Source organism: Pinus tabuliformis, chromosome 6 (genome assembly GCF_031772625.1).
Source record: "Pinus tabuliformis cultivar Carrire ecotype Pingquan chromosome 6, CPIR1, whole genome shotgun sequence".
In the NCBI taxonomy this organism is placed as follows: Eukaryota; Viridiplantae; Streptophyta; class Pinopsida; order Pinales; family Pinaceae; genus Pinus; species Pinus tabuliformis.
Window position 1 is genome coordinate 1,705,170,763 of NC_142292.1, and position 72,089 is coordinate 1,705,242,851.

The 72,089-nt window shown below is 36.3% G+C and overlaps 1 pseudogene; it reads right to left on the reverse strand.

Moving 5' to 3' along the window:
- Positions 1–4,633: 4,633 nt before the first annotated feature.
- Positions 4,634–27,650, reverse strand: LOC149265553 (putative pre-mRNA-splicing factor ATP-dependent RNA helicase DEAH5 pseudogene; annotated as a pseudogene).
- Positions 27,651–72,089: the final 44,439 nt, after the last annotated feature.

The following is a 72,089-nucleotide window of genomic DNA, read 5'->3' on the forward strand; positions in this document are numbered from 1 at the left end:
GGCCTCTTTTTTGGCCTCTTAAGGAAATATGGAACATTACAGCATGCAAAGTATGACATATTTGGCATGTAAAAATGTCGATCAAGAAAGATGAATACCTGTTGCAACAGGAGGCTAACATTATGTACTTGCAACAAATGTTCAAAAGATAAGGTTAGGGAAGAGGAGTATGCTAGACCAGAAAGAGAAAAAAACCCACAAACCAGGAAAAATGAACCTACCAAGAACCACCATATCAACAATAATACATTTTCAAATTTGTATTTTCAGAAGCAATGATCCATACCTTATGAAAGTATCCATTCATTTCATGGAGCATATAGAGTTTTTTCATATTCTCCAATATCAAAAGAAGTGAGCTATGTTGAAGCTAACTAAGGAACTAGGCTAGTGGAAGGCCTATGTGAGATAAATGGGGAGTCCATCCCTGTACTACGCTTATAACCAGGATTTTAAAAATGGAGTGCAACCATAACCATGACACATAGTGCAACATGCAAATCAGAAATTTATGCATTGGCATCTTCAGCATTATTTCCTACCTATATCTTAGTAGAGAGAGGTAATACAGTGTACAATGGTTGTAATGATAAATCTAGGTATTTAATCCCCATGATTTACATTTAGGAATAATCACCTTCCATCCTATCAATTAGACCTAGAAACTAACTGTATGTAGGTGTTTCCCCAATTGTTGGGTCTTGACCAGATATTTCTTCTCTAGTGTCTATGAAAGAATATATGCCCATGAACATCCCTGCATGTAGTTGGAGGCTGGAGTTGGGAACAAGGCCAACAATCCTTCTCTCTCATTTTCTGGTGAGTTTTCTTGCAAGTTTAATTGCGTGGTGGGTAGACATTGGGTGAATCCTGTGAAAAATTCTAGGGAAATAGAATATAGTGGAATCATGATGGCCAACTATCACGATAAACAAAGTTTCTGCATGCTCAATGAATTTAAGCATGGTACAATGTGGACTAAGAATAATAAAAAGGACTTCGTTGAAGCCCAATGTGGTGTTCTAAATTGGACAATGCACTAGATTTGCTAGAAAGATGAGTTCACTAACTATCTTAAGAAAGAAAATAATGCCAAGATAACTATGCGATCCACTGTACAAAGCACATTACATCACATGGAACTAATTTTAAAAATAATCTCCCTCTAGCAAGTTATTAAAAGAAATATTGTTCATCTTGGTCTGCCCATGGAAGCCTCCTCTCCTCCCTTTCTAGGGTACACTACCTCTAATGAGGACCCAATCCTTAACAATCATTCTATGGCCTCAAAGAGAGATGAGATTCAACTATTCTACACTTCATATTGTATGAGGTTCCACATTGTGATTGTCATCACAATAATGGAGTTTACAAGTGGTACCCTTGGATATTTTTGAATGGATTGGGGGTACACACTCTTTCTTTCCTTGCAGATGCTACTTCTTGGTTTCATTGGTGTTTTTCTTTGGAGAGGACTCACTCTTATTTGGTGGATGGTTATGGTTGATGGTATTTTCATGGATGTGGACGTTATTTTCATGCCTTAAAATACAAAGATATCTTATAAACAAGAAAATGAATCCTATGTGGGCATAGACTAAAGTAATTTTCATTCTAGGAAAATATTAGCAGGAATACAGACTTCAGAATAGCCTACCTAAAAAAACTACTAACATAGGCAAAATGGTTAGTCAAATATTGACTGGCGTTCCTATCTCTTATGGTTCTTGTTGGCTATAAATCTGTAGTTCTATCCTGCAAAGTGCAAATAACTTTCCCCAAAAATTTAACTTAAAAAGTGTAATAGTTTTACTACGTTGGTAGTTTTATCATTATATCTATGTCAGCATGATTGAATCCAATATTTGTTCTAGGCGGACCATCTGTGACCAAGTTCACCCATAGAAGTTGTATAGGAATCAAGCCTTTAAGAATGCCTAATGCAGCAGTTATAAATATAGAAGCCTCCTCACCCACATTAGATGATATCATGTACTTGCAACAAATGTTCAAAAGTAAGAGTAGGGCAAGGGACTATGCTAGACTAGAAAGAGAAACAAAAACCCACAGGCCAAGAAAAATGAGACTACCAATAACTACCATATGAACAATAATTCATTTTCAAGTTTATCTCAAATTTGTATTTTCATAAGAAAATATCCATACCTTATGAAGCATCCATTCATTTCATGGAGCGTATAGAGTTTTTTCATATTCTCTAAGATCAAAAGAAGTGAGAAATGTTGAAGCTAACTAAAGATCTAGGCTAGTGGAAGGCATGTGTGAGATAAATGGGGAGTTCATCCTTGTACTACCCATATAACCACGATTTTATAAATGGAGTGCGACCATCACCATTACATATAGTGCAACATGCCAATCAGAAATTTATGCATTGGCATCTTCATCATTCTTTCCTCCCTATACCTTAGCACAGAGAGGTAATACACAGTACAATGGCGGTTGCAATAATAAATCTGGGAATTTAGTCCCCATGATTTTCATTTGGGAATAATCACCTTCCATCCTATCAATTGGACCTAGAAGCTAGTATGTAGGTGTTTCCCAAAATCTTGGCTCCTGACCTGATATTTTCTTCTCTATTGTCTATGAAAGAATCTATGTCCATGAACATCCTTGTATGTAGTTGGAGGTTGGAGCTGGGAAAAAGGCCAACAGTCCTACTCTCTCATTTTCTCATGAATTTTTTTGGTTTAATTGCATGGTGGGTAGATATTGGGTGAAGCCTGAGAAAGTTTATAGGGGAATAGAATATAATGGAATAATAATGACCAACTATCACCATATTCTAGGTTTTCGCATACTCAATGAATTTGAACATGGTACAATGTGGATTAAGAAGAATAAAAAGGACTTTGTTGAAGCCCAATGTGGTGTTTTAAACTAGAGAGTGTGTTAGAATTGCTAGAAAGATGAGTTCATTGACTAGCTTAAGAAAGAAAATAATGCCAAGATAACTATGTGATCCACTCTACAAAGCACATTCTACATCACTTGCAACTAATTTTAAAAATAAGCTCCCTCTAGCAACTTATTGAAAGAAATATTCTTCATATTGGCCTACCCATGGAAGTCTCCTCTCCTCCCTTTTTAGGGTACACTACCTCTAATGAGGACCCAATCCTTAACAATCATTCTATGGCCTCAAAGAGAGATGAGATTCAACTATTTTACACTCCATATTGTATGTCGAGGTTCCACATTGTGATTTTCATCAGATTGGTGAAGTTTACAACTAGTACCCTTGGAGCTTTTTGGATGGATTAGGGGTAGACATTTTTTCTTTGCTCGAAGATGCTACTTCTTGGTTGCATTGGTGTTTTCAATTGGAGAGGAATGAGTCTTATTTGGTGGATGGTTATGGTTGATCTTATTTTCATGGTTGTGTATGCTATTTTCATGCCTTAAAATACTAAAATATCTTATAAACTATAAAAAGAATCATATGTGGGCACAGACCAAAGTAATTTTCATTCTAGGAAAGTATTAGCAAGAACACAGACTTTCGAATAGCGTACCTAAAAGAACTACTAACCAAGGTAAAACAATTAGTTAGAGACTTACTAATGTTGTTATTTCTTGTGGTTCTTTCTGGCTATAAATTAGTAGTTATAATCAGCATTCCATGTAGTGGTCTTTTATATACCTGTTGACGTATTTTCCAAGAGAGTTAAATTGTTTTAGGAAGGGTGTACACTCATAGGGGGCTTAATACTCCCATTTTTTACCTCATCCAAAGATAGATGTAAATTTAATAGGGATCATGAAGGAGAAGTAAAATCACTTGCCTTCTTTAGATATATTTAAGGAATGATTGGGTAGCACCATTCTCAAGACTTTCCAGAGATATACAACCAGAGACATCAAGCCACAATATAGTGGGGATATATTCCATTGGGATAAAAAAAAAAAAAATTCCCATTCTATGCATAAGGTTGTTATTCTCATTGTTAGCTCCGACCTACTCCATAACTGTTTTCATGCCTTGATGGGTTGATTGTTAACGAGATCAAGTTTCAGACTTCTTCTCAGTAAGGAATACACTTACTTTTTCCCTTGGGGACTTTGAGCAGACGGTTCCAACAGAATGAGGCCTTTATGCCAATTCCTTGAGGATTGTGTCCTTGAAGCCTAGGGGATGACTTGTGTATTTTAATGATGAACAAGTATTTGTATACCTGTTTGGGGGCACATTTTGGTTTTTTATTTGGTGCCTAGTTAAAAAAAATATATATATATTTATTCGGTGATTCAATTTCATTTAATTATCTCGTATAGATTTATCAAAATGGAACCATCTATTAATCTTTGGAGACAAAAAATTTTGATACATGCACATAGCGAGGAATCTTTCTTGGGGGCTAAATTGAAGGTGTTTACAAAGAATGGAAACTTCAAGGAATATGTGGAGGTGGCCATCAAGGAAAATCTAGTGATAACTTGCATGGAAAGGAAAACCCAAAATGTCACGAAAATAAATATCTCAAAGCACAATTGAAGCTTGGCATAAGTGAGAAACTGAGATTTGTATGCAGGGCGGTACCCTTCAAGCATACCGTGGGAAGAAATCTTTGGATATTTTGCAAGAGTCGAAAGAAAAAAAACAAAAGGACTATATTAAAATTTCAACAGGCATTGAATAAAAAATAATTCCAAGAAGCTTGTAAACACACCTCTCCATAATTATTAGCAATTGCTTTCTCACATCTTGGGCTCTCCTTAAAGAGCAGGACTGCACAAAATTTTCAAAACGACAGGGAACTGAGAATTTTTTTTTCCTTCTAGGCCTCATACATGGCTAATAATCTTAAGTGGTTCCCTTCTGGTTGGAAAAAAAAATTCCCTTTTTTGGTCAGCCTGAGCTTGCTTCTCTTGAGGCCTGTAGAAATTTGTCTGTGCCTGAAGCATTTCTATTATGATCAAGATCTCATTGCTACAACAAAGATCAGCACTGGAAAGGAGCATCTTTGAAAAATGAGTTTCTAGTGGAAATTCATCCATTTTCCTCCCCAATTTGGTTAGAATACCATCCTCATCGAAAGCTCCTAAATTGTACAGTTGTTCCATTGCAGATATGAGTGCTTTAGGAGGAGGGGGATCCATAAAATCAAAGGAGAGGAGGTCATTGAGTCCCATGGCTTTCATGTTGAGTGTCGTGAGTCCAAGATTAATCCTCTATATTTCTGGCACAGTGGTGGGTATCATCTCATTGTGATATGAATTTTTTCTGTATAGACGATATCAATTACCAGGACTTGTACGACTAGCATGTATAGCATGTTGCTTATCCGATTCTTGAGAAATTGGTGTAATGACCAGTGAATCTAGACCAAGTTTTAGATTGTACACATTCCTCTTAGAAAATCCAAGATCAACAACTCAGTAGATTCCATCAATGGTCAAGGAAGCTTCTACAATATTGGTGGCCACAACCACTTTTCTTTTACTTGGAGGACCAGGCTAAAAAATTCTTAACTACATCTCACTAGGAAGAGCATTGTATACGAGAAAGATATTGATTGTAGGAAAATTCTTTCCATGTTCTTTCATTTTCTCATAAAGAATCTAATATGCAGTATCAATTTCCTCATGTCCCATTAAGAAAAGAAGAATATCACCTTTTGGTTCTATCAAGTGAATCTGCATGACCGTGATCAATGAAACATCCAAATAGTCACTCTCCGACTACTTGGTATACATTATCTCTATGAGATAATTCCACCTTAGGTTAGTGAATATATTTCAGTTGAAGAAATATCCTGAGAATTTCTCTGCATCTAGAGTGGCACAGGTGACAATTAATTGAAGATCAGGCCTAGGTCTAACCAAATCCTTCATGAGCCCAAACAACACATATGTGTGAATTTTCCTCAGGTGGGGCTCAACAAGCATGACTACCGAATACTGAGATAGTTATTAATCAACTAAGATCTATCTAAGAAGTATACTAGTGGTCATGTACTTAATCACAGTCTCTTGCCTAGTGTAATCCTTGAAATGAATGGCATACCCAACCTCCTCCCCTAAACGACATCCAAGTTCCTCTGCTACTCTTTTTGCTACAAACATAGCTTCCACTCTATGAGGTTGGGTAAAATCGATCTTACCTATAGTAGTGTAGCATGCCTCTACCAAATATTGGGTCACTTGAGTGGTCTTTCTGGAGCTAGTCTCTCCGATGACAACTAGAACTTGGTTTTCATTCACTGCCTAGATAAATTGCTTCTTCAACTTGTAGATGGGAAGGCTCTGCCTCTATTCCTAAATCAAGATACTTGACTGTTGTTTGAATGTTGGTTCTTTACCAAAAGCATCCTTCTTCCACTCAGGAATATCATAAGAAGAAAGCCCTGCCCCTCTCAACTCTTGTGCAAGATGCCTCTCACCTGTCTCTAACATTGGATCCTCCCACGGTTGATTCAAATCATTGGGAATGGAATCCAACATGGTCCTCTGCTACTATTCTTGAAGCTCGCATAGCTTATTCGCAAGCACTAACTTTTTCATCACTTCTCTCTATAGTGAACCATCAGGATTCTTCACAATATTCATAGGTGAAACAATGATCGAGTAATGAGTCTGCCCATACAGGAAAGTAGGCTCATCCTCATTCAACTCTATCTCGAGCTTCTCCTCAATAGTACTCTCATCTTGTTGAAGCATTCCATCACCATATTCATCATACATAGGATATTCCCTCACATCCAAGACCCCAGATGCAACCAGTTGCTTTGCTTCCTACTTCTCGGGAGAGCTCATTCTCTTCAGGGGCCTCCAGGAAGGCATGTTTTCCTCCTCATCTAAAATGGTGACACCTGAAAGTCTAGTCCTCTTTGTGGGGAGTTGGTTGGAACTGAGAGGATTGGCCCTCAGAGCATCATCATCGGTGCTTTTCTTCATTGGCAACAGGTCCTCACCAGTTTTATGATCAACATCCCTCAAGGAAAGGCTCATTTTATGTCTTGATATACAAATGACTTTGACCCAAACCTCTTGATCTCTCTTAATGGCTTCCTTTACACTAACCAACCTCCTGCTTGCAAACTATCAAATATGGACCAAACCATATTTCCCTCGAAAATCATTCAACGGAACAAAGCACCCTCTAGCCATTACCTTGGAAACCCTAACCTGATAAACCCCAAATAACTCGAGCTCCTTATTGTAGATGTTCTTCTCCTTATTTAAGTTTGGTCTAAAAAATGGCTAGCTTGAGAACTTTGGTAAGGGAACATTGTGAAGGAACTGATGTATCCCCATGTTGAAAAAAATAAGACTTTCACCATGTTGAAGAAGGCCCTCGACCTTAAAGTTGATAAAACTAGTCAAGAAGAAAGAATTTTTTGTCCTCCATTTGAAAGTGAAGAAGAAGTAATTGAAGAAAAAATTTCAAGTTCAATGGAAGGTCAAGAAGAAAGCATTTTTGGTCCTCCATTTGAGAGTGATAAAGAAACAATTGAAGAAAAATTTTCAAATCCAATGCAAGGTCAAATTTTGATTCTAGGCATAGAACTTGAAATATTATTAGGAAAGGTAGATGTTTCACAACCTATGTCCATGTCCAGCCCCAATAGAAGCCCTCTTTTGTTCGAGGAGTAGACTTGAGCTTCAGTTTTCATAAAGGAAAACTGAAATTTTGGTACAGATTTGAGAATTTATGATAACAATTTGTCGCATGATGGTTTTGGTACAAATTTGGGAATTTCTGATAAGAATTTGTCACATGATGATTTTGTCCCCTCTGAAAATAGATTTTTGTCTCGAAATTGTAACGAATGAAAGGTGAAACCTCCATGAGTAAACTTGAGCCTATTCAAGATGCATTATACATTAACACAACAAAAAATTCATCCCTAGTCATGGATATGAAAACAAACTGATTATTTCAATATTTTTAAGTGGGGGTAAAAGCTGATGCATGCCATAAGGTGGAAAAAAACTTTTTCTTATTGCACAAATTTTTCAAATCATGAAATCAACAATTTCCCACACATGAATTATCCTATGCCTTCTACTTTGATGATATGTTGGTCTTTTACACTGAGTGTGATAGTGAAAAAAACATTGATTTCATTATAGTCATGTTCAGTGTACCAGTGAAATATAGAGAAAAAACTTTGAGGTAGATATACATCTTGAGAACGAAATAGGTCTCTTTGAGGCAATCGATGAATATGTTGGCTTGGTGAATGAAGAATAGAATGGTGACAAATAAAACTTCTATTTGATGACATTTATTTATAAGGAACAAGAAAAATAATGCTTCCCTAATGGCATACATTTTTAGGACATGATCTACACTATGTGTCCCTACACTTGGTCCACATAAGAGAGAGAGGATGACCTCCTGAAAAAATGAGGGAATCTAGTGTGAAGGCCCTCGAGAAGATATTAACCAGGAAGATGGTGTCAAAATTAGATCTAGAAGGGCATATAAATAAAATGCAGATGGACCCACAAGCCAACCCAATGACCATACTCCTTCACTTGGTGACAATTGAATGAGATCTCAGGGATACAGAAGATGGACAAATCGATCATGTAACAACCCAATCAATAGGCATAGTGAAACAAAGGTCTCCTCTTATTTATCCAATGACACTTTCTAGCTTTCAAACATAAAAATGTGTGAAACTTGATGTTATCAGGGTTCAAAACTCTTGCGGTTATATGATTAAAAATATAAAGGGCATAAAAAATAGGGCACAGACACAGAATCAAACCCTGAGCATGGTATCACCCTTAGAAAATAGGTTTGATATTTGAAGCACTTGATAGACATGCTACTTTGAAGAGAACATTTTTACGATGAAGTACCATAAGGTGGCCATTGTCAAAACCCAAAACAGTATCTACCCAAGGCCACCCTGTTGTTGTTGTTTCCTGCCTGTTGGTGCAACAACTTGCTTGCCTCTTGTAGATAATCCCATGATTCTTAATAAGCTTAACAAATACCACTGCTTTCAGAATGCTCAGACTGACTCACAAATTGAAATTGCTACAAACCCTGAAAAAAATCATGGGGTTTTAGTCCAAAAGAGGAAAGATGAACTTAGAAGGAAGCATGGAAGTGTTGTTCAAATTCAAGTCTAAAGTTAAGATGGATATTTTGTACTTTCCATATGTCACAAAATCTCGCTACTTGGAAATATCACTCAAATTTAATGTGCTTGGAGGGATTATATTTTCCCTAATTTAATAATAATAGGATGCATTTATGTTGTCATTAAAATTAAAATGGTGTAAAAGAATTTTTATCTATTAACAATAGTCTTGGTGTAAAGTTTTATTTATTTATTTTGAAACATGTAATCTTACAATTTGATTTCCATTTTCAATTTAATTTTAATAAAAAATAAATCCCATGCAAATTGATTAATTTGTATTTTTTCAATAATGGGAAACCCTATTATAACTCAGTTTTCAAACTAGAAGTGAGGACATCCATCTCCAGCTTCTATCTACGAATGCATCCTAACTCACCACTATTATTCAAGGAAAACCACATCACCTGGAATGACCCGTTGGTGGTTTGTAAAGGGGCAGGCTTTCATGCTTACCAGATGCCTCTGTGTCTTCACCCATTAACATGTTTCCTTATGTTCAACAAAGATGAGCTCTTAGCCAAGAAGAAGTAGTTTTAGGGCATACTCCAGGCCTAATCAATTAATTTATATTTCAAAGAATATATTAAAATTAATAGTTGATTTTTTTTATTTATCAAATTCTATATTAATACGAGTTGTCTTTAGTGCAAGATTGGCTAGCCTTACATTGATGAAAACAACCCCTAATTCTCTTGCTATTTCCTTTTCAAGTAATGTTTTCCTAGTTCCAGAAGGGCCATACACCAAAACACCAGAGGACTGAGGAACTTGCACTACCCAAACAAATTAGGCCTCTGTAATGGAAGAATAACCAACTCATAAAGTTCCTATTTAACCTATTCTAACCCTCCAATTGAGTCAAAGGTTACATCAATATCATCTATATTTATAACATAACAAGCTATCACAACATGTAAGAGAAAGGAATCACAATCCAAAAAACACAGTGCACAATTAAAATGACTAACATAAATGACTAATTTGTATTATTGTAGTACTTTTTAAGTAGTCATATTTTTGTTCCTAAACTAAATTAGTCATTCACGTTAGTCATTTTTAGTTGCATTACTTATTATCTAGTTGTATATTTTAACCTGAGACTAAATTAGTCTTTTATTTTAGTTGTTTTTAGTTGGGTCACTTAAGATTGTTCATTTTTGGTAGTGTTTCACTTGGAAAAGTTGTGGTGACTAATGTTTTTAGTCACCTAGCCACTAATTTCAACATTTTCTACTAGTGTCAGAAAATTCTTGAATTAAATTTTATTTTGTTGACTACTCAAGGTTGTTTAAGGAACTCTGTCCCTAATGTAGCTTAACTAATCTCAATGACCTTATCGTCTTTAGGGCAAAGAGGCAAAAAATGATGCCTCTCATTTTTCTTCTCTGCTAAGTTTCTAATGAGTCAAAATTTTAAGTTGCAAAAATTCTTGTGAAGCATCCCCTATCATTTAGGTTTCATTTTGGTTGGTTTCACTACCTCTTTCTTCATTTTCATTGTCTACTAAAATATTTCCAGGTGTTTCAACAATTTCTTCACTTCCTAAGGGAATTTCTTTCTCACCCCTAGGGTTTCCTAAAAATCCATCCCAACTCTGTTGTATTTGATTCAAAATCCTCACAACTAGAAATTTAATGAGCTCATGATGGCTAACAACTAAAAATTGATCTTTAGACCTTAATCTACCAGAAGTTTCATGTAAACTTGAATGCATAAAATAAGGAAGGTTTGAGACTACTTTTGTCTTCAATATTCCATTAATTTAAGATGATGACCCTGCACTACATCATACATTTCATCACAAGTAATGTATCACTGAATAATGCATACTAACTATTTCCAAAGTTCTAGAAGTGAATTGGGGTTATACCCTTTCCATTTCTTGACTAGTTCTTCCCCTTGGTTTGAAAATAAAAGGGCCACATTTTGTAGCAATGTATGTACTCATACAATTTCTTCCCTTCTGACGGGAGGTATGTTATCTATGTTATTATTTCCTCATTTATCTTTATATGCACGTTATTTACCATTGTTACCCCTACATTCAAATTTTGCATGAATTTGAGTGAAGCTTCATTGTTGAATCCTGCAATCGTCTAAAATAATCCAGCCATCCTATTTGATTCAAAATACTACATGTTTCCTCCATGGCTTGCAATTGGGTTAGTTCACAGCATACTGAATGGCCTTGCATCATTAGTCATTCAACAAGGAACAGTTTGCAAATGGAAATGGTGGAGCTCATATGATAATATGGTAATAATACTACACAAAATATGGAAATTGAGTGAACATAACATGAAACAACGCCTTCTTTCCCCCTATAAAATTTGAGGGTCAACCGTGGTCATTGATTAATCTTGATGAATTGACAATATCTTTTCATAATTGGAGGATAAATCCATATTGATTCTGCACGGAAAATAGGCATCAAAAATGGTGGCAAAGGATGAGAAATGTCTATAACATGCAAAATAATAATTAGGTCGACCATCAATCATAAGGTGAAAAAAGGACAAAAATCATCACCATAGCCAAAATATAAATTTTGAAAGGAATAAAGTCATGGGAATATGTGTTTTGGAGAATTTGGTATCTACGGATAAATACTAATTCCCTAGATAAGTAACCATATCTAGAACAATAGTTTAAAGTGTTTTTGTCTTTTCCTATAAGTAATAGATAAGGTGAGAAGACAAGAAGACCTACTTGTAGTTCTGATTTCCTCGCATCTCCCTTGTATCGATCCTGTCGCTCCTTCCTATACTTAATAAGATTGAGAAGTACCTTTAAACACAATAGAAACAAAGAATAGATCAAATGAAAAGATCTATTGAATATAACTGAAAGGAATCAGATACAATTCACACATATAAGCACTAGAAAACAATACAAACATATGGGATAAAGGTTCAAACACTTTATTGGATAGAAGAAGGAATTACAACCATTGGTGTCTGATTCAAAGCCATTCCTCCAGCTTGGATCCCATCCACATGACATCAAAAACATGACAAACTTGTGGCATTACAATACTTGCTTCAAAGCCAAATCTCCTTACAATTCAACATAATCCAGCCCCTTGATCACTTAGATGTGTGGTCAATTTATAGGATGATGAAGGAGGTTTTTTCATAAATGGTGGCATTGAATGGCCTTCCATACTTAGAATTAGTTCCATGGAGGAAGGGATGAGAGGATAGGATGCATATTAACTCATTCCTCATCCATTTTCAAGCTCATAGTAGTTGATAAGTGAGGGAACCTTCTAGATGACTCCAAAAGATAAGAGTATTCCCCAAACCCTATCTGAATTTCACTCAATCTCGCCCAGCGAAGGTGAAAGGAAGCCTAAGTGCTCTACAAATCACCCTAGCATGGACTTAACTGCTCTGGGGGACACCCTTACATGGGCCTACCTGTACTGGTCCCTCTAGAGGTTATTTCTGGATGTCTTTATATCATGAAACTATCTCGAAGGGAGGCATTCAAAGGGGTGACTTGTTTAGGGTATGTAGCAACTAAAATTAGGGTTTGATGAGCCCTAAAACACTAATCTGGATGATGGGAGTGATGTGCCCAAATGGATCTGTAACAGTTGTCTCCTAAAACATGAAGTTGAAAAAATGCCAATGTCGAATGAAATTCTTTGCAATGTGATGAGGAGATATCGAAGTGGAAGGTGACCTACACCAATTACAATATATATATATATATATATATATATATATATATATATATATATATATATATATATATATATATATATATATATATATATATATATATATATATATATATATATATATATATATATATATGTATGTATGTATATATATATGTATATCATGTTTTTTGATTTTACATGAATTGCTGAGGGAAGGCATTCCCATGCTCAACTTATAAAATTTCATTACATGTACATAAATATTCGTCTACATATATGCCCCCATGATTGGAATGATTATCAATGTAAAGCCATTGTACATATGATTTAGTACTCCTGAAATCGCAGCTTGGATGGATGAAACTAGATTTGGGGTCTTCTATCTCATTCAGGTGTTCGCTCAAGTACGAGTCTAACCATGTGAGTATGTGATCTGAAGTCGAACATGGGAAGACACCATCTGATTACCAACCAATGATATAAGTTGTTAAAAGATGCAAGAGAAATCACTGATAATGATAATGATCCTCAAGGTACTGCAATACATTCTACATGGTGTGAATGGATGATTTGATGTCGAACACCATACAATGTCTTTCAGTCGAAAGCCATTGATGTCAACCTATCGCCGAAAGTGAGAAACCTGTCATTGATGCATGCAAGCCTCAAGGTATTGGAAGGGTGTTTCTAAGTCAACTTCTTGGATAATATGCCGATGTCGACAAGAAGTGATGCACTGCAGGAGGGCCTTGATGTATCCCACATCAATGACATGAAATGAGTGTAGTGATTTTTGAGATGGAATTTGACTGACAACACAAGGTTCAGGAATGGCGGTCATGAAAATGAAGGTTTATGGTATTGCAAGGGATGAATTTTGACTGAATGACTTCTCTTGAACATGTCAGCGACACTAAAAGTAATTGGTAGAATTGACCCAAAACAAAGTGATGGATGGTATGATAGACCAATGGTGTGATAACCATCAAGTTAATAACCCAACCCAGATAGTCACGGTGATGGAGTGAAACTGTCATGTTCAAGAGCGACCTACTACCATAAAGTGGTTTTTCCCTTTTTCCCATTTTCCCCAGTCATTGATCACCAATACCTCTTTATTTTTATCATGCTTGAGGAGGATAACATATGCTTGTTGTATAATTCCACCCTTCGAGTGAATCCATCATTATTTGATGTTTTAACGAGTCTAGCGAAGGGGAAATTTGGTCTTGTCTAGATGGACAAGTTTGTCACTATTTGATGTTTTAACAAGTTTAACAACAAAGATAACTTCATCCTTTTCATGTTTAGAGAGTTTGAAAGGGGACAAAAAGAAAACTCAACAAGTTCTTTTTCATAAATTAATCTCTCAAGCCCGAAAAAGTGTAAAATAATACAAGAGAGATATTGTTTCCAATCCATTAACAAGCTAGAAAGGACAAGCGCTTGACAATATTTTCATGTTTAGAGAGTCTGAAAAGATCTTAAAGAGGACTCCAAGGGGGTTCCTTTTTCATTTTTAATGGATTTTGAAAAAGAGATAAAAGTGTGCTCTATGGTCAAAGGTACAATTTACAATTGAGCATGTCAAATTCTGTAAGTCAGTTGCAAAACTTGCTCAAAACACCACTGAATGGATTAAAAAATAAATGTTTCATAGGAAAAAATAGGCAAATATTAATGTTTAGTCAATTAATGAACATGAAATAAACATAAAACAAGCTTTTACCATGAAATTTTTACCATTTGGCACTTACTATTCAGTTTTGTGCTCTGAACTAGTTTTTACCTCGAACTTCATCAGCTGATTGCGAGAGATTTTGTGGACCATTTCTCAAGCCGTCTGGACCAAGTAGGATCGAAACCTCTCTTCTTTCTTTTCAGGTCATTCTTTTGTCATTTCATGCCAGTTTTAGGGTATTTTGGGGCCCCTAGGGTTTCATTTATTCGCTCTGGGATCAGTGCAGGCTTTCACATTGAAAACTGCACTGAAGACCACCCAGATAGAAGGCCGCATGCTTTGCAGCGCATTGTCTCTATGCCTAGGCTGGACTGAGGAACACCCAACTAGAATGTTGCATGCTCTGCAGTGCACTATCTCTGTGCCTAGGCTGCGCTGGGCGAGTTTCCCAAGTTTGATTTAGTTGTTTGCTCCAAAATTTGTCCTATTTTTTGCATGGAAAGGATCATAACTAAGCTTATGATTGTGTTTCAAGAATTCATCGAATCAGAATTTTGATTACCTGGTGAGAAAGAGAGCATGAAGAAAAATACATAGTTCCCTAAACAATCTAGGTACAGTTGAGGCCCTTAAAAATTGTGGGTTACTCAAATACTTCAAGTTGTCCAGAATGAGGAAACAAATATAACTACTATAGTTCCTTGTTCATGCATGGGATCCGACAAATCAGAATTTTCACATTAGGGACAAGATAGTCCCTTTAATATTGATGATATTTACTTTCTTACCATACTATCAAGGTGAGATGCCCCCATCTCACTTTCTAGATTTTCCTGTGGAGGTGAATCAGTGAGAGATTATATTAGACAGTTTTGTCATCCAGGTACACAGCCTAGTAAGGATGAGAAAATAAACATCAGGGATGTAGGTGACTTTCCTTTGAGAATGATCCTCTTCACAATCGCAAAATTGGCTGGTAGTGTGACACTACATCTGGTGAACAGATCTTATATGCAGTATGCACTGGAGTGTCTAGAGCCAAAAGTTTTCAACTGGTGCGAGGTTGTGCCTTCTTCACTAAAAGAAAAAATGTGCAAGGTAAAAAGTGGTAATACGAATAATTTTTTCTATGGTTCGATCTTAATCGCTTTTACCTTAGAGAGAATCCCATTGATTCAACCATAGCATCTATCATTGGGTGTAGCTGGTCCTAGAGATCCACATATGCAGAGGTGGGTCGAATTGATGGCTTGACATGCGGGTCAGTCAACAATTATTTTTTCCACTGCATTCTTTAGCTGGCTCAAGCGACAACATCTTGTCATTGAGGAGAATCCATACTCATGGATGGATTTCTAGGGAGATCCAAATTTGATTCTACCAGTTGGAGCACAATTGGGTGCTATGGGTAAATTGTTTGACCAAAATTGGTTTTTGATCTTTCAAGTTTCTACATGTTTTTGTGTTTTTAATGTCTCCAAGACTAAACTAAAATCATTCTTATGCATGAAGATGTGTGTACTGTTTGACCAGCGGGGAACCAACAAGTTGCAGGTGGGCCAGCGTGGAGAAACATTGGGAGAGAAGTTCTCCAGGACTTAGATTTGGTCAAGACCTTAGAAGAGTTGTAATATCACATAGAGGTATTAACCCTTGTTATTATGGATGTCTGGATCAAGGAGTTACCTATGAGGCTACAACACCACAGTATTGGTGTTCATAGCCACTGGGTGAGGCTTTTGCGTATGATAGCACAGGCTGTGGCCTATTACCATGAGCACCACTAGATCTACTTAGGATGTTTTGCATGCATTTTGAGTTTTTTGGGTCAGATGACCGAACGTGTCTTGGACACAAATTTTCTAAAAAAAATTAAAACACCTATCTATTTTACTTTGAGAGTTTTCTATGGTTATATGCAATCTTTTTCAACTGATGATGTGAATTGAAAATATTACTTTTACATGCATTGCAAATGTCTATTTAACACATAATTCGCTAGAGAATCAGTTAATGTGTTAAGATTTCTAGAAATATTTTGATATTGAATGTGTTCAAAATGTCTTTCCAAAATACGAACACTAAGGAACATACAAAAAATTGTTGGATTTAAGACAGTATAAATGTTCATTTTTTGTAGTATAACGAGTTGCGCATCCAGCCTAATGATGATTTCCAAGTGAAATGGCATCAGAGAGTAGTTCAATCAACACGATATACTCAGTGATGTTGTTCATCAATCGACCGATACAAATCCCTTGAAAACTCACTAACTCACCACTTGGAGAGAAAATATCCCATCCTGGAGAAGACAAGTTCTGTGTACTATGACTTGCACCATCAACGTAACGAACAAAAGGTTTTGAAGACTCTGACATCTAAGAGAAATGAAAAGCAGATTACTAACCAGATAAAAACTCTAAAAGATACACACACACACATGCAATGAAAGCATATATACAATGAGTTTTACTACACTTAATCAAGCATAGTAACATTTGAGGTACAGCTCGTTTTGGGGCTGCGACAATGGAATCCCATCATAATCTACTAACTTGTAGGCACCCTTTTCCAGAACACACTTGAAAATATAAGGACCCATCCACATTGGTTCAAATTTCCCTGCTCCAAGTTTATCAGCTTCCCAATCATAAAGCAAGACCAGGTCTTCTTCTGACAAGATACGAGGCTTAACATTTCTATCATATTGTGCCTTGATTCGTTTCTTATGTGCTTCATTAGCCAATGCAACATCACGATAGGTTTCATCTAGATGGATTAATTCCAAGAAATGCACTTCTTCATCAAAAGTGTCGGGTAACAAGTCAATCGTGAGTTTGAGAGATGAAATTTCACATTGTATCAGTAAGATTTCTTCCAAACCATACACCAACTAAAAGGGTGTGAATCCAGTTGCATTTCTCAATGAGGTTCAATATGCCCACAAGGTAGTGTACAGGATTAAGTGCTAGTTTCGCTTATGAACCCCTATCATTCTCTGCAACATCTACTTCAGGACTTTGTTGATGGCCTCAACTTGTCCATTCGCTTGTAGGTAATAAGGGGTAGAACTATCATGTGACATTCCTAACTTAGCAATCAACTCAGCCATCATGTGATTACGAAAATGTGACCCACGATCTGTAACTATGGCTTGTGGTACACCAACCGGGCAACCACATGGTTAGAAAGGAAAAGAGCAGTTATTTTTCCACTGTTGTTCAATGTTGGCATCGCATTAGCCCATTTGGTAAAATAGTCAATGGCAACTATAATATACCCATGCCCCCCAGCCGAGGTGGGGTTACATGTAATGAAATCAATGCCCCCTTTGGCAAATGGTGCAACAACAACAACTGGATGCAATGGTATAGGTGGTAATCTATTTTTGCGGTCATATATCTGGCATGCGTGACAGCTTCTGATAGCAATAATACAATCTTTGAATATAGTTCGCCAGAAGTAACCGGCACAGAGAATTCTCCATGCGGTTGCATATCTAGATAAGTGTCAACCACAGGCATCTGAATGGCAATGATTCAATGCTTTCTCGGCTTCCTCATGCATGAGGCACCTCCATAAAATTGTATCAATACCATGACAGTAAAGAGAATCACCAATGATCATATAATCTCTGGCTTGGTATCGAATACGTCGTTGTTGCGAGCAAGAGGTATTAGGCAGGAAATTTTGGGTCTGGAGATGGATCAGTATATCTCCATACCACGTGTTAGATGACAATATCAGAAATAAAGACTCATCCAAAATCGATGGTTCAGATGTTGAATCATTGGAGGTTGAGGGAAGGTTGCAAAGTAACTCTGCGAAAACTAGAGATTTCTTTGATTTGGACTTGATGAATTCCAGATCAAACTCCTCTAAAATGACTATCCATTTTGAGTATTTTCCCCCTAGCAATTGACGTGAAAAAATGTATGTCATAGGGTTGCAATCTGAAATGATAGGTGTTTTACGTATCAGGATGTAATGGCGAATTATTTGAATAGCTTGCATAGCTACCAAAGATAGTTTCTCGACATAAGAGTACTTACTTTCTGTATCATTGAGATTATGGCTCAAATAATAAATCATATGTTCAATCCCATTTTCCTCTTGGACTAAAACCATGCCAATGGTTGTATCTATAGTGGTGAGATACAAGTAATAGTCATTTTGATAATTTGGAGAATACATTAATGAAGCTCTAATCAAGGTATCTTTAAGAGAATCAATGGAAGCTTGCATAACCTGATCCCAATGGAAGGGTATCTCCTTTTTTAAAAGACGCGTTTAAAGCCTTTAGCCATCTCAGCATAATTAGGAATGAAACTCCTTAGAAAGTTTGTCTTCCCTTGGATTCTTTGTAACTGTAAAAGATTTGAAGGTGGAGGCAAATCAAGAATTGATTGAACCTTTAATGGATCAAGTCAAATCCCCTCTCTAGACACTACAAATCCAAGCAATCGACCAGAACCAACACAAAACACACATTTGTGTGGATTGAGTCGTATCTTGTAGTGTCAGCATCGTAAAAATATTTCTCTCAAATGTTGTGGGTGATCAGTCTGCTTTTGTGAATGAGTTAGTAAATCATAAAGGTAAGGTTGAACAATGTGCTTGATGTCATGGAAGGCATAATTCATTGCCCTTTGAAATGTGGCCCCTGCATTCTTCAAACCGAATGGGAGTTGCCTATATGCGAATGTGCACCATGGACAAATAAAAGTTGTTTTAGATTGGTCCTCTAAGCATATATTAATTTGATTCTAACTAGAAAAACCATCCATAAATGAGAATATTTCACATCCGACACATCCGTCAATAATCTGGTTGATAAAAGGAGTAGGATAATTGTCCTTTGGACATGCCTGATTTACATCCCTATGATCGATGCACACTCAAATTTTCCCTTGTTTCTTCATGATACGAACAATGTTGGAAACCCAGTCAGTAAGAGGTATGGGCTAAATGAAACCAGCTCACAAAATTTTTTCAACCTCTGCTTTAATTGCAGTGGCTTTCTTTGGATGAACAGGTCAAAGCCACCGTCGAATTGGCTTGACATCAAGGTACATTTTGATTTCATGTTCAACAATACTAGAGTCAATGCCTGGCATCTCCTTGTAAGACGATGCAAATATATCTCTAAATTCACGAAATGGAGTACGATAACTATCAAGTTTAGATAGAGAACAAGATTTGCTGACATGAATGTTCTCTACAACATTAGGCTTAGTCAAAATATTAAAAGAAATCATTTCTTCAATATTTGACAGGTTTCGCTCAAATTCTACTGTGTCTATGAAAACTAAATTCTAAAGAAAATCAACAATTGGAGGGTGGTTTAGTTCATTTGAATAATCTTTGATGTCATCTGGAAGATGGGAACGATGATGATAATCTTCCCAAGGTTCTTCTCCTATCATCATTGATTGGACGATTCCTTCATCCATAGAATGTATACATGAGAAAGGATCCAAAGAAGTACCATATTCTAATGAACGGTCGACCCATACAATTGGTGAATGCAGATTTGGGTTTTACACTCAATCCCAAAAAATTGATTGTTATGCTAGTTCAATGGGGCTTAGTGGCATTACCTGAATATTACTATCAACCTCAAAATTGTTAGTAATCGTCCTTAAATCAGATGAGGTGGAGGAAATCATGTTGCAAGTCTCTACTCTTGACACTTCCACCAAATTAGATGGTGATGGTAGTGTAAAAGTACCCATTAGGGAAGGATATTTAAAGAGACCTACTCCAACACTTTGAAGTGATAGCGGGGGTCCATGTACCAACGAAATGCTTCTCATAGCCTGTGAACTATTGGCAAAGAAGGCAAGCGATCGATCACTGTGATTCCACCCTGATGAGGTAATGCAATCGTACGAAAGTACATGGAAACCATAGTAACCATAGCATATACCCATGGCCTTCCAGTAAAATTTTCTAATCGAGGGGTTTGTCAACTACCTCAACTTCAACAATAATTGTTTTTCCCCCTAGTTTGATTTGCAGGTTACTCAAAATCCCACAAGAAGTATATGTTCATCCGTCAAAATCTTTTAACGTAGTTGGTGATTGTGATAATGACGGTGAACCAAGTGTTTTCCAACAGCTCATTGACATAATGCAAGTAGATACCCCCCATCAATAAAAGTTGGGTGAACAATATTATTGAGAGCTTTTACTTGAATTAGGAAAGCTAACTATGCTAGTAACTGTGGTGTATATCCTGCATGATTAAAAACCACAATATTGGAATCCATGGGGCCTATTCCACCAATTGCTGACAATAAAGCCTGCTTCTAGGAGGGACAGTTTTGTAACACCTCAAGTGTCGACATAGCAGAAGGTGATTGAGCAAGATCTTCCACTATGTTATAGTTCTAAGCTACTCAAGCCGGAGGGTTAAATGTCAATTTATGCACAACTCCCTTTGGTGATTTTATTGTAAATTATGGTGTAATAGGTGGTGGAATATTTTCAGATGAAGTCGAAGTCGAAGGATTAGGCTAATCATTGGCCTAATTATTTGATGATGACAATGGATTTCCATAATCTTTATTTCTTGTTGACACCAAAACTTCATTTTCTGGCTTTGTGATGGATAACATGCGTACTTGGGATGTGGAAGCATGGTCTGTCACAACCAAATGTGTCTCCGGGTTTGGAAACAGATCAGTCAACACTGTAGATGTGTTAGAAGTCTTTAAAAGTTTAGAGATATCTGAGCGGTGTGGAGAATCTCTTGTAAAATTCTCGTCATTACAGATTAGACATGGATAATGAGGTTTCCTTGCTGGAGTAGAGGAATCAAATGATTTTTCTTGAGGGGAATTATCTTGTTTCTTCTTGTTTTTCCCCTTTTTCTTGTCTCCTAGTTGCTTTTGATTTTTTCCTTTGTCAGATAACACAACATTAACTTTGGAAGCAAGAGTTTTTTCTAATGCATTGGTATTTTGATTAGTAATGGCAAGAGTTTGACCAGATGGTCTCCCTACTGTTTGCATGCTCAAAGAACCAATCACACCAACGTCAACATGAGAGTCCTTACTCGATTGTGGAGGAGGAGGAATAGTGAAAGCTGGTCGGGGTGCATTGGGAATTTTTTCGTAGAGCATGCCAGATTGTGTGTAAATCAAATCCAAGTATTGGGAACGAGCAATTACTTTCTCTTCTATGACAACCCTACCTTTTTCCACATCCTTGGTGATTGATGGCAACAAGTATTTTATGAACCACTCAGCCAAAAGCTGATTAGGAACATATGTCTTAACAATTCGACGATGACGCCGCCACTCATGAATATGATCTGATATATGCGTAGCAGTAGTCTGTTTAAGGTTGGTTAGGAGTTTCGTTCTAGTCTTGTATCTGATAGGTAACTAGAAGTGGGTCAGAGATGTGGTGGCTAAAGTCATAAATTTGTCCAAAGAAGCTCTTGGTAACTCAATGTACCATTTAGCAGCCAGACCAGTAAGTGTTCTTTGGAAAAGACGAAGTCTAACCAAATCATCATTTGAGTTTGATGAACACCATAAATGAAAGATCATGACATGATTTGATGGGTCTTCTCCGGGATTTTCATTGAATTTCAAAATGTTAGAAGGTAACTTATGCGGAATCACCGACCACCAAGGTGTATATAAGATTGGATCATTAGTGAGCCGATTTAAATCTAGTAATTCTAAAGTTGCTAAAAATGGCAACTGTCAATTTAGGTCAGATTGAGCATACCCAGGATATGATGGAATTGCCTGAGCAATAGGTCTTTGCATACCAACATAGGGAATCTACATTTGGTAACCTTGATAAGGTTATTGTTGAACAAATTCGGCATAAGGTGTTTGTTGATAACCAGGTTGAATTTGCAGTTGTCCATAACCTGTAAAGCCTTTTTGACTAGGACCTTGGTAAGCTTAATACTGTCCAAACCCAGGTTGAGCATGTTGGGCAAGAGAAAATTGGGGTTGGAATTGTTGGAATTGAGGTTGTTAAAATTGTGGTTGCCATGGTTGTTGAATCAACTATTGTTGTTGGTACAATTGTTGTTGATTTAATGGTTGTTGTTGCCCACCAATGAAAGGTTCACCAGGTTGTGAATAAATTATACTAGTGTAATCTTGGGTCAATCCAAATAAGGGTATACTAACCTAAGGTTGTTGTTGAACCCCATACACAAGTGGTTGTTGTACAACAACCTGAGAAGCTTGAGCTTCTTAACCCAAAACTTATGGTTGTGAGGTAGAAGGACCAGATTGTACGGATTGAGATACAACAATTTGAACTTGTGACTATGGCATAGTAGTAACAACAAGTGTAGTACGAATAGATGACACAGTTTGCATTAGTTGTGTTGGATACATAAGCCTTAGTTGAACTAGAATTGTTGGTTTCCATTGACAAACTCGAATTTCAGGTTGACTTGAATACTACAGGATATTACCATTTGATTGTCCTCTGGGATAGAGTGGATAAGGTTAATAAGCATATTTCTCTCCATATGGTGGCAATCCAGTATTCAATGGATACATAGGTCTTTGTTGACCAGATTGCCCAACTTGATATTGATATGCAGGATCAAACTGTTGAGTTCCCGTTAAATAAGAACTAGGTATAATTTTGGTTGAGGACATGGGTGATGACCATGGTGTAGAAGAAACCCCTGAGTGGGTTCCAGATAAAGATTGGTAACCAACCAGGATGGACGATTCACCATATAAGTGTGACTTAGGTGTGGTAGAAAACATCAAAGAAGTTGCAACAGAAGATTCTGCAGCAGCTGCATCAGATGATACAGTCTAGGATGTTGAGGATTGTTCAACCATAGTTAACTGACACAAAAGTTGTCTTAAAGAAACGACAGGTACTTGAAAATAAGCAGGATCAAATGGAGTTGTAAAATGAGGAGTATGAGGGTAAATATGAAGGCCATTTCCAAAGTGGAATGGGGTTAGAGGTGTAGAATCTTCTTCCAATTCTTCCTCGACAGCAATTAAACCAGGTGGAAGAACTTCACCATATGGTCCGTAAAATATTTCTGGTGTTGATAAAGTGGAAGTTTCAGTAGTTACTGACGTCTGAGGGGTAACTGTTTGATCATCTTCTAGTAAAGTAACAACTTCTGAATGTTGAAACTCGAAGTCTAGATGTTCGGGTAAAATAACAACAGTTTCAGAAAGAGGTTCTTGAACAACTTCAAGTTTAGATGTAACTTCTGTTTGAACTGTGATAGGTTCTGGATTAACTTCTGGTTGAACTGATTCACGTTCATAAGTGATTTATTGTTGAGAAACTTCAAGTTGAGGATCAACTTGTTATTGAAGAACTTCGGTTATTGTTTCACTAGGATCAGTGCTAATGTCCTCAGCTAATTGTGAAACTTCTTCTTCGAGAATGGATGTACCAAAAATGGTTGGAGTAACTAGGGTCTCAGTACTTACCAGAATAGATGATTTAGGTAATTTAGATGAATAACTAGGAGGTCTTCATGTACTTGACTCAGTTAAGTGAGACCACTTTGACCGAATAGGTGTAGCTTCAGGTGGCAAAGGCAGTTTACTCGCTGTTCTCCATGAACGACGGGGTAAGGGTTGATGTTCCTCCACGATTGTTGATTAATTTTATTATCAAAAAATGAAATAAACAAAAATGGGTAAGCTATGCAAAAGGTTTACCAAGCAACTGTGAACTGCAGAATACCTCCTGGCGAACTAAGAAGTATGGGCAGGCAATCTCCCTGAATGTTGTGTTCAGTGTATCATAGGGTACAAGGTGGCCGACTCAGTTACCTAAGGATGGATAGCAACCTAGTGTTGTCCTCCCATATATACTCGAAGGTACATGGAGGCCCAATTCGTATAAGCACTATCTAATGCAAAATCGCACAGTGTGAGCATTCCCATATACTTTACATACTGTATCACCGCCCTATATAACTGAAGATACGTGGAATGAGGTATTACACTCGGGATGTATTGTAGACAAGTTAGCGACAACTGCTTTGTTTTATGATGATGGAACACGTCTCTAGCCTAGAACCACTAAATGTTTTCGTTAATGAAAATGCTCCATTAGGTAAATTGATGTTAATTTTAAGTTGATCTTGCCTTGGAATTTTCCTTTCAAGTTCACCACATCATGTATTCTGAAATTCCTAGGAATGCAACTACCATGATACACATTCTTTCCATTCAATTTAATGATGAAAATCTTAGCTACATAGGGATAGAGCAATAAGATTTCTTTCGATCAAAGAGCAAAGAGCACAATCTAATCCAATTTCCCTACACTATTCCTATGAGCACACACAAACCTTTTCAATGCAACATGCATGTATTTCTTTCCGATTTCCTTAATGTGAATATGAACAAAAATAAATATTCACATACAATAAATCAATCTTTCATAAGAACGAAGACTTTTACGACAGTTCTGATTCGAAGGAAAAGAAGACTTTACGACACTTTCTTTCGAACGAAGATTAATCAACTATATTCTAACTTTGACTATGGATTGATAATGACAAAGAAAACATTAAGGAAACATTAATAAATCAAATCAAAGTAGGGCTAGACAAGGAGATAGAAACTTGTTCTCTGAGACATAACATTCATTTATCAATCAACAAACAAACAAATAGAGAAATGTTGGCAAAAACACATTCCAAAGTGATGAAAAGAGATCTTGGGTATCGGCCAAAATCCCCTTTCTTATAAATATCCCAAACCTTGGACCTGTGGTTAAGATCCACAAAGCCCTATCGGAAGCATTCTAGGCTTTAAGCCTTTTTAAAACCATGGACTTACATTAAAATCTTCCCCAACATAACTATCGGAAGCCACCCCATCCGCTTTATTAATTATTGGAGCTTTAAAGCCCCGCGGCCACACATATTTTAATACATGGGAAAACATTATAAAACCCCGCTTCGGTCCATACATACGGACTTCAATTATTATATGCCCGCCTCTATAAATATCGGTGGTTCCGCCTATCGACCATCGCAACAATTCCTTAACTCCAATCTCCGACACGATGTGGACCCTATAGCCCTTTATGCTCCTTCCTATATTGGTTTCGGATCCGTAATATCGGCGGGTTGTGATCGTGGTACATGTACGGGTTCAACGGACCCGATGCCTCCCTTACGCTGTGCTCTATAATATTTCGAATCCCACTGTTGGAACATACAATTCTGAAGGCCTTGTGGACCCGACGCCCTTTAAGTTGCTCCTTAATACGATTTTGGGTCCGGAAGATCGGCGATTTCGTTAAGCGCTGCTGCGGCCGCTCCGAAGTGATACAAGGTATTTGCAGACCCGATGGTCCTTATACTTGGCTTTATAATAATTTCGGCTCCGGTATATTAGAGCTTTTGCTTCACAATGCTAAAGGCCCCTTTCGGACCCAACACCCGTTTATGTGGCACTTTATAATACTTTGGCTCCGGAATATCGGAGCTCACACACCCCACTGTTTTAAAGGCCCTCTCCGATGCGATATTGGGTTCGGACCCAATATCGTATGAGTCCAATTTAATAATGTTTCAAATTTGGAACAGTGTTCCGCCAAGGAATTATGGTGAATTCTCTATGCAAACAGAGATATTCATTGAACTTGTAAAATAACTTAAGGAGCCTTCATACGCCGCGATAAAAAGGAAATGATCACAAAGCTTCAATTACACATCACACAGGAAATCAAAGTGGATTCAACACTTTCAATACATAGTAAAATAAGTTGGCTGCTACATGCATATATATTAACAAAAACCATTAATTCTGATACACAGATGGAAAAGATTTCAAGAACAATGCTTCCGATCAGTCCTCCTCTCTCTCTAATCACAGGCACGCATTACCCATGTTCTGACATAGTCAAGAAACTCTGCTTATATTAATATGAAGGCATGAGTTTACATTGAGAGACTTCGGTCTCATACATACACACACACACACGCCAGATCTTTCTCTCTGATGGCCTCTCTTCCTCACAAACCAGATTCTCAATACTAGTGGCCTCTCCTCTCACAGGCCCGATTATCAACTCTAGTGGCCTCCACTTTTTCCCGTAGGCTTACATACATATATATAAAAACATTGAATCGGATCCTTGAACCCTAAAGCTTCTACATTCATGCATCCATGAAAAAAGCCTCTTGAGGCTTTATTCTATCTTTTTTCTGTTTTAAAACAAAGAAAACCTCCTTATCCACATCTATTTCATTTATGCCTAAAAGCTCTCCCTTAGTCCTAGAATCATGGGACTACTCATGTTCTTATTTATTTATTTGAGAGCATCTAATTTAAATCACACTTAAATACTACTTAGGAAACTAATTCCTAAAATGCATGACCCCCCTATGTCTATTATTTACAATGATTTCCCTTAGGCTGAATGCTCCTGCATCAGACTCCCAAGGTAGAAAAAATTCATGATCTCCTGATCATGTGTCTTCTGGTCTTGATCTTCCTGGATCCCACACTTTGTTCTGCAGCTGTCCAAATGCTTTATTCCTTTGTTGCCGCTGCACTTCTGCTGTCCTTTGCTCCATTTTCTTCTTCCTGTCAATCAGGTTCAACTTCTGATTGATCTTGCTTGCTGCTATTTCTATTTTCCTCCATTTGGATTGTTGCATCATCAGCTGCCATATTTCTTCAATTTCTATGTCCAGCCTTTCTTCTGTATGGAAATTTCTTTGCCTGCTGCTGCTGCCTCCAAATTCTATTATTTCAACTGTTGTAGCTTCTTTTGCTGTAACTGTTGTTACTGCTCTTCTTGTGGCCAACATTGATGTTACTGCTATCAATGTTGCCTCAACTGTCACTATAGATGTTGTTGCCTCCCAAACTTCCTGTCCCTCTGCAACATTCTTTGGCTCATCACCTGCAAATTCTTCCTCAGGTTCAATTGCCTTCAGCAAACATTTTAGCCATTTCTTTTCAAGCATTTCATCAACATGCTGTAAATTTGTTCCAGCATAACCTCCATCTTCCTCTTTGACAATCTTCAGTAATTGTCCATCATCATCTTGATTGATTATGGCAATCAAATCAAGTTCTTTAACCACTCTAGCTTCATCCTGCACTACTCTAGTAGCTTCAAAATTTTGTCCTCCAATCTTCTTTTGGCTATACAGAAAATCCAACTCTCTTTTGTCACCCATGGTAACAAGCCTCTACTTATGAGACATGATTGTCTCATCTTCTTTCTGCAACTGTTCTCCTCCTTCCAAGACAATTCCAAATGATGGACTGTCTTCTTTCTTACCTGTAAACACAATCAAATTGTCAGCATCAAAATCACAAGACCCACTGGTCTCACTTGTCGATTCAGTCACCAAGTTTTCTCTCTGCAGCTCCAAGTCTTTTTCAGGACTCAGAAAATCTTCACTGGCTCTCTCCTCAGCTTTCTCTGGCAACACTTCAGTATGCTGCTCTGAGTTCTTTTCCGACTCCTCTATCAGCACATCAGTATGCTGATTTTCCTTCACCATGAGACTATTAGCTAGTCTCGCCTTCTTACCATCTTCTACTTTATGACTGTCATTCATAAAAACTCTCTTCCCTTGCTTCTTCAGCAAATTAACCTGCACATAAGTCCTCTGTCTCTCCAACTCTCTTCTCTGGAGATCTAGTTTCCTATACAATTTAACAACTTCATTAGGAGTAGAACTTGGAAACTTCACATGATTTTCCATACCTTCCCTAGTGCTTGACCCATCATCAGCTGGTCCTTCTCTTTCTACATCAACATCCTGATTAGACTCCTTTGTCTTCATCTCCTTCTGAGATCTTGCTAACTCATCATCGATCTGAACAGCCTTCAGATTCAACTCTTCTTGAACAAACTCTAAAGCTTGTTCATCTCCCTGTACTGTACCTGCAAACATGCACAACTCATTAGTTTTTAAATCACAAGACTTTTCAGTCTTGACTGCTTCCTCCATTACTTCCTTCTGAACAAATCTGCATTTGGAATCTTCAAATTCCATCTCTGGCTCAAGAACTCTAAGTTCCTTTTTTAACAAGGCAATCACAATTTGCCTCAACCTCCTCTGCAATTGTCGCCAAATCACTCTCTTTCCTTTCAGTGGAAAGATCCATTTTCTATTTTGATTTTCCTGCTCTTGCAGCCATTCTTCCAGTACCTGCAATTGTACCTTCATTACTGCAATCTCTCTTTCTCGAACTTCTGCAGTCATCTCATCTCTGTGGCATTCCTCTGAACCTCTTCTTTGATCCTCCATGATCATCTTCTCCAGCTGTATATGAGATCTATCTACCTCATGCTCTTCCAGAACAAAATTTTGATTCTGCTGGTCTTTTTCCTTATTCATGACAATATCAGCCAATTGTCTTTCACCTACAAACATACACAAATTGTCAGATTTAAAACTATGTGACTCTTTGGTCTTACTTGAAGTTTCAGTCTTCAAGTCTTCATCTTCACTATCTCCCAGAAATTCTCCTTGTTCTGGTTCACAAATGGATTCTTCCATTTCAACTTCCTTGAGTTTTCCCTTCAACCACTTCACTTCCTTTTGTTGCAGCCTTCTCTGCAACTTATGCCACTTTACTGGCTTCTTACTTAAGACCCAACCTAGTTTTTGGCTTTCCTCAAGCATTCTCCTTAATGCATTGAGTTGTTCTTTTAATTCAGCAACCTCTTTGTCAATTTCCTCTTGACTCATCTTCTTGCCATTTACCTTGGCATCCTCTTTCTTATATCCTCTACTGTGGCTTTTCTCTGAACCTCTGCTATGACTATCAGTAGTCATCTTCTTCTCTTCTTTCTTCATGAGCTCCTTTGCAACAAGCCTCCGCAACAGCTAGTCCTCCTGGCTGCAATCTTACCTCACTAAGCTCTCCTCACTTAGTCTTTTGGTAAGTACGGGTCCTCTGTCTAGAACCTCTTCCTGAGCAACACCTTTGCTCCTTCTAGGCTTCTGCAATCTCTCACTCTCTCTTGAGAACACTTCAGTTGTCCTCTCTATCCAATTTCTTATTGGATTCTTCAGGTTCACTGCCACTTCTCCTTTTAGAGTATTCTCCTTACTCTATCTTTAAGAACACATCTAGTTCTTCTCGCACAGCTTCTCTTGCTATCACCTGTGCATTAGCATAAAAGCACACATTCTTAATTTAAAACATAATATAACATATTACCTCCATTCTTTTGCACCTTGAATGGCTTGTCCTCTGCTTGGGTTCTCAAGTCCTTTTTTCCTTCCATTAAGCAATCTTGCTTTCTCTTCCCTTTAAGGAGTTCTCTATTCCTGTTTACTCCAAGCCTCTGTTGGAATTGCTACATCTCCCACTGTAGTCTTTTACCATTCAGCTCATTGCCTTTTCCTGTGTGCATGTTCCTCTTCAAAGAAATCTTCCTTGCTTTATTTCTGTTCTGACAGTAATGCTTCTTTTACCTCAATCCTTCTCTGATACCAACTTTTCCTTTCTGGAATCCTTCTCCCCGCAGGAAAATTTCCTTGCTCTGATACCACTTGATGAAAAGAGATCTTAGGTATCGGCCAAAATCCCCTTTCTTATAAATATCCCAAACCTTGGACCTGTGGTTAAGACCCACAAAGCCCTATCGGAAGCATTCTAGGCTTTAAGCCTTTTTAAAACCATGGACTTACATTAAAATCTTCCCCAACATAACTATCAGAAGCCACCCCATCCGCTTCATTAATTATTGGAGCTTTAAAGCCCCGCGGCCACACATATTTTAATACATGGGAAAACATTATAAAACCCCACTCTGGTCCATACTTACGAACTTCAATTATTATATGCCCGCCTCTATAAATATCGGCAGTTCCGCCTATCGACCATCGCAACAATTCCTTAACTCCAATCTCCGATGCGATGTGGACCCGAAAACCCTTTATGCTCCTTCCTATATTGGTTTCGGATCCGTAATATCAACGGGTTGTGATCGCGGTACATGTACGGGTTCAACGGACCCGACGCCTCCCTTAAGCTGTGCTCTATAATATTTCAGATCCCACTGTTGGAATATACAGTTCTGAAGGCCTTGCGGACCCGACGCCCTTTAAGCTACTCGTTAATACGATTTTGGGTCCGGAAGATCGGCAATTTCGTTAATCGCTGCTGCGGCTGCTTCGAAGCGATACAAGGTCTCTACGGACCCAATGGTCCTTATACTTTGCTTTATAATAATTTCGGCTCTGGTATGTCGGAGCTTTCGCTTCACAATGCTAAAGGCCCCTTTCGGACCCGACGCCCGTTTATACGGAACTTTATAATACTTCGGCTCCGGAATATCAGAGCTCACACACCCCACTGTTTTAAAGGCCCTCTCTGATGCGATATTGGGTTCGGACCCGATATCGCATGAGTCCAATTTAATAATGTTTCAAATCTGGAACAGTGTTCCGCCAAGGAATTATGGTGAATTCTCTATGCAAACAGAGATATTCATTGAGCTTGTAAAATAACTTAAGGAGCCTGCATACGCCGCAATAAAAAGGAAATGATCACAAAGCTTCAATTACACATCACACAGGAAATCAAAGTGGATTCAACACTTTCAGTACACAGTAAAATAAGCTGGCTACTACATGCATATATGTTAACAGAAACCATTAATTCCGATACACAGATGGAAAAGCTTTCAAGAACAATGCTTCCGATCAGTCCTCCTCTCTCTCTAATCACAGGCACGCATTACCCATGTTCTGACATAGTCAGGAAACTCTGCTTATATTAATATGAAGGCATGAATTTAAATTGAGAGACTTCGGTCTCATACATACACACACACACATGCCAGATCTTTCTCTCTGACAGCCTCACTTCCTCACAAACCAGATTCTCAATACTGGTGGCCTCTCCTCTCACAGGCCCGATTATCAACTCTAGTGGCCTCCCATTTGGCCCGTAGGCTTACATACATATATATAAAAACATTGAATCAGATCCTTGAAGCCTAAAGCTTCTACATTCATGCATCCATGACAAAATCCTCTTGAGGCTTTATTCTATCTTTTTTCTATTTTAAAACAGAGAAAACCTCCTTATCCACATCTATTTCATTTATGCCTAAAAGCTCTCCCTTACTCCTAGAATTATGGGACTACTCATGTTCTTATTTATTTATTTGAGAGCATCTAATTTAAATCACACTTAAATACTACTTAGGAAACTAATTCCTAAAATGCATGACCCCCCTATGTCTATTATTTACAATGATTTCCCTTAGGCTGAATGCTCCTGCATCACAAAGGTGGGAAACTGACCCTACGAGGATCAACGCAGCCCTGAATGGGAGATAATGTGCTTCAGAGAACTATCCCTAAGCCAAGAGTGCTCTGCAGTGCACTGAGTCCCTCACAAACCTACGGTGGTGACCGTGAGCCATTTTAAGAGGAAATTTGACATAGTTTTGACCAATTTTTCAATGCAAAGAGATGAATTACAATCTATGAACACAAATAAGGTCTGCAAGGATGTCCTAGGAGGTGGATAAGCTACAAGGAAAGAGGACCTTTACCAGTATGGTTGCCAATTTGTTTTGGAGAATTTGGTATCTATGGATAAATACTAATTCCCTAGATAAGTAGCCATATCTAGAACAAAAATTTAAAGTGTTTTAGCCTTTTCCTATAAGCAATAGATAAGATGAGAAGATAAGAAGACCTACTTCTAGTTTTTCTTTCCTCTCATCTCCCTTGTATCAATCCCATCACTCCTTCCTATACTTAATATGTTTGAGAAGTACCTGTAAACACAACAGAAAACAAAGAATTGATCAAAGGAAAAGATCTATTGAATATAAGTGAAGGGAGTCAGATACAATTCACACATATAAGCATTATAAAACAATACAAACATATGGTAGAAAGTTTCAAACAATTTATTGAATATAACAAGGAACTACAACCATTGGTGTTTGCTTCAAAGCCATTCCTCCAACTTGGATCCCATCCACATCACATCAAAAGCATGAAAAACTTGTAGCATTACAATACTTGCTTCAAAGCCAAATCTCATAGCAACATTATTTCCTTACAATTCAACATAATACATCCCCTTGATCACTAGATGAGTGCTCAATTTATGGGAAGATGAAGCAAGTTTTGTCATAAATGGTGGCATTGAATGACCTTCCATACTTATAATTAGTTCCATGGAGGAAGGGATGAGAGGATAGGATGCATCTTAACTCATTCCTCGTCAATTTTCGAACTCATAGGAGTTTATAAGTGAGGGAACCTTCTATATGACTCCAAAAGATAAGAATATTCCCAAAACCCTATGTGAATTTCACTCAATCTCACCCAACATAGGTGAAAGGAAGCCTAAGTGCTCTGTAAAGCACCCTGGCATGGACTTAACTGCTCTGCAATGCACCCTTACATGGGGCTACCTGCGCTAGTCCCTCTAGAGGTTATTTCTGGATGTCTTTATATCATGAAACTATCTAGGAAGGAGGCATTCAAAGGGGTGACTTATTTAGGGCATGTAACGACTAAAATTAGGGTTTGATGAGCCCTAAAACACTGATCTGGATGATGGGAGTGATGTACCCAAATGGATATGTAACAATATGGTGATTTGGAAATAATATATGATCTAAAACTATGTTCAGTTGAGGAATACTGCATAGATAAAAATAGAAGGAGTTAATAAAGGAAGATGAAAAAAATTCTAGGTTTTTGAATGTCCCATAATATTTATACATGATATGTAGAATTACTATTAGTTCTTTTTAACACTCAACATCATCTCTTTATAGGTTATATTTTTATAGTACTCCATAGCATATTTTAACAAATCTAATGGTTTTCCTTTATTAATTATGATTCTAAGGAGACAAGATAGCTAACTAGATTTTAGTGTTTAAATTAAGTTTAATACCATAGGTATGTCCAATTCTGCCAACATGTGTCCATAGCCTCAACAGGGTTTCCTTTTAACCCATTGATATGTTAGTGTCCCTATTAGAAATAAATGGATAGATATAATTTTATTTAACTTTTGTTAAATATATATATAGAAGGCCATTGATCGAGAGTGGTAACCAGTTAATAATAATGCCATTCACGAGGGCTAATAAAGTGAACAAGTTAGCTCGTGATAAGACCTCTTATCCCTCAACCTTAAGACTAAAGGCCATTACCCTAGCTTGGTGACAAAAAATGGTAATGTCACTTCACTAGGTCCTTTGGTCATGGTAGGTTGACTCATGATGAGACATCCTCTCCTCCAGCGACTTTTTATTTTTATTATTTTCCTAATATGTTTTTTTAATCATAAAATATTACTTAATAGATGTGGTGGAACATCAAGTCCTTAAGAGTTAGGAATGGCGTAATTTTTTTATAATAACTACTTTTTAGTTGGCTAATCTTGTTCCCAAGAAACAAATTCTTCAAAAGAACATAGAATTGTTTTAGAAATTGGAGTGGTGGATGGATCCTTAATTGGTGATAGAAGGAATGTATAATGAGTACTTTATGAATTTCTTACAAAATCGGGGAATTAAGTATTTTAGGAGATTAAAAAATCCATATAATGAACTCAACTTAAAATAAATTATCCTTTTAAGAGTAAATTCTTATGTCATAAACATTAAACAAACTAGTTATCCAACCATCATATTGAAAAGGGGCTTAAAATGTTCCTTATCCCAAGAAAAATAGAGACATTAGCAAACAATTCATAAGTAATAGTTGCATCTAGGGAAACAATAATCTCGTCTAAGGAAATGGCAACTGTGACTAAGGAAACAAAAACTATGATAATGATTTTGTGACTAAGGAAAAAACAACCATGATAACGATGTTGTGACTAAGGAAACAAAAACTGTGATAATGATGTTATGACTAAGGAAACAACAATTGTGATAATGATGTCGTGACTAAAGAAACAAAAATTTTGATAACGATGTTGCAACTAAAGAAACATCAATTGTGATAACAGTGTTGTGACTATGGAAACAACAATTGTGATAATGACATTATGACTAAGGCAACATAAATTGTGATAATGATGTTGTGACTAATGAAACAACAACTATGATAATGATGTTATTACTAAGGAAATAGAAAATGTGATAACAATGTTGTGACTAAGGAAGCAACAATTGTGATTACGTTGTTATGACTAAGGAAACAAAAACTATGATAATGATGTTGTGACTAAGGAAACAACAACAGTAGAAGTAGCATTCTAATTTAGGCACAAATATTGTACTAACATTGTAACAATAGCGGTTTTTTTAATAAGAAAATTATCATGATGTTTCACGAAATAAAGAAAATATACACACCATAAGAAAATAAATACTATTTACATTAAGTACATGGAAATAATGGATTTAGAAGAATGTTTACCTAATCGTGGTCGTGGGGATATTCCTCACTTGGCTACAACCCTAAAGTTTGCATCATTATTGATTTTATGAAGAAAAGACTATTTTGTAAGTGGTTGGTGGTACAAGTTAAGTCGTTGAACATTAAAGAGGAAATAAATTCCATAATCATCAATAGTAGTAAGGAATATTGTCCCATTATCATAGACTTCAATGACTTCATAAGGACCCAACCACCTCATTTGAAGCTTACTTGGAAAGTCCTAGAATCTTGAATCGTATAAGAATGCCCAATCACCTTCCTAAAAGGTATTTGTTTTAATCAAGAGATCATGCCACTTAGCTCTTTGTTGTTCAACTATAGATGTACATTGGAGAGTGGCAAAGCAAATTTCATCCATTTCATTGAGTTGTTACAAGCACATTTATGTGCTTCTGAAAGGTCTAGAACAACTTCCTGAGCATTTATAAGAGTCTTTAACTTCAAATTCAATGGAAAAAATAGGCCCCTTACCAAAAAAAAGTTGATAAGATGAAAATTCAGTATTATTGTGCTAGGTCTTCTAATAAGCCCACAAGGCTTCAGAGAATTTATAAGTCTAGTCTCAACGATTTGTAGATATTTTCTTAGTTAGGATCCCTTCCAAGACTTTATTTGTGCTTTCCACTTGACCATTTTCTTGTGGATAGTAAGGGGAAGTAACTTTATGCTTGATGTGATACTTATGGAGGGTGTTAAGGATTTTATGGGTCGTAAACTGTGATCCTTCATCGGTTACAAGTTCTTAGGGAAAACCATATTGGGCAAACAATTCAAATAGAAAGTTGATGACTACCACTTTTGTGGCTCTCAAGACTACTACTACCTCCACCCATTTTGTTACATAGTTCATCCATACTAGAATATATGATTTTTGGTTTGTAGGTAGACTAACGAGACCTATAAATTCCATCACCCATATCTCAAATGGTTCCAATACAAGTTGTGGATGGAGAGGCATTTTGTAAACTTGAATGGGATAACTCATCCTTTGAAAACTATCACAGTTTTGGACAAATTTCTTGGCATCTTTGAATATTGTAGGCCAAAAATAGCCCATTTGCAATTCTTTATGCCTAGTCCCACGGTCGAAAAAAGTGACCTCTGTTAGTATGGAAATTATTAGCAAGTGTACCAAAAATTCTTCACTTATGTCATTGGTGACAGGTGACCCTAAAAACAAAATATGGTTGTTTATGCTTCATATCTACAATGAAAATAGAAGCAAAACCCTACAGCAAAGGATCATATGCAACCCAAAACATATAACAACAAAAATGAAAGTCTAGCAACCCAATGGATCATATAAATAAGAAAATTGTATTAATGTAAATGAAACACCTAGTGAGGATAATTTATAAAATTAGATCTATGGATTACCCTCCATGGGATGGGTCGTTTTGATTTCCTTCTGCTTCAACGATCTATTTCTCTCTCTCAAATTGCAATGGGAAAAAAATCAAAAATAGCTTGAACTCAAGTGGGAGCTTAAATGTGATGAGACGATAGTGGTGATGATGAGAATGATAAAGGTGAAGAATGAATGGAAAATCCTCTTATTTACAACAAGATATTGAGCTAAATTAGGAATTGGAAAATAATTAAATATTACTGACCAAATCAAAATATAGTCGTTTGGAATACTTTATTGTTTTTTTGGAGAGGGAAAATATATTCGAAATGGTCAAACATCATTATTTAGAAAGTGGTTGAAGTAATTAACACATCCAAATTATTTATTAATCACTTTGTCAGAATTAAGATAGAAATTATTATTAAATAGTGGTTTTATAATTATCTCATAAGGAAAATATGGAATAAATAAGGAATAATAAATAAATAGAGATTTATTTAATTATTCCAAGGCAACTAAGTGAAAAGTAATTGAGAAATAATTATCATATAAATAATTAATAATTATTTATAGAAAAATTAAATAAATAATGATCTATTCAATTAATTTCATGGGGTTTTTCAATTTTAATGAGAAATAAATTAGGAAAGATGGTTTACAAAATTATTTCCTATGGTGAAGGTGCTTTTACCATGGTAAAATTATTCCTACATGGTGTATTTTGATCCACCTAGTAAGAAATGGATAGGTGATCATTTTTTTGGGGACAAAAACCTCCACATGCTTCATCATGGCAAGCCTTGAGGATATTGTAGATCTCGTCCTCTCTAATGTATCTTAAAACTTGGGGATTTTCCCCCATATGGAATAGATAGCTATATATCAATGAGAATCGATCACTTTGCTGAATAATGTGCTTATTTTCACTGGGTGACAGATGTGGTGGCAATTTCCCAGCGACCAAATAGTTTGGAATGTCAGTTTACCATAGCATTTTAATAGACACATCAAACAAATTTTCATCCGGGAATCGATCTTCCTAGTGAGGAATTGGGTGTAGGTGGGGTTCTTGAAAGGAAATCTCCAACACAGTTCTCGTTGTTGTAATTATGGTGTGCGTTGGTCCAACTAGATGATGTAGGCATTGATTCATGATGGAAGTTAGCTCATGTTGGCATTGATGTCAACCATATGTAGCCTAGTTGATGCTTGGATGCCTTCCTTATAGCATGGTTGCTGCTATTTCAGCTGGCAATGAAATGATTTTTTTGGCATTGATGTCAACCTTACAATGCAATCCTATGATGGAATTGGTGGATGATGCAAATCTATATGTGATAGAGATGATGGCCCAAGTATCATTCATGTTGTTGAGATGGCACACTAGTTGAGTTGGTATACTAGATATTCATCTATGCTCATGGAGTTGACTTGTTGTAGTAGTGTGTTGACTTGATGATGATGTTACAGAGATTATTTAATAGTGTACACATGTGTTGGAGCTTTTGCGGATGATTGTGGAGAGTGGAGGTTTTCTTGGCACTCTTGCCAACCTTGTTTGTTGGCCTTTAGCTTAATTTGGGAGTGACACTTAGGATACCTATTTCATCCATTCGTTGAGGAGCTTCTAATCATGGAAGAGGTTTGGAGGCATGTACAAATGCTGGAGAAGGTGATCCAACAAGTGGTAGAGGTTCTAAAATGAAGTTCCATTATTTTTCGTTATGATCTACCCAAGTCACTCCCATTTAGGATTGTGCATGCGACTGAGAGGCTCTAGTCGCTGGGAAGCAGGCTTGTGCATGACTCCAGTTCAATTCAGCTAGTGTTGTTCCAATGGTTGAGGATTTTTCATGAAAAATCCTTCTCAATCCTCAGCCAAATTAGATGAAAATTGACATGGAAATTCCCATAGACTTATAGATTTAAGTTGTAATGGTTTGAAAATGTCCTCCAATGATGTGAACACCTTTAGTGTACAACTAGTAGTGTTAGTGGATTGATTTTGTCAAATTTGTGCACTCTTGATGCCATGGAAAAGATGAATTTCACCCTAAATATTTTACATACATCATTTTGGAGTTGAGCATTGGTTGGTTGAGAATGTGAGTGAATTCGAAAAGGCTGCAGAGTGACTATGCTTCAAACCTATTGGTGAGAAAGATTTCTTCAGTGTATGAGTGCTAATGGCAGCTATATGAGCAAAATTTGCTAAAGCATAGTATGGATGCAGAGTTTCATATTCCAAACTAGAGAAGCAGAGAGTTGTAGCAGATTTTATGATAGAGATGTAGAGCTTGGTATAGCTTTATATTAGTGACTCACACCTTTTTGTTTTGCAGGTGTTACTAGTGCATTTGGCACATAACAATTGTGTTGTATGTTGCTAATTGTAGTATGCAACAAATATATTTTGTTGTGAGGGTTTGATAGTATGGTAGAGTATGAGCTTTGTTTTTGTTGTTGGTTCGTGATGGTATTTCAAATTTGATGTGGCCACTATTTTTCTTATGTGGAGAGCATATGTTTGTGGTATTTTTATTTTGTTGATATGTCTTGTTGTTGGAGATCATATTGCAGAGTTGAATCGAGTTGAACAAAAATTCTTGGGATCCAGTTTGAAAATAGATGAAACGAGGTCTACATAGAGTAGAGGAGTATTGATAGTGAAATTACAGTGAAAGGAATGATTTCTCCATCCAACGGTAGTTGGATAGCCCAATCAGAGTTGGGCGAGGATCATTGATCGTGGTGGCTTTCAGCAAATGGTAGTTCGTAGATATGTGTGAGAACAAATTCTTCCGATTTGATCAATGGAATGTAGTCTCTTGGATAATTGGTGTTGGCCTATTTTATATGAGGTCAAGTCTCCCCATTGGTGGGAGTCATCAAATCTATGTAAAAGGAACATTTTTCTTAATAGAAGATTCAAAGAAGCACAACAGCAGCAAGGGTGGTTTTTCTCCTAGTGAAGGGTTTTCCACTAGACATCTTATGTCTCTTGTGTGATGGATTTTATGGTTGTGTTTTATGGTTTTGTTGCTCTCATGGTTGTCAAGGAGAACCTACATTTAGAAAAAAAATTACTCCAAGAGAGGATCATGACAGATTTGTAAAATTTAAAGGGAAAAAATGCCGTCTTGTTCCTTTCATGCATAGGGTAGAATGTTACAGCGATAACATATTTGGGCATGTTACAGCTAACTACAGGAACATAATGTGTAGATACAATGAGTGGAGCTTGCAACGATTCCAGAAGCCAAGGAGATTAGCTAACAAGTATTATCGTGGTTTTTATGGTTATTTCTATTAAAGTAACCTGTTTGGCCATAAGTCATCTGATTGTAGGTCTAAACAATTGAGGAGAATCATGTTGCATGCAAGGTTTAGATTTGGCATGAACAACAATATATTTGATCCTCTTTCTTCTTATCTTTCCCATGTGAAGTGCTGGACATGGTGTAACTTTGGCCATATGGAAGGAGACTTATTTTTTCCATGTTATTAAAGGAAAAATTGGCCAAAGCAACAAAAACAAAGAGGAGCTACCATAAAATCAGTGAAGGAAGAAAAGAAGCAGCCAAAGACCATGTGGACGAAGGAGTAGAAACTCTTCAAGTAGTGAAGAGCATCCCCTCCTGTAGTCCATGATTATTCATTACATACTTATCGAGGATTGCAGATGTTGATGAGAGGTGCCTAGCCTCAAAGGGATCATATGGTAGAAGTATCTCAATAGTTATGATGAGCTCATTGATCTTCATGCACATTCAGGTTGACAAGATCAACCTGTCTTTTGGAGCTACATTGAGCTCAGGGAGAGCTATGCATGGTATATGATTTATATGTGATATTTGGCATATTCTTGTTTATTCTCACACATTTATTTGTAGCTAACTTACATAAGCTTTTTGAGTGAGAGGGTACATTTTTTAGTCACAGATATGTTTTTTGTTTCCACTAACAATTGGTTGAAAAGATGTGTAGACACACATAGAATGTGCTCATTGCTTTAGACATGTATAGAGATAACATGCGACATGGACCAACCATGTATAGGCTATTATATGCATTTTATTAAAGCCATGTATTTATCATATATTCATCATTTTATGTTGGTAAAGGGTCTAGTCATTTGTAGATTGATTCATCATGGTGATAGGCTTGTTATGGAAGAGTATCATGAGAGGCATGGATGCTTGATGATGTGGATTATTTTGCAGCCATATGGAGGTTCGATGCTTCAGTGGCTATGTTTTACTTTTTGTTTCCTTGTCCGATAGAGCTGACCCTTTTCCATTGATGTCAAAGGGGGAGTGATAGAGGAGATTGGTCTGGAGTTTGTGTGTGGTTACCATCAATGCCAAAGGGGGAGATTATTGGCATTATGGTGTCCTTGGTTCCAGCTAACTGATGTTGGCATTGGTTTATGATGGCAGCTAGCTCATGTTGGCATTGATGTCACCCCAATGTAGCCTACCTGATGTTTGGATGCCTTCCTTTACCATGGTCATAGCTAGTTGAGTTGGCATTGAGATGATTGTGTTGGCATTGATTTCAACCATATCATGTCAACCTATGATGGAATTGGTAGATGATGTAGATCTACATGTGATGGAGATGATGGCTCAAGTGGCATTCATGTTCTTAAGATGGCACACCAGTTGAGTTGGTATACCAGGTCTTCATCTATGCTCATGGAGATGACTTGTTGCAGCAATGTATTGGCTTGATGATGATGTCACAGAGATGCTTCAGTAGTGTACAAATGTCATTTAGCTTGTGTAGATGATTGTTGGAGAGTGCAGGTCTTGTTGGTAATATTGCCAACCTTGTTTGTTAGCCTTTAGGTCAATTTGGAAGTGAAACTTAGGACACTTGTTTGACCAATTTTCTGAGGTGTTGCTAAACTTGGAAGAGTTTTGGAGGCATGTACAAATGATACAGAAGGTGATCCAACATGTGGCAGAGGTTTTGAACTGAAGTTCCATTGTTTTCCCTTATGCTCTACCCTAGTTTCTCCCATGCAGGCTTGTGCATGAGACTAAGAGGGTCTAGCCACTGGGTAGAAAGCTTGTGTGTGAGTCCAGTCAAGTTCAACTATTGTTGCGTCAGAAACTGAGGCTTTTTCACAAAAAATCCTCCACATTCCTCGTGCAGATCAAATGAGAATTGGCATGGAAATTCCCAAAGACTTCTTGATTAAGCTGAATGGTTAGGAATGGTTTGAAAATTTCCTCAAATGATGTGAACACCTTTAGTGCACAAGTAGTGGTGTTAGTGGATTTATTTTGTGAAATGTTTGCACCGTTGATCGCATGCCCAAGGTAAATTTCTCCCTTCATGCCCAAGATGCCTCATACCTATTGGTGAGCAAGATTGCTTTAGTGTATGAGTGTTAGTGGAAGCAGTATGAGAAGAATTTACTAAAGAATAGTATTAATGTAGAATTTCATATTGTAGACCAGAGATGCAAAGAGTTGGAGTAGAGTTTATGATAGAGATGGAGAGCTTGGTATAGCTTCATATTAGTGACTCTCTTCCCTTTTTTGAGGATGTTTCTAGTGCATTTGGCACATAGAAATTATGTTGTATGTTGCTAATTGTGGTATGCAACAATTATATTTTGGTGTGAGGGTTTGATATCATGGTGGAGTATGAGCTGTGTTTTTGTTGTTGGTTGGTGATGGTAATTCAGATTTAATGTAGCCACTATTTTTATTGTGTGGAGTGCATGTGTTTGTTGTATTTTTATTTATGTTGATGTTGTATTTTTCTTGGAGATCGTATTGTAGAGTTGAATCGAGTTGAGAAAAAATTCTGGAGATCTAGTTTGAAAATAGATGAAACTAGGTTTGCATAAAGTAGAGGAGAAATGGTTGCAAAGTTTTAGTGAAAGGAATAGTTTCTCCATTTAATGGCAATTAGATAGTCCAATTAGATTTGGGTGAGGATCATTGATCATGGTGGCTTTTAGCAGATAGTATTTTGTAGATCCGTGTGAGAACAAAGTTTTATGAGCTGATCAGTTGAATCAAGTCTCCTGGCTTGTTGGTGTAGGCCTATTTTATATGAGGTAAAGTCTCCTCGCTGATAGCAGTCATCAAATCTATGTAAAAGCCATTTTTTTTGTAATATAAGATTCAAAGTAGTGCAATAGCAGCGAGGGTGTTTTTTTTGCCTAGTGAAGGGTTTCCACCAGATATATTGTGTCTCTTGTGTAATGGTTTTTATGGTTGTGTTTGACGGTTTTGTTTCTCTCATTGTTTTTGATTTAGCTCCTTACATTGTTATGTTCTTGTTATGATATAATATGTTGTTTGTTATATGCATGATTCAATGAGTGAATCTTTAATTGGTAAAATTGTTAAGAAGATCACACTACTGATTCCCCCTGCCGCACACCCCACCGCAGTAGTTCTAAAATATTTCCAACACTCCTTTCCCAACCGTTTTTTTATAGTGATGTCAAATTCCTGTAACAAAGGAAACCAATGAGTTACTCTACCATTAATAATACATTTATTAGCTAAACATCCAATAAAAAAATACAAAAAAAATGAATAGCATATTATATATTGATGGAAATTGTTTATAGCATAGATAATAGCCATAAATTCGTTTTCTTTCATAGTATAATTTAATTCTGCAGTCATTAGGTTTTTACTAATATAATAAATTGCACAAGGTTTCCTATTATCTTCTTGTCTCGAAAATGGCCCTATCATCATATCATATGCATATGAAGATATATGGAGTGACATGATCCAGTCTAGTCCCTGTAGCAAATGTGTTGTTGACACCAACTTCTTCAACTCTGCAAAAGAAATATCACACTTATCAATCCATTCAAACTCCACATCTCCAGTTAACGCATACAATCGTGCTACAATTTTTGAAAAATGTGCTATGAAACAACAATAGTATCCAGCATAACCAACGATTCTACATACCTCAGTCGGTGTACAAGGAACATGGAGTTTAAGGATTATCTTGATTTTAGTTGGATCTACTTTAATACCTATAGCAAAAATAAAGTGTCCTAGGAATACAGCTTATGTCATCAGCATATGGAATTTCTCATTACTGAAGCATAGTTTGTTAGCTATACATCTTACAAGAACCTTTTCCAAATTATCCAAAGCTTCATCAAATTTCTTACCATAAGGAGTAAGATCATGCATATAAAGCTAAAGTCCATCATTGATTAAGTTATAAAATTGTAGGTTTTAACCCCGTACAAAAATTACCTGCATACGAATTCTAAAACACAGAATATAAATAATGAGAGAGCATAACAAATAAAACACATATACATAGAGATTTTCCCCTGGATCCCAAAACCGGGACTACCAGCTTGATTTTTCATTATTTTCCTTTCAATGTTACAATACATATTTATACATGCCAAAGCATCCAATACCATGGACCGAAAACCATCGCATCCAAAACCATGGACCGAAAACCATCGTGTCCAAAACCATGTGTGAAAATCATGCACAAAACCATAGGTAGGTCTGCCCAACCTAACATAGGGTCCAGAAAACAAAATTTTCCTTGGCGCTACCCCGGACCCCATAGAGGGGGGTTACCTGCACCCCTCAAATCCCCTGTGACCCCCCCGCTACACAATCAATGCAACAAAGGGGGGTTCCCCCACCCCCTCTAACCCGTCGGTTAACTACGTGGGCTAGTTGTGGAAAGAATATAACACAACCCAACATTCTCCCACTTGTTGTTTTCTTTCCACAAGAGACGACAAGGGAGCTTAGTCATTTATCCAGCTGTGCAACGCCCATTATTTCTCTATGCGAAGATAAATTCTTAGAGCTCATATATTTTATCAATGCATCTGCAATATTCTTCAAAGTATCCACCTTTATCATCAACACCTTTCTGTCTTCTATCATATCCCTCACAAAGTGATACTAAACATCAATGTTCTTTGTCTTTGAATAATATACAGGGTTCTATTCCAAGAAAATTTCACTTTTTCTGTCATAGTCTATCCTTATAGCTCCCTGTACTAACCCCATGCTTGAACACAATCTCTACAACCAAACTACTTCCTTGCTTGCATGAGTGGTTGCCATGTATTCTGCCTCTGTAGTTGATAGTGCTACTATAGATTGTTTCTTACTCATCCAACTGACTACACCTCCAAATAGGTTAAATACATACCCACATGTAGATCTTCTCTAATCCAAATCTCCAGCTTAGTCTGCACCAAAAAAGCCATGAATATCCAACACTCTATCCAATCTTGGTCTTCCTTGGTAGCACAAACCATAATCACTAGTGCCACGCAAATCCCTGAAAACCCACTTCATTGTTGTCCAGTGCTCCTTCTGTGGTTTTGACATAAACCTACTCACTACTCCCACTGCATGTGGAATATCTGCTCTAGTACAGACCATTGCATACATCAAGCTACTCACTACACTTTCATATGGAACACGTGACATGTCCTCTTCCTCTTATTGTGTCTTGGGACATTGTTCAACAGATAACCTCACACCTACAGGAATAGGAACCTTCACTGGTTTACTATCCTGCATATTAAATCTCTACAGTATTGTCTCAACATAATTCCTTTGGTTTAACCAAAGCTTCCTCTTTTCCTGGTCTCTTTTAATTTCCATGCCCAAAATATAGTTTGCAGCACCAAGATCTTTCATGTTGAATTTGGAGGACAATTTGGTCTTCAAATCCTAGATAATTTCTTTGTCATTTCCAACCAGCAACATATCATCCACATACAAGACTAGAAAAATAACATGGTCACCAACTAATTTAAAATACACACAGTGATATGCTTTGCTTTTGGTGAAGCCAAGTCCCCGTATAAATGTATCAAATTTATGATACCACATCCTTGGTGACTGTTTTAACCCATACAGAGACTTCTTTAACTTGCATACCATTTCTTTCTTACCCTTCACCACAAAACCTTCAGGTTGCTTCATGTAGATATCCTCTTCTAGATCCCCATGAAGAAATGTTGTCTTCACATCCAACTGTTCTACCTCAAAATCAAAAGCAGTAGTAACAAATAAAAGTAATCTAATAGAAGCTACCTTAGCAATAGGAGAAAAAATATCACCAAAATCAGTTCCTGGCACCTGGGAATAACCTTTTGCTACCAACCGAGCTTTGTATTTCTCCACCTTTCCTTCTGCATTTGTCTTCTTCTTGAACACCCATTTGCTGCCAACGGGTTTCCTTCCAACTAGCAACTCCACTAGATCCCAAGCCTCATTTTTGTGCGAAGATGCCATTTCATCAACCATGGCCTCTTTCCAAAGTTTTCCATCCTCTGAATCTACTGCTTCCTTCACAGTTCTAGGATCATCATCAGTAACAAATAAAACAAACTTTGAGCAAAAAGTAGATGTACTATACCTTTCTAGCTGCCTTCTTTCTAGAACTGATCTTCTCACACCCAGAGTTTGTGGCTCTTCATCTTCTAATTCCTCCTCTGTTGTAGAGTCTGATTCTTCCTCCTTAAGCTCAAACTATATCTTCTCAGGTTCCCTTGGTTGGACTTCATGTTTAATAACATCTTTCACCTCTCTGAACACCACATCTTAGTTGTACACAACCTTCCTTCTTAATGGGTTCCAAAGCTTATAACCCTTTAAACCATCCTTATACCCAATAAATATGCACTTTTCATATTTACTATCCAACTTGGTTCTTTTCTCTTTTGAAACATGTACATATGCATCACATCCAAATACCTTCAGATGTGAAAGATAGGGTTTCTTACTAGTCCATACCTCTTCTGGAGGCTTATCCTCCAACGTTGACGAAGGTGATCTATTGACCAGGTAACATGCTATCTCCACCGCCTTCGCCCTTCCTGTCCTAAACCGACACCACTAAGCATGCTTCTTTCCCTTTCCATCAACATCTTGTTCATTCTTTCTGCAACTCCATTTTTCTTAGATGTTTATGGAGCAGTCTTCTGCCATTCTATATCACACTTCTTACAGAATTATTCAAATTCCTTGCTACAAAACTCTCCACCGTTATTTGTCCACAACACCTTTATCTTCTCCTCTATCTGGTTTTCCTCCAAAGCCTCAAATTATTTAAACTTGTCAAAGACTTCATATTTCTTCTTAAGGAAATATATCCATGTATTCCTTCAGAAGTCATCTATAAATGATACATAGTACACATACTTACCTAGTGATGGAACCTTCACAGCTCTAAACACATCACTATGCATAATTTCTAATATATGTTTCGCCCTCTTACCACCAGAGGGGAAACTCACCTGATTCTGCTTCACATGTACACAATTTTCATAGAAATCAAAATCCAGAGAGCTATTACTCATACCTTCTACCGTACCTTTACCATGAAGTATTCAAAGACCCTTCTCTCCAATATGTCCAAGCCTTTGATGCCATAGCATGGTCTTCTCTCTAGAGACCACTAGATTTTATGCTCCACTTTCAGGAACCACAAAGTGGTTGCACCCATCAACAATAGTGCTACCTTGCAACTTGTACAGAGTTCCAATTCTAACTCCCTGCATCAATACCAGTGCCCCCGAACCATCTTGCAGGTATGCTTCTCGAACACTATTTTTACACCTGCATCATCCAACTTGCTTATAGAAATTAGGTTTTTGGCTAATACAAGAATATGCAAAACACCTGGAAGTGTTCTAACCCTTCGACCTTGCAACTTCAACATTACTTTTCCACGACCAACGATTCTAGCCTTCCTGTCATCCCCTAAGAAGACATCACCACCATCATATTTCTCATACTTGCAAAACCACTCTCTATGGGGAGTGAAGTGAAAGTATGCACCTGAGTCAATCAACCATGCCTCATGATCTACATGTGTACTTGAAGAAGCCAAGTACACATCCCCACCTTCATCTGAGGTGGTTTTCACCTCTGCAGAAGGAGCATCATCAGATCCCTTTCCTTTATCAGGAGCTTTAGATTTATAGTCCCTTTTGTAGTGCCTTTCCTTTCCACATTTCCAACACACCACCTTTACATATTTTCCTGGAGATTTAGATCTCCCACTCGATGACTTATTTTTGTTTAGATTATGGGATTGTCCTCGTACAGACAAGGCATCACCATTCTGGCTCTCCATATTTTTCCATCTCATCTCCTCTGTCAGCAAGGATGAGACTATTTCATCAAACTGCAAGGAAGTTGTACTGTTACCTATTACAATAACCAAACTATCCCACGAATCTGGTAGAGAACACAACAAACTAATGCACTTATCTTCATCTGAAATTTTAATATCAATAGATAATAACTGACTTACCACAGTATTAAATGCGTTCAGATGCTCTATCACCAAGTTTCCATATTTCATCCTTAGGTTATACATATTTTTCCGCTGGAACAGTTTATTCACCAGAGACTTAGATTGGTACAAAGTCCCTAACTTGTCCCACAAAGCCTTCGTCGTAGCTCCCCTTATATATTCAGCAATACTGAATTTGAGACACACAATCATATTATGCTCTTTGCCTTTTGATCCAATTTCTTCCATTCTTCATCAGACACTTCCATTGGTTTAGTACCCAGATCTACCACGATCCACTGATCTTTATCCACCAACAAATCCTCCACCTTGAGTTTCCACAACTCAAAACTCTGACCATTAAATTTCTCGATCTCTATCTTTCCACTGCTTGCCATCTCCTTTCACCACCAGAATTCATCTCGCAGATCTCCCACTAAACAGGGTCTACCAGAGGCTCGAGCGAAACCCCTCAGCAACAAAGGAGTCCCCATGAAGCCAAAACAGCTCTGACACCAAATATAGGTTTTAACCCCATACAGAAATTTCCTGCATACGAATTCTAAAACACAGAAAATAAACAATGCGAGGGCATAACACATAAAACACATATACAAAAACATTTGCCCCTGGATCCCAAAACCAAGACTACCAACTTGATTTTTCATTATTTTCCTTTCAATTTTACAATACATATTTATACATGCCGAAGCATCCAATACCATGCACCGAAAACCATCACGTCTAAAACCATTGACCGAAAACCATCGCATCCAAAACTATGTGCGAAAATCACGCACAAAACCATAGGTAGGTCCACCCACCCTAACATAGGGTCCACGGACCCCATAAAGGGGGGCTACCTACACCCCTCAAACCCCCTGTGACCCCCCCACTACGCAATCTGTGCAACGAAGGGGGGGCTTCGAAACACCCCCTTCCCCCTTCTAACCCCCTGGTTAACTACATGGGCTAGTCATGGAAAGAATATAACACAACCTAACAAATATATACTCATAATTTTTCTCTGAAAAGTACTTGGTGCATTACACAGCCCAAATGGTAAGACCCTATATGCCAATGTTCCCCATGGATAGATGAATGTAGTTTTTTCTTGATCGTCTGGAGCAATCTAAATTTGATTTTACCCACTGAATCAATCTAGGAAGGAAAAGTATTTCTCCCAATAAGTGTATCACGGACTTGGTCTACAAATGGGAGAGGAAAATGATATTTTTTTGTGGCCTTGTTTAGCTGTCTATAATCTACACAAATCCTCAATTTTACATTCTTTTTAGGGACTACCACCAATGGTGAAACCCACTTGCTCATAGATATAGGATATATAAAGTTGACATCAAGTAGTTTCTGGAGTTCTTGCTTCACTAGGTCCATAAGATGTGGATTTAATCTCCTTTGTGGTTGATGAATATCTCAAGCATCTTTTTCAATGTAAATGTGATGTGTACATAGTTGTGGATTAATGCCTTGCATGTATACATAATCCCAGGCAAAGACTTGTTTGTATTTTTTAGGGATTTGGATCATTTCTCACACTAAAGGTCATTAAGATTGGCATTAATATTCATTGTTTTTCATCGTTCAATCTCAATGGGAATATTATTGTGGAATGCAGTTGTAAGTATGTGATCATTATTTGGCTCCTCCATTGGATCACCTTGGGCTTCATTATCAAGCATGACTTTCAACATATGACATGTTGGATGTCCTACGGTGGAGGGCTGCTTGATAAAACCACTAATTTCATCATCCTCAATATGTCTCTTGAAAATAAGGGCTTTGTCAATGGTAAGAGGAGAACATAGTCTTCCTTATTTGTACTCAAGAGGAAGCCATTTAAGATTATTAGATGATATGTTGGGATTAACAAGTGGGTATATAATAAGTTTCTTAATGGTATTTTCTTTGGAAATAGTCATTCTTCCAGTCTGGTACCTAATGTATGCATTACTAGTGGGCAGCCATGGTTTTCCCAATATGAGAGGGTGTCCTTCCAACTTATTTTTAGGGTTAAGAACCAAAAATCTACCTGATACTCCCAAGAATAAACAAAGATGATAATATCATCTAGGGTTCATTCTGGCTTTATCACAGATCTATTAGCTAAATCTAGCGTGGTTGGGGTTGGTTTTAATGTGTTTATTCCAAGGATGGGACAAGTTTCAAGTGTTATGATATTTATAGTAGCTCCTAAGTCCACTAAAGTATTTGGAAAGCTAAGACCCTAAATCTAAACATGACCATGGGGTTTCTGGGATCATCATATTTGATGGGTATTTTCATTCCTAAAATAGGGTTAGAAAATTTCCTAATGACATGGATTGAAGGAGGGTATTTTTGTTTTCTTCCAGGTTTCTTGACACATAGATCTTTGATAGTTTTAGCGTAAATAGGTATGTCGCTGATAGCTTCGAGAAGAGGAATTTTAATACACAAGTTTTTATTTCCCCTACGAGATCAAATTCGAGATATGTGGATGGTATTACTATGGCCAATATTCTAGAAAGGAAGGAGAAACATCTGTAATTTTATTGTGTTCTTTATTCTTATTCATTTCACTAGGTGATTATGTCTCAGTGATAACCATTATAGAAGGGGGTTTTCCTAACTAATGTTGATCTTTGGCAGAATTTTCATCTTCTGATTTCTCTAAGTTCGTTGGGAGGCCCTCTAGAAAAGTGTTCCACCTAGATCTCAAGTGGAGTTCATTATATTCTAAGGAGGAAGGACAATAATCAGAAATATAGAGAATTTCTAGAAGCTACATAGGCCTATTTCTTGGATTTGGAATTGGCTATGCAGGAAACTAACGACTTAATGGATGTGGAGCATTTGGGCATAACTGAAGTGGTGGTTGTAATGGTTATATAGATGGTTATGATTGAGTAAGCATTACCAATTATTGATTGATAGGTCTAGAGGGGCACTGCTAGTTTTGGGACCACATTGCCCCTGAGTGGGTTGGTTTGACCATTGCGAGGGATATGAATTACTTTGTGAATTTTGTCATGCAGGTGCAGAATATTGTTGGTTCAACTAAGAAGGTATAGGAAATGATTTATTTAACCAAGGTGTTGGGGGGATATGGCTGAGGTTTCCAAGCAGTATTGGAATAATGTTGGCTCTGCCAAGTTAGTCCAAGAAATTATTGTTGACTATATTGTCTAGGAAAAAATATGGAAGGTCGGTCCTCAACCATACCTGTGGGAAAATTTTGCCACTTTTATTGTTGTGCCATGAAATATGTAATTTATGACTCTTCCTCATCTTCCTTAAATATGACCTTCAATCTAGCAAGAGAGGGAGAGTGATGAGTCAAGTGTTCTTTAGTTCAAATATCATAGATCTCAATTGTATCCAGTGGTCATTCCTTATATCTGTTCTTTTGTCAACAACAAGGGAAAAAAATTGCTAATGCATATTCTGCTTCAGTCTAATTCTGATTTACCTGTAAGATATCCAATTCCGTAGGCAATGTTCTTAATTTATCAGTTTTAAAATTTTCCAGTAGATTACCACATGTGTCTCCTCCGCCTACAGTTCTACTGGTTCTTCTCAGAAGATCATGAGTTTCAAGCTTAGTCTATATGCTCCCACACAAACACCTGATACAAAATTTAACAATATCATCATACTCTTCTTTGGAAATATCACCCTACCCCATTACATTAACCATTTATATCCATTCGTCCTTCATTACTCTAGTTAAGGTAGTTTTCAGTACTTCTTTAGGTAGAGTGGTGTATGGTGATCTTTGAAAGTTATATTCGAACCTCTTTGTATATTATTCTAGGTCTCATCTTCCTTAAATGTAGTTTTCAATATTTATTCCTTTTAAATCTTTGGATTGGCAATAATCTTGATATTTGGTAAGGAAGGCTTGTTTCATCTAGTCCCATGAGTTAATAGTACCGCCCCCTAATCCCATGAAACAACATAGTGTTTCTCCCTTTATAGTGGGAGGAACCAACTTTAGTTTCTAGGGGCCAATAGTGTAGTCATATGCCTAACATAGAACATTGAATTCAAATAAGAATGTGTTTGGATCTTCAACGGTCATCCCATGAAAAATTGGAAGATTTTGAAGTGGAATGGCTTTCATGGGTGAATTCGCTTATGGATCAATGATAGTGTATTCCATGTTCGAATATATTCTCTACCATTCGATCAAAAATATTCCAGTAACCCTCGCGAATCCCAAAATCATGACATACTAAAGAAAAAAGACCAGTATTATGGAAAGCCCCTAAACATTGTCTAGGTCTTACAACACTACTCGAATCAGGAATTTCAATTCCCTCTTTCACAATGGCTGTCGCAGGGGGTACCTGCTCAAGGGGTTGAGTATGTGGATAATTTGTTTCACCTCTTCCTTCCTTTAAAATACAAGAATTCCCCTCACTCTTGTTAAAAGGATCAAGATGCTCACTTGGTAAGTCTTGGAAGCTCTACTCAGATCCCATGATTTTTTCTGCTATTGGAGGGGAAATAATAATAGATCCCCTCTTGGATACCATTCAGGGGCCTACCGAGGCTTGATATTCTACCATTTGAATGATTTTCTCTATAAAGTTTTCTCGTTCAAGGCCAGCTTGACTCTCAATTTTAGTACTTTTTGAAGCGTATTTTTTATCTATTTCTATATTGTTCCTACCTCTAATTTTTTTCCTATTCATGCATACTAAATAAATAGAATCTATCAACCAAGGGAAGACACCACCATAACTATCCTTTTACCATGGTGCATGTGTAGGTTCTTACCTTTCATATTCAATATCCAACCCTAAGATAGTTAGGTATGCAACTAAATATAGTAGCACTCTCTTTTGACAACCTCGTTGGAAAAGGCACCAAAATGTTGGGACAATTAATTGTTCTAAAGAATCAACTAACTACCAAACATTAAACTATCAACTTGAGGATTAGTCTGGTTATTTCAAGGTTGTCTACAAATTATATGCAAGAGATGGTCTTGAACCTAACAGTAACTAATTCTCTAACAACAAGAAAATTAACTATAACGAAATAATCAATTCATGAATTCAGATACACATGAGAAAGATCTAGTTTTCAGACAAACTATATTCTCTAAAAACATTCAAAAGTATCAAATTATGATTACTATTCATAGGAAACAACAAGGAAACCTATCGAATATTAAGCTTCTACTTAGGAAATAGTAATTATAGAATCAATGGAATAGCGCTAGAAAACCATACTCATGAAACAGAAAAGAATAAATAGTGAAAGGAGAAATAAAACTAGTACAAAAACCTGAACGATCAAAAGAGAAACTTCAAGAAATGACAATAAAGCAATAACAATTATAAATAAACTATTTAAAGAACAATCCCTGCAAATCAATATCACAACTACTGATATTATCTCTACTCAAAAGAAAGCACACAACTTGCAATTAATATAGTAGATGAATAATCAATGGAAGGAGAAAAAATGTGAATCTAATAATAAAAATGAATATAGTGCTTCATCCAAGAGTGGGCCCAAAATATTGGAATCAGACTGCATTATAGAAACGATAAGAATAGTGGATTAATTCTTAACAATAGAAACTTGCATAATATTATGAAAGAACGATTACAGTCACCGCTTTCAGCAAGTCTATCAAATGTATTAAAAATTTACAAAAATATCTCTTTCAGGACACAATACCCCATCTTTATATATTGGGTAGCGGAAGCCCCACGCAACGGTCATGGGGCACAATGCCTGAAAGTAGCCGTGGGTGTAGAGGCCTGGAGAAATACATAGCTGTGTGCGTGGACCCATGCAGCTGAGTGAGTAGGGCAGATCTGGATGTATTCGTGAAGAAATTGAATAAAGATAAGTTGATTCTGAAATTCCGTATTAAATCTGAATTATCACGAATCTGGCTAATGTATGGTGAATATAACTATTTGATCTATGCGCGTATGCTTATGGTATGAATATTTGTGAATTTGTGCCTATTCTAAGTGTGCGAACTGGTTAATTCTGATAAATGTTTGCTTAAAGACCATAATAGGTAGATTGAATCTATAAACAGTACAATAATAAGTATTTAGGAGTATTATGGGACTGGATCTGTGCGAAGCAGAGTGGCGTGAAGCCACAAGATGGTGCATGAAACCCCCAGACCACATCTAGACATCCCAAGGGTGCAGAAACCTGGTTCCAGCACCCTCCCCTACTACCTCGGGTGAGACTTCATTCCGCGTTCCGTGGGCTATTGCCGAAAGGGCCAGTAGCTGCGGGATTTGTTTGGCTAAATAATTCTTCTGAACCTGGGTCAGGCCTATATAAGCCAACATTATACTATAGTCAAGGGAGATAAAAACAATAAATATTTTAACAAAGATCAATCATAAGAATCTAAAGATTCTCAGGATGCTCATTTTTAGGTACAAAGAGTGTTAGTATCACCCAGATGAGAAGATAAAGGGATTTATCCCTAACATATTTACTTGGATAAGAATCATCCTCTCTTGATCTGCTATAATTGGTTGAGACAACATCATTTTATTCTGATTTTACCACGAAACAACTCTAGAAACAACATTAAGTGCCATTTTCCCATATTATATTACAAAACCCCTATTCATAGTAAACATTCAACCATGAATAATAGCGCTTTTGTAATCAAAATAGTACATCAAAAATGTGAAATAGTAAAAGTGAACTAATTCCTTCTAAGGCGTATGTTATATGAAACAATATATCATAAACTAAGAGAAAGACAAGAAAATAACATTAAAACTAAGGAATATGATAAGGGAATCATGACAATTGTGAGGCTCAAAAACCACCCATCATCCTAATAAGGTAGAAAGATGGAATTTACTATGTTAACCCAATCTATAAGGTATAGTTATGGAAATGGGGTCTAAATTTTTGAATTTTTTTCCAACTCGCAAAATCCAAAATAAACAATACCATCGCCTTCGTCGCATCAAGAATTTTTTGCCAATATAAAATTTACTTCAATGTGACTCCTGGATCAAAATATATGGTCATTTAAATAATTAGTTTATTAACTTTTTCCATGTCATCCTAACCTGCCACATGTAACCCACGTGTTCCCCATGTAGCTATTCAAATTAATGCCATGTCATCTTCCCATGGTTTGTGTGGCATTTTTTCCAAAAACTATTGACACATTCCTGACGGGTCAATTCTCATGCGATCTAACCCCCTTTTTCCATACAAATGTCATGTGGGCCCTCTTTTCCACCCCACCCCATAAGTTTTGAGAGGCATAGTTGAGACCTCCTAGGATTTTATTCCTAAAGTGAAGTGGCAAAGAGGGCTAGCATGGGATTTGTATCAAAAAAGGGGGTTAGACACATATCATGTGTGTGTGTGTGTGTGTGCGTATGTGTGTAATAAGCCATACGAAATGGGGATGCTATGAGGATCAAACCATCATGAATGTTTTTGTAGCTGTTGGCAGAAATGCCATGTAAACCCTAGGAAGATGACATGGAATTAATTTAAATAGCCATGTGGATGCCACATGGTAGGTTAGGATGAATTGTCAAAAGTTAATAGGCTAAATATCTAAATGACCATAACTTTTGATCTAAGAGTCGAACTGAGTAAATTTTATATCGCTAAAAAGGTCTCGACGAGATGAAGGAAATGGTATTTTTTATTTTGTATTCTGAGAAATTTGGAAAAGCTTGAAATTTTAGACCCCATTTCCATAATTGTAACTTGGAGATCAAGTTAGCATAGTAATTTCACTCTTTCTTTCTTCATCTAATAGAAATTCCCTACTAGTTGGGATCATTTTCTATTTTCAGCAAAAAAAAAGTATTAGTCTTTTTAACAAGGGGTGTCACCTAGGATGATGTAGTAGTGACTAGGAACTGAATTGTAAATGACATGGTTATTTCCTATCCACATGTGTATATTACGCTATCCATATTCTACCTATTTATTAAGGCACACTACCTCTTTTATTTTAGGAGACTACCTTATCCACAACCTTATATACTCACCTCACCATATTATCCTTTAATTTTTAGTGTAATCAGTTTTATTACTACTTTTTAGTTATGAGTTGCATAATAATTATGTATTACTTCCAATATAACTTATTTTTAAATCTATTTATCTTTTTCAACCCTATTGTGGACTCCTACTCTATTTTAGGGTCTCCTACTCCAATTTTAAGTGACTAGCTAGCTAACGTAAGTGCCTTTCTATTTTCTAATATGTATGTAGCATGGAACCCCAACCTAATGAGAAATGATTACCTCTCAAGGAATTATTAAAAATATGGATTCATGTGAAGGAGTAATACACATAAGAGTTATGTAGTAATTCAAATTGGTCTCTTGAGATACTTAGTCTTTTTTAGTGTAATTTCATTCTATCTTCATTCTTGTTATGCAATCACTAGTGTAGTATTCTTTTAAACAATTAAATTGTATGCTTGTGCCTAAAATCCAAAAATAAGGAATAAATTCAATAAAATATAGAGAAAAAAATACCACATGGTCCCCTCTTAGTCAACCTAATAATAACACCTACATTTATGCGATATTAAAGAATACCTCTAATCTTATTAGATATTGATAAAAACCTCCCAAAATCCTTCTCTTGAACCTCCCTTATGATACATATTTCTAATTAAATTACTCATATTTTAATATATATCCTCTTTATTTACCACATACTCCTTTTTATACCCCACAGTACCTATAAAACCACCTACCCCGCATCATCCACCCCAATTCCTACAATGTGGGATTATGAATTATGTGTTGTCCTTGATGGAAACCTAGTTTGATAAATATCTCAACATGATGATTATGCAATGTGACATAGATAATGGACAAAGGTTGCCCTCGATGGAAAACTACTTGATAAAGATGTCAACATGATGGTTATGTAGATACAATAGCTGAAATGGACAAAGGAATATCAGTTCAGACATAGAAATATGATAAAGGTAAAGTTTAGGAAAGTATACTTGGGTCCTGTGAAGAAAAGCCACGTACATATGCAAGTATGATGAGGGGAAATCACGTACAGTTTCTGCACTATGGTATTATGAATACCAGGGGCCTTTACCATGGTATTGTCCCATAGTAATGAGCGAGAAAATGGATATTTGATCTCGTCAAAGAATAAAATTGGCATTACTAACGGATTGGCCTAAGGTATTGGCTAAGGCTTAAGCTATATAAGGAGATGGAGATCAAAGTGTGAGGTGGCATGTTATGTGTCATAGATGAATGATTTGATATGAAATAGATGTGCACCAAGGAGCATGAAGGAGGCATTGTAGTGACTAATAAACATGATTTATTTATCTTTTATGATTATGTCTAATGGTGATAGTTTTGTGATGATAATGATACTCTGACATGAACATGTGACAGTAAGGGTTGCAGAGTATGTTTTGTGGTTGCACTAAAGGAATGATTTAGTGATTATAGATCTATACCTCGATATGTGATTGAGAGTTCATGTACATACATGAATATGCTTCTAGGTAATCGTGTATATATTCACCAGTATGGACAGATCTTTACACAAGTGTAGTGAATGAGAAGCACGTACATATGTGGAAGTGATTTATAAGAGTCACGTACATCTACTAGAGTTTTGCAGTATGAGTTGTTATTGATGTATGATTAGTTCTGCTATGTTTGTTGTTGTCTATCGATGATGTCTCTCCCATGATAATCTGTGTTTGACAATTTTGGTTGGGTTGAATTGTTTATGAAATGATATGTTGACTAGGGATGATTCTACTGTGTGGTGATCCATATTTGGTTTGGTGATCTATGGTAAGTTCAGTATGTCATTAAATGATTGATTTAGTGTGATAGTGATTTATAGTTAGTTTTTCAGTATTTTGAGATCTATATGACTAGGAACAATAGCGTATATATTCTAACATATGGTTTATCAAGGTTTTCTGTAGTAGTAGTTGGTTTCATTGATAAGTAACATTTTTTGGCTTATTGATGAGCAGTTGTGCATTGATATGATTTATCCTAGTTTAATTAGATGTAGTTGTATTGATTGATTAAGATTCATTGATTGCTTTTATGATTCATTTGGTTCAATGATTGAGTGACTTGATAGAGTGATTGGTTTCAGAATTATTATTTTGTATTGGGCTTAAATGATGGTAGTGGGTCAAGTATGAAAATATGATGAAAAGCGGCCTACAAGTTTGATGTTGTGAGTCAGGTCAATCCAGTATTAAATCTTATGAAATGCAGTCCACAAAGGTGCTGAGGGTTGTATCCTTAAGTGAGGAAGTCAAAGCTTCCTTCTAGTGGCCGCTGGTGCTCCCTTCCGGTGGATGCCAACAAACGAGATCAGGGGGTTGGTTCTCCCTTCTAGTGGGTGCTGGAGAACGAGTGAAGGTTGTAGCCTTCTACAGGAGGGTGCCTACATACTGATATGAGTCTGTGCTAGTGTACAATTGTAAGTTTTTTTTCCTTTATAACAAAATATGAAGACATAGACAACTGCAAGAGTGGTTTTCTCCCACATTTGGTTACCACCAAAAATCCTCAGTGTCCTCATGTGTTGATGTGTTTCTTATGTGTGATGGTTTAATATTTTCTTACTACTCAGTTAAAGGCTAATGAAGTAATGACTTCTTGACTAAAGAAGAACAGATGATGAAATATATGAAACATTAGCTAACCATATATACATTTTTTTTCTTTCCTCATAGTTGTGTACATATGCTAGTTTACTTAATGACAGTAGTGTAAAGAAATATGAATAAGAAATTGAAAGGTTTAAGTGATTTTTAAAGTATTGATTCACCTCTCCCCCATTGTTTTTCCCAACAATTGGAATCAGAGAAGGTCACTTCAGTTGAATCTTAACCACTTGGAGTGGATCAAGGATGATGGGAAAGAAGAAGATAGCTTGAAGGAAGGAGTCAAAAAATTGTTGTAGTGTCATTGATATAGCAGATGCAGTGACAGTTACAGATGTCATCAATTATTCAGTTTTTGGAGCACCCCTCTTTCTATTGATCAAGAATGAAGACCACTGTAACAAAGAACTATCAGGTATGGGTTTTTATTCTAAATATGGTCCATTTCCTTATTTATGTAATAATTATTATAGTGAAGATGACAGTGAATCAACTAAATTCACTCATGGGTAAAAGTTAAAGTAAGCATTCTAAAGAGAAAATGGATTCAAAAATGATGGCCCTAGAATCAAAATACCAAGGTAAGTCATAAAAAGAAGGACAATTAAGGTGTACCTATTCTAAGCAATGATAATCCTCAACAATGGAAAGAAAATATGAAGTATAATCTAATGAACCTTGGTGTTTGGTATTTATTATGCAATGGCTTCACCAAAATTCCTCCATCAAACGAGGAAGTGCATTAAGGAATTAAGTGGTAACATTAATAGCATATGTGATTCAACATTAAATAGGGTTATGCATTATGCAACTGCAAAGGAAGTGTGGGATAAACTACAGGAAATCCATGAATGAAGAACAATGAAAGATCATTCATTAGAAGAACCAACAGGTAACCTTATTTCTAAAGAAAATAATGGTGTGTCAAAAGATGAGTATGTTACTAATTCGGAAGAAGACATAATAGAGGAAGTTCTTAATCCTAGTAGAAAACGTGACCTTGCTTTGAAAAATATTATTGATATTAAAGATAATTTGTAGAAATATGATAATAGGGATCATATTAAATCAGTAAATTTTGCAATAGAATCTAAACAATACTATGAAGGCCTTGAAGAAGAGATTGTCTCTCTAAAAGAAGATCTTGAAAAGTCAAACAAGTGAATTTAAGAACTACTTCAATAATTTGATGAACAAGAGAATGCGTTGAAGGAATAAATTATCAACATAAAGGAGCAAATGGAAGAAGGAAGAAATGTTGAATAAGGAATGAGAAAGAAGTATCTTAAAAAGGAAAAGAAATATGAAAGAATGGAGGTTGAGGTAAATGTTCTAAAAGTTAAATTAGAAGAAAATGATAAACACTTGAGATTTCAAGATAGTACTAATATTTTGGATAACATTATTAGTAGTCAAAGGTCTCCCGCCATTATATCCGGTCTTGGTTTTCATGAAAATGTAAAAGGAGAATCTTCATAGGCTTGTACAAGGATATTGAAAGATAACATTATGAAATCTGAAACTCCTGTCAAAGAGATTAGAAGTCAACCAGATCAACATCCAAAGAAGATGACTTCTCAAAAGAAATCATTTGCTCCCAATAATGGAGATTTTAGTTGATTCTCTCCTTTGATCAACAATTCTGAATGTTTTATATGTCATAATTATGGACACATTGCATCCAATTGCATAAGAAGATTGTTTTGATCTCAAACAAATAACTGCTTCAAAGAAACATCATCAGCTTCCAAGTACTCAGGTTTCTTTAAGGGATATTTCTTTTCTTGCAACATATTTGGTCACGAAACTATTAATTGCAATAGAAGGTATGAAACATAAATATTATGATTCCTCTACTCATATAAGATGTTATGCATGTAACAAGTTTGGGCATCTAGCAAAAGAATGCAGGAAAAAATATATGGATCTCTTTAGACAACATGGCAAGCAATAAAATAAGAATATTGATGTCAAATGACCTAAAAAAGATGGATCCACCAACATTTCTCATAATAAGTAGAAACAATAAGAACAGATAAGGTGTGGTATTACTCTTTGCTTGTTTAAAGAAGATGATGAATGGTACATAGATAGCAGATGCTCTCATCACATTAATGGAGATAAGAGTAAGATGGATTCTCTTAACAAAAACCAATATGGTAAGGTTATTCTTCAAATAATGCTCTAGCAAAAGTTTTGGGAAAAGGTAGAGCCATAATTAATTAGCATAGAGGAGCAGTTGATACTTTATTAGTTCAAGGGCTAAAGTAGAATATTCTAGGTGTACGTCAAATGATAGATAAAGGAAATATAATTCCTTTTACATCAACCAAATGCAAACTTATGGATGAAGAAACTGGAAAATTCATAGCAAGGGGATACATAAATCCAAACAAATTATGTGTTTAAAGAATTGGATTCTCATAGAAATGAGGAGGATTCATACTCAGAGTAAAAGAAGATGATATCTACTGCAATACATTATTCTTAAAAGAATACTTCTCATAGTGACTATAGAACTGATGAGAAGTACATGAACTCATGAAGAGTAGGAGATTATTATGAAGTCCTCAAGAGCTATGATGTATAATCTAAGTGGGAACTATACATATGTATATATTGATGATGATTCCCATGTTAATTTGATATTCATGTTACTTATATTACTGAAAATAGATTTGATGTAGTAACAGTGAAACAGGAACATACAGTACAAGCTTAGGGGGAGTTACGGCTATGAAATTTCAGCACTTCACTTTATGTACATGGATATCATGAAGTACAGTCACGTATATATGCAAGTTTTGGTCTGGATAGATGCATTTATGTATCTAATATGAATAAACTATGGGGAAGACTTAGGGAGAAGTTTTGATATGTTTCAATTAGTTATTATTTGGATTTTTTATTCTGACATTGGTTTATTACAATCTCTTGATGCTCAAATACTACTTAGAAGTAGTATTGTCTTATGATGATTTGTGATATGACATTTCTACCTTGGTTCTTTTGATGGCTTTACTGATTGATGAAGATGGATATGATCAGACCTAATAGTGAATAGTTAGCACATGCACAGGGGGAGCATTTTCTATGCTTCTAATGATGCATTGTTGGCATTATGATTTCTTGAGAATTGTTTGTTGCATGATAATGTTCATGATAAGTATACATATCATTGATGATGTGTAGTTGTTGTTTCTAAAGACACATATGATGCTATTTTTTTGTCATTAACGATGATAAAGGCTTTTTATAAAGTTGCAATTAGTGGATTTAATTATACATGAAGAGGATATGCATTACATGGTCCTTGTTGACATTAGTTGATATATGCTACTGTCATTATCAATTTAATTATGCATAAGTTGCATATGGTGCAGTTATGGATGATTCCTATAGTGTTTTTCTTAGTTCTCACATATGCTACATTGTGATGATACATGTACATGATATGCTACACATGTCATGGTTCTTGAAGATTGTGGTTCTTCATATATAAAGCATGTTGATATTGATGAGATCAAGGAGATGGGATACTAACAGTGATTGATTGTACAATATCATGCTATGATTAGTTGATAATGATGAATTATTTCATATTTCTATGTCATAGGCTATCAATGATGGATGATTATGTGAGTTGCGCATTGGTGAAGTTGTTTATGATGTGATAATTCTTCTTGCATGAAGATAATGGGGCAAGAGAATGATATTGAATTATAACTCTTCATACATGAAGAAAAGGTAGGGTACATGAAGATAAGAGGATGGTTATTGATATACTAGTGCTACAACTACTAGGTGATGCTTGGAGACATCACATATTTAGTCACATATTGATGCTTGAAATGCTTGGTCACAAGTTGATGATACTAAAGCTACATTGTCTTATCTTTCATATTCATGATGAGGATGTGCATGTTTTTGTTCATATGGTTTCTATGTATGTTTCAAGATCCTATGATGACTATTATGGTCTTTCTACGCATGGTTGAGATCCTTGTCTTTGGTTTTGATCATAAATGCCAGATTTGTCTCTTAATGTAAAGGTCATGTAAAGACCTATGATGTAATTATTGTAATATCCATTCATGTTTGGACTATTGGAGTCAAGTCAATTATGTATGTCATCTCATTTTTGGAATCTAATGTAATTTTTAGTCAAATATGTAACCCCGTTGTCTTGGGTGATTGATCTAAGTCCCTGATGATAGGAAAGGTCATATTTGGTTGAGTCATAGAGTCATGTAATTCATTGAAAAACTCCCAGAAGATTCAGCATATGCTCAGGGGGAGTATGGTTAGTGTTCATATTTAGCATATCAGACCTATAATGATCCTCTCTATAAAGGGAGAAAGAAGTCATCATTCAGCATTGATCGGGCCTTTTCCACTAATGTCAAAGGGGGAGAGTAGCTTGGTGTTTTGGCATGTATATAAATGTGTTTACAAGTATTTATAGGTTATGGTGACCAAACATCAAAGTGGTTGCCATTAAGTGAAAAGAAATATATTGTTGGCATTATGACTAATGTGTTGTCCTTGATGGGAACATACTTTATAAATATGTCAACATGCTTACTATGCAGTGTGACAGAGAGAATCGACAAAAGGTTGTCCTTGATGGAAACCTACTTGATAAAGATATCAACATGATGGTTATCTAGATACTACAGGGGAAATGGACAAAGTAATACCAATTCAGAGACAAACAGATGATAAAGGTAAATTTTAGAAAAGTATATGTGGTTCTTCTGAAGAAAATTTGTGTACATACGTAGGTATGATGAAGAGAAGTTGTGTACAGTTTCTGCACTGTGGTATTATGAATACGCGGGGTCTTTAGCATGGTATTGGCCCATACTAATGAGCACGATAATGGATATTTGATCTCGTTAAAGAATACCATCGGCATTACTAAGGGATTGGCCTAAGTTATTGGCTAAGGCCTAAGCTACATAAGGAGATGGATATCAAAGTGTTAGGGTGAAAATTGTGTGTCATAAATGAATGATTTGATTTGAAATAGGTGTGCACCAAGGAGCATGAAGGAGGCATTGTAGTGATTAATAAAAATGCTTGCTTTATCTTTCATGATTATGTCTAATAATGATAGTTATGTGATGATAATGATACTCTAACATGAACATGTGATAGTAAGGGTTGTGAAGTATGTTTTGTGGTTACAATGAAAGAACGATTCAGTGATTACAATTTTTACATGGGTATGCCATTGAGAAGTCACGTACATACACGGATCTTCTTCTAGGTAATCGCGTATATATTCTGCAATATGGACAGATCTGTACACAGGAGTGGTGATTGAGAAGCAGGTACATACACATAAGTGATTTATAAAAGTCAAGTACATGTACTAGGGTTTTGGAGTATGAGTTGTTATTTATGTCTAATTAGTTATGTTATGTTTTCTGATGTCTATAGATGATGTCTCTCTCATGATAATCTGTGTTTGACAATTTTTGTTGGGTTGAATTATTTATGATATGATATGTTTACTACAGATGATGCTACTGTGTGGTGATTTGTATCTGGTACAATGATTTGTGGTGAGTTCAGTATGTGATTTAGTGATTGATTTAGTCCGACAATGATTTAGACTCATTTCTTCAGTGTTTTGAGATTTGTACGCAAGTCCTCTTAAGTTGAAGCACGTACATTCGTGGGTACGAATCAGAACAGTAGCGTATATGTTTTGGCATATGATCGATTGGGGTTTACTATAGCAACAGTTGGTTTCTGTGATAAGTAATAGTGTGTGTATTATTGATGAGTAGTTGTGAATTAATATGACCTATCATGGTTTAGTTTGATCTAGTTGTATTGATTGATTAAGATTTAGTGATTGCTTCGATTATTCATTTGGATCAGTGATGGAGTCAATTGATATGTTCATTGGTTTCAGAATTATTATCTGGTATTGGGCTTAAATCATGGTAGTGGGTCTAGTATGAAAATATGATCAAAAGTGGCATATAGGTTTGATGTTGTGAGTCGGGTGGATCTAGTATGAAATATTATGAAATCTAATCCACAGAGGTTCTAAGGGTACGAGCCTTCAATGAGGAAGTCAAAGCTTCTTTCTAGTCGTAGCTAGTGAATCCGATCAGAGGGTTGGTGCTCCCTTCCAATGTGTGCTTGAGAACGGGTGAAGGTTGTGGCCTTGTGCAGGTGGGTTTCAAGTGTACTGGTATGAGTTTGTGTTAGTACAATATTGTAAGATGTTTTCCTTTATAATAAAATATGAATATAGAGAAGGTGGTAGCGGTGGTTTTCTCCCACATTGGGTTTCCACCTGAAAATATTGGTGTCCTCATTTTTTGATGTGTTGCTTATGTGTGATGATTTATTTTGTTCTTATTGCTCAATTAAAGGCTAATGAAGTAATGACTTACTGATTAAATAAAAATAGTTAATGAAATATATGAAAAGTTAGCTAACTAGATATACATTGTTTTCCTTCATCATATTCATGTACATACGCTATTGTAGTTAATGACAGTAGTGTACATGAATCTAAATAAGAAATTGAAAGTTCTAAGTGAGTTTTAAAATACTGATTCACCCTTGCCCCCTCAGTATTTTTCCCAACATTCAATCTATTGACTTTATTTTTCACAATTTTAAAATCCCCTTTATGAATGGACATCATAAGATATTCGGGAAAATGATGAATCCCTCATGAAACAACCAACAATAATATTAGTGAGAGTGAAACTTTTTCTCAACAATAGTTTTAAAAGATATAGAAAAATTATATAACTACTACATATATGTGGGTAAATGGAAATAGAGGAATATATGGGCACAAGATATTATACTCTCCAAAAGGATTTCAATATTAACAATATTCATTCCCTTCAAATCAAATAAAAGGATTTAATGAGAGGTCATAAGAACTCTTGTCTCATATTTTAGACCTAAAAATTAAACTCTCTCAATGTAGTAGTTAGGAAAGTACAATCTTATGTTCGAGGAATGGGTAATATATAGTCCATTTATCATATCACCAAGAATTACATTTAAATTTAGTGTCCATCAAGTTGGATATTTGATAGTTATAGAGGACACAATAACAACCATATTCAATCATATAAGCTTTGTTTTTTTATATGATGGGGTTATTGTGAAACTTGATAGACTTGAACATTTACATAAACACTACATGCAGGTTCAAGATAATGATAGGACTTGAGATGCAGAGGTATAGTTTGAAAGTTGAAAGGTTTTAAATTTTTATATTAAACTCTTTTCACAACACTTATCATGAAATTATCACTAAAAACCATTTCCTCAATAACAAAATTGATATTTAATACTATTATTCACATGAAAAATTCTAGGTTTGAGCTATGAAGAAAAATGAATGAAAATATGATCGCTTCCCTTGAAGAAATTCATTCCATCAAAATGAGGAACAAGGATAATATAATCATTAGACTATTCATTTCAAAAAAAAAATAGAACAAGAAAAAACTATGGTCGAGGAAGAATACATGTAGGAACTATGCATGATTTCACCTGGTTAGTGGTGAGCACCAGTATTGTAGCAATAATGCTACAACTCCTGGGCTACCTTCTTTACTCTTATCATTCCGGTAGTTGGTAACAAACTTGGAAGCAACAATGCAGTATGCACAAGTACTAGTTCTTACTGCAGGTTGTCACTTGGTCAGTCGACGCAAGATCACGAGGAGCTCAAGCTAAATTCTATGGATTCCAGAAGAAGCTTTATATGTGATGAAAGGAGAGAAATACTACTCTAACTGCAGAAAGGAGAAAGACTGAAATGTAAAGCAAATCAAGTAAATCCTAATTAACCCATGAATCCTACTTTTGTAGAAAGCACTATGAAAACCATGAAAAGAATGCCATTACCTACTCAAGGAAGTAAACAACATCTAACTAAGCTATTTCTATAAGTAAATGAGCAAAAAACATCTTTTTGGATTTTTATGTATTTTTATGTTAATTTGACATACATGTGATTTATTGTTTGTGAATGTGGCAGCGAATAGGTGGTGTTGAAGGGCGGTTTTGGGACTTGTGAGGATGTAGGATGGTGTAGCTAGGTCCTAGGAGGTATCAGGTGGCTTTCTAGAGGATTTTCCCACACTCGGCCTTCAAAACAAAGCCTACAGGAAAATCTACAGGAGGACACAGGAAATCTATAGGAGGAAAAACAATGTTCTACAGGAGGCCTACAAGAGGAGGCCAAGAGTATTTTTGGCTATTTTGAGGGTGTGAGAGTGGGTGGAAAAGGCAGATGAAGGTTGGAATGAATTGTTAGGGCACCTAAGGTCTACCAAGAATCATTAGGAGAGAGAAAGATGATTGGATTTGCTCAAGGAGAGAGGAAGATATTCTATGGAAAATGCAGGAAACTAAGGCAGAATTGAGGGGAGACTTTGGCGACTTGTAGGGCATGGATCAAATGGAGGATGGAATGGCTGATAGGCTAGCCTAAAGCTAGAAGATGTCTACTGCATAAGAAACTGACAGTCAACCCATGAGATTAAGCAAGCAATGAAACAAGTGCATCTACAAAAACAGAGTTTTGCATCAAGCTAATCTAAATTGTGATCTATGAAAGGAAATGTTGATAACTACTGTAATAAATGAAAGCATGGAAGAAGACTATGGTAAATAAAGAAGTGAGCATGATGAAGAAGTTCTGAAGTAAGGCAAACTAGACTATTAACCAACTAAAAAGTTGTAAACACTAGAAGTCCTATGAATGAGGAAAGTCTGTGGTTTTGGGGAAACAAGAGGGTCTTTGCCTCAAATCATGGTCCCAGAGGGAGTAAGAGAGGCCAAGGCACTATTTCTAGCCTTTTTGGATCTTTTATTTATCACTGCTTGACCTGCTATAGAAAGCACAAAGGGAAGCAAACTATTGAATCACCAAAATCAACCTATTATTGACCATAAAAGAAATTCATCTAATAACACCCTAATCTACAAAAAAAAATAAAACATACAAATACAAGTAAAGAGGAGCTTGGCTTCTTGGATTGGGCCCTAAACCAAGATCTTCAGTCCTCTGAGGTAACTTAGTGCTAACTCAGAAAGCATTCCATCTTTATTTCAAAAGAATAACAAGATTACATGAAACTGTCACAAAAATAATAAACTCGAAGTTGAGTAGAGTTCACATAAGAAAAAGTACAAAAAAAATCTGACCCTAGTGAGGCCCTACGCCTCTCTACTTATGCAAATGAAGCTACTAACAACTTCCCTGAAATGAGGGAGGCTTGGCTTCCAAGACTCGAGATAATCATCAATCATCCTCCACTTGCTCGGCTGCCTTCTAATGCATGACTGCTTGTACTCCAAGCTAAATGAAGGAGAATTCAATGTGACGAGTAATAAATGATGGGGATTCCCTCCTATAAGTCCTCTCCTTTGTCCACTTCGAGTTATGTCTGCCATTTGTCCACTGGATCCTTGACTTTGACCTCCAAAATCATCAATAATCTGCATTAAACACATGTTAGACCACATGTCATCATAACTAACTCAACTCACTCTATAAGTATAAATATAATCATAAAATCATACAATAAGCTAAGAGAATGGTTGATTTGACTAGGTTAGGAGGTAAAATGAGCCCATATAATTACCCATTTATGAGGCTCATCAGTTAGAAACCCTTTGTTTCACCTAGTTGGAAACCCCAATTGGTACCCCTTCATGTAGTACCACATTAGAGAACACCTCTACATGGATTCTCGCTTCAACATAACCTAGAATATGTCATCGGTCTAGTAGGCCTGATGAAACTAACCCTATATTAGTCACTTGATGACCTGACTACCATAATGGCACGTAGAACAACACTTGAGAGGAATACTCTCATGTACTTAGGTAATTAGGTAGTAAAAGTAATGGCACAGTCAACCCTCCTTAAAGCCTTGAGATATTGGGTTGAGGACCAATATTGGAACCTAAAATTATGATAGGAAGTTATAGCGCAAGCAACTACCTTTTCATTAAGACCCTTTAGACCCTAATATTGATTGTACCAATTCTTGTAAACCCTATTTATTTCATAAAGCAGCAAAATTCATACACAATATCTAATATCTAAAATTTGGGAATTTTGTTAGCACATTATTATTAGATCAACTATAAATCCACATGAGGTTGAAAAATGTAACATGAATTTTACCCATTAACACCCTTACTTGGGACCTATCTCAATAAGTTCCTTCTATCATGTTATTCACAATGGTTACCCTCCTTTATCAAGCCTTTTTTTGTGAGTACCCACCTTTCCTATTACAACTTACCTACCTTCCCTACTCCATAACATCACACAATTGACTTATGTATAACTCTCTAGTAATAATTTTTGCATGGGCCCAATTTCCCTCAACCCTTACTCCCTCATCACTATCCCCACCCTCCCATCCCATTCCATGTGCCCTCTCTAAATAAAAACCTACAACCAAGAACATACTACCTGCATTACTTCCCTCAAAAAGATTTTTTTCAAGTTACACTCCACTTTTAAAGAGGCCCATGATAATACTTACCAAAACCTTTCATCAATTAAAATGCATGCAAGAGTTTATCATCTCAATCATTATTTTCCTATCGTGGAGGCATTTATATTTGAATTTCAATGATCATATTCATTAGAGAAACATATCATCCAAGAGTGTGTTTCATCATCATCCCAATCCATGTCCTCTCATTCTAACTCATTTTCCCATGACTTATGCCTTACTAAAGTTATTTTCAACAAATTGTATGCCTTGCTCCATCATTATCGCAATCCATGGCCTCTTAGTCTAACCCCTTTTCTCATGACCCATGCCTTCATAAATTTGATGTCAACAATTTAATGTCATGGAATAAAATAGATGGATTTCTCAAATCAAACAATATTTATTATGACATGGATTCATTAATGATCTATTGAAACTTCATATTGGTATCCTTCATTTCAATAGAAAGCAATAGAAATGGCAACAATGGAGGGAGACCTGTCACCAAATTTACATTTCTTGGACTCAATTTGTGGTAAATATTTATGAGAATTTTGACACTAAAACTTGTCATCTGAGTTGTTTGACCACGCTTCAAAAATCAATTTTCATGGAATACCATATTCTTTCCTTTAAGGAGCTAGCTTTCCACACTAAAAGTGTATCAGACACTTTATTTTATAAATGCTTTTTCATTGGTCTCAAGGATGAAGTTCAAGCTAATGACTTAATGGCACACCATTATACTTGAACTAGGGCAACTCATTGTACTTATGAATCACAAAAAAGTTCCATTCTAAAATATTTTAAAAATTCTTTCATTGTATGTCGCCTCCCACAAAATACCCTTCTTCCCTCCTCTCGAGTCAAGATCCATAAGTTAACCAATGTATAAATGGAAAAATTCCAACTTAAAATTGTAGAAATGGAGAAAAACGTATTTGTCAAAATTGCTAAGGACATTTTAGAAAATGAAGGTGAAACTCCCACCCTAGAACATTTCCTCTAGCAAAATGATGAAATTCCTCCCCTTGATAAAGCTAGGTTGGAACACCAAATATATCTTTATGATTTAACAAGTATTTCTACCCCCAAAAGTCGAAAATTAATTGTCTACATCAAGCATTGTAAAGTAATTTTCCCCATTTTTTTTTCCTTTTTTTTTTTAATATCTAGCGGAATCGGCAATAGCTATGGTATCGTACTCACATTACACAGGGTTGAATCCCACTGGCTACCACTATAACCACTAGGAGGAACCGCCTAGCCCGAAAGAACAGGCCCTTAGGTTAAGACGAGACTTGAACCTGTGACCTGCATAGCAGCATGAACGACTTAGCAGACCATCCGCTAGCCATGAGACCAAACCCCTGTGGGCAAAGTAATTGTCCTCATTGATAACGGTAGTACACATGATTTTATTTGTCACAGAATTAATTAAGAGATACATTGTTAAATCCATGTAGTCAATAATTTCCAAATTATGATTTCTAACAGCGAGTATATGAAATGTGGGGGTCATTGTGAAAATTTTCACCTTCAAATTTATGATTATGCTCTCAAATCTAATATTTTTCCATTGAAATGAGGAGTTTTCACACTGTATTAAGTGTGGAATGGTTACACATACTGGGCCCCATCACTATGTATTTCAAGGAATTATACATGATTTTTCAGTATGAGGGACATTTCTATACTCAACACAGCATCACAACAGGCCCACCATAAACTATCAGTTCACATCACACAGAGAAACTCATCAAGAAGGATCATTCTAGCATCATTTCCCAACTCCAACTTATTCAAGATTTTGACACCCCTTCCCCATCAAATCATTAAAAATATAGCTTATATTATATGACCACTAGTTATATTTTGATTACCCTTACGGCCTCCAACATTCCCACATTCAAAATTATCATTACATTCTACTCATTCCTTATAGCACCACCTCTAATGTTCATCCTTATTTCCACCCATTTTATTAGAAATATTAAATTATGAAAATTATTCAAGAATTGTTCATTGTCGATGTCTTCCACCCTAATAATAGCCGCATGGTTATGGTCCTAAAAATTAAGGAACTCGACACATGAACCCTAAATTTTTTTCCCCTAAAAAAATTACCATCAAGGACAAATTATGTATTCCTTTCATCCATGACCTTTTGGATGAACTTCTTGGTGCCCAATTTTCACCAAAAATTGTTGGGTATGTGCTATATTCTTTGCATGAATTATATGCACCATGAAAAAAGGGGGGTCCGTGGGGGGGATATCCAACACCCCCTAGTCGAGGAGTACTCAAGGCAGTGGGAGCCCCTTCCATGGGGTTTGGGGCAATTCCTTGAGAAAAAAAATTGGGTGGATTTTTTCATTTGCTTTTGTGTTTTTTGGCCCACAATTTTGCTAAAAGAAATTTTGTGGTACATATTTTTTCCCCATGGTTTTTTACTTTCAGTTATGGAACTATGGTTTGATATAAAATTCATATGCCAAAAGATTTATATTTAATTGTAATATTGTACATAGAATATGTAATGATCCGGAATTAAGTATGCAAAATAATTACAACAATTTATGTGATTAATAATCAACACACAAAATGTTCCATTAAATTGCATAACATTTTCGAAAACAATGAACACGGAGGACTTACATGTAGCAACAATATACCTTACTTGTGATTCCATATGTGTAACGCTACTTAGATCCTACTTACACAACAGATATTCTGGGGAAAACTCCACCCAACTGTAAGCTCGGTTGCACGTAATCTTTCTATAGCTAGCCACCCCTGAGCCCTCAATCAACTACTACTGCCAGGGAATCCTTTGTCTCACAACACTCTTCTTCCAAAAGAATGAATGAATGATTCTCGTCTCCCTTTCAATCCATCAAATCGAACAAAAGGTTCCAAAAATGGAAAGGGGTTAGAAATGGATCCGCATGCACACAATCCATGTGTCAACATGCCAACTTTTATTTCTTTATTTTAAGTTTTACTTAATTCAACCATTTTTCTTAATTTAACTTCTACTTATTTTATTCCTTTTTACTTTTGTTAACTTTAGTTATTCTTGCTATTTTTTCAGTTTATTTTTATGTATTTATTTGTAAATTTACTTTATTTATTTATTATTATTATTATTATTATTATTATTATTATTATTATTACTATTATTATATTGTATTCTTTATTTATTATTTATTTTCAATTATTATATTTTTTATTATTGATTGTTTATTTATTTATATATTAATATTATTTCATTATATTATTATTATTAGTAGTAGTAGTAGTATAGGGCATTACATACTCCCCCTCCTTAAGGAACTTCATTCGGAAGTTAAATCTTTTAAATTTTTATTTTATTTTATTTAGTTATTTATTACTTCACATTTTCCCTACAC